The 67428-nt window shown below is 32.3% G+C and overlaps 10 protein-coding genes and 1 pseudogene across 16 annotated transcripts in view; 5 read left to right on the top strand and 6 right to left on the bottom strand.

The window, feature by feature from the left end:
- The first annotated feature begins 147 nt into the window (after positions 1 to 147).
- On the top strand, positions 148 to 848 carry LOC120276427 (zinc finger protein CONSTANS). The gene is made up of 3 exons (XM_039283169.1): positions 148 to 296; positions 396 to 512; positions 600 to 848. Exons 1-3 carry the CDS (start codon positions 150 to 152, stop codon positions 705 to 707), a joined length of 372 nt encoding a protein of 123 aa, XP_039139103.1. The 5' UTR covers positions 148 to 149; the 3' UTR covers positions 708 to 848.
- Positions 849 to 7741: 6893 nt separating this feature from the next.
- LOC120275089 lies at positions 7742 to 11132 on the top strand. Its single transcript, XM_039281582.1, has 4 exons — positions 7742 to 8011; positions 8293 to 8332; positions 9140 to 10628; positions 10785 to 11132. The coding sequence occupies exons 3-4, from the start codon at positions 9243 to 9245 to the stop codon at positions 10944 to 10946; spliced, it is 1548 nt and encodes a 515-aa protein (XP_039137516.1). The 5' UTR covers positions 7742 to 8011; positions 8293 to 8332; positions 9140 to 9242; the 3' UTR covers positions 10947 to 11132.
- A 2356-nt stretch (positions 11133 to 13488) lies between these two features.
- LOC120276021 (protein NRT1/ PTR FAMILY 5.2-like) lies at positions 13489 to 17602 on the bottom strand. Its single transcript, XM_039282768.1, has 4 exons — positions 17442 to 17602; positions 16868 to 17085; positions 14966 to 15519; positions 13489 to 14473 (listed from the first exon to the last, which is right to left on the bottom strand). The coding sequence occupies exons 1-4, from the start codon at positions 17566 to 17568 to the stop codon at positions 13663 to 13665; spliced, it is 1710 nt and encodes a 569-aa protein (XP_039138702.1). The 5' UTR covers positions 17569 to 17602; the 3' UTR covers positions 13489 to 13662.
- Positions 17603 to 20561: 2959 nt separating this feature from the next.
- Positions 20562 to 23070, bottom strand: LOC120275172 (annotated as a pseudogene).
- Positions 23071 to 27638: 4568 nt separating this feature from the next.
- On the top strand, positions 27639 to 34492 carry LOC120275544 (protein unc-13 homolog). Its single transcript, XM_039282161.1, is given in 7 exon segments — positions 27639 to 28187; positions 29510 to 30040; positions 30717 to 31046; positions 31765 to 32223; positions 32534 to 32704; positions 32706 to 32721; positions 33522 to 34492. Coding segments are annotated over 7 exon segments (3027 nt in total).
- Positions 34493 to 35709: 1217 nt separating this feature from the next.
- On the bottom strand, positions 35710 to 37904 carry LOC120275260. The gene is made up of 4 exons (XM_039281782.1): positions 37695 to 37904; positions 37524 to 37612; positions 36103 to 37069; positions 35710 to 35998 (listed from the first exon to the last, which is right to left on the bottom strand). Exons 1-4 carry the CDS (start codon positions 37776 to 37778, stop codon positions 35906 to 35908), a joined length of 1233 nt encoding a protein of 410 aa, XP_039137716.1. The 5' UTR covers positions 37779 to 37904; the 3' UTR covers positions 35710 to 35905.
- Positions 37905 to 38998: 1094 nt separating this feature from the next.
- On the bottom strand, positions 38999 to 41704 carry LOC120275390 (actin-related protein 2/3 complex subunit 2B). The gene is made up of 10 exons (XM_039281943.1): positions 41625 to 41704; positions 40925 to 40991; positions 40641 to 40848; positions 40402 to 40571; positions 40240 to 40317; positions 40014 to 40146; positions 39706 to 39797; positions 39583 to 39639; positions 39435 to 39504; positions 38999 to 39303 (listed from the first exon to the last, which is right to left on the bottom strand). The coding sequence occupies exons 1-10, from the start codon at positions 41702 to 41704 to the stop codon at positions 39134 to 39136; spliced, it is 1125 nt and encodes a 374-aa protein (XP_039137877.1). The 3' UTR covers positions 38999 to 39133.
- An 844-nt stretch (positions 41705 to 42548) lies between these two features.
- Positions 42549 to 45297, top strand: LOC120275256 (cyanate hydratase). Its single transcript, XM_039281778.1, has 4 exons — positions 42549 to 42888; positions 43279 to 43350; positions 44613 to 44721; positions 45008 to 45297. Exons 1-4 carry the CDS (start codon positions 42599 to 42601, stop codon positions 45044 to 45046), a joined length of 510 nt encoding a protein of 169 aa, XP_039137712.1. The 5' UTR covers positions 42549 to 42598; the 3' UTR covers positions 45047 to 45297.
- Positions 45298 to 46636: 1339 nt separating this feature from the next.
- LOC120275308 (splicing factor U2AF 65 kDa subunit) lies at positions 46637 to 54824 on the top strand. Its single transcript, XM_039281840.1, is given in 11 exon segments — positions 46637 to 46763; positions 47275 to 48462; positions 48464 to 48652; positions 48753 to 48890; positions 52056 to 52127; positions 52562 to 52605; positions 52967 to 53054; positions 53152 to 53262; positions 53372 to 53461; positions 53581 to 53660; positions 53743 to 54824. Coding segments are annotated over 10 exon segments (2409 nt in total). The 5' UTR covers positions 46637 to 46763; positions 47275 to 47520; the 3' UTR covers positions 54398 to 54824.
- Positions 54825 to 58653: 3829 nt separating this feature from the next.
- On the bottom strand, positions 58654 to 64134 carry LOC120275711 (protein NPGR2). Of its 7 annotated transcripts, none has more exons than XM_039282386.1 (6): positions 63856 to 64134; positions 62847 to 63093; positions 62090 to 62339; positions 60307 to 61532; positions 60077 to 60227; positions 58654 to 59265 (listed from the first exon to the last, which is right to left on the bottom strand). In XM_039282386.1, the coding sequence occupies exons 2-6, from the start codon at positions 63090 to 63092 to the stop codon at positions 58949 to 58951; spliced, it is 2190 nt and encodes a 729-aa protein (XP_039138320.1). In that variant the 5' UTR covers position 63093; positions 63856 to 64134; the 3' UTR covers positions 58654 to 58948. The 7 variants fall into 7 exon arrangements, with proteins under 7 accessions (XP_039138320.1, XP_039138317.1, XP_039138322.1 ...); XM_039282383.1 differs by lacking the exon at positions 63856 to 64134 and adding an exon at positions 63690 to 63803; XM_039282388.1 differs by lacking the exon at positions 63856 to 64134 and adding an exon at positions 63643 to 63693.
- A 3288-nt stretch (positions 64135 to 67422) lies between these two features.
- The window catches only part of LOC120275324 (cyclin-dependent kinase inhibitor 5-like), a 3258-nt gene continuing 3252 nt past the window's right edge, over positions 67423 to 67428 (bottom strand). The window contains 1 exon segment of the mRNA XM_039281858.1: positions 67423 to 67428. This exon segment is cut by the window's right edge and continues 464 nt beyond it. The gene's annotated coding sequence lies outside the window, so the exon portion shown is untranslated.

Below are 67428 nucleotides of genomic sequence, written 5' to 3'. Positions count from 1 at the left end.
TAGATTGCACTAGAATTTTTGCAATATGTAGGATCATGAGTTCGACCTCTATCGTAAAGTGAAGGTATGCACACTTGATAAGGCAATTATCTATTTGTAAAAAACATATGTAATATGTGATATAGTTTTTGGTTTGAATTTGTACCGTGATGGAGAAAAAACATAGTCCTGCTTCATTGCCAATTTTAGAGGACTCTAATTTGAAAATTGGGCGGCTTTCTATTCAAGAGAGAAAAGAGAAAATTCATAGATACTTGAAGAAGAGAAATGAGCGGAATTTTACTAAGAAGATTAAGGTAAAAAATTCAAAAAATATGTTATATATAAGTTTACATATTTATATTTCAAATGTTTTTTATTAACTCTTGATATGGATGATATATGTTTTTTTTTAGTATGCTTGTCGAAAAACATTAGCCGATAGTCGTCCTCGAGTACGAGGGAGATTTGCAAAGAATGATGAGTTAGGAGAAACCCTAAGATCAAGTTCTATTCACCATGAACATGAAGATGTAAGTTTTATTTAATTATATAAAATAATATATATATATATATAATGATAAAAATTGATATTAATTTATTTCTTATATGTTTTGTAGGTTATGGTGAAAGGAGAAGAAGATATGTTTGATTCTTCGGATATATTTGCTCATATAAGTGGAGTGAATTCCTTCAAATACAACTACACAATTGAGTCATGGATATGAAATGCTATACAAATTAAAACCATATGAGTTTAGTTATTTACATTTAATTAGGGTTCATAGAACGAATGGCTTATTAGAGTTATATATTTGTCTCACAAGACATGTATGAAGAGGCATTAATGGAAAGTTTTCAATATTATCTTATTATGTAAATTTCCTTTTTATATCATTTATAATCACAAATTTTATCTTGAGAAAATAAATAAATAAATAAGTGCAATTGGAGCATTACATTGTATGAGTATGGTTTAAGGAAATAACCCAAAAAAAAACATAAAATAATAGAAAATTAGTAAAATTAGTGAAATTATAATACAATTTAAATTATTTGGAGATTTTTATGCTAATTTATTTTTAAAATTAAATTAGTGGATGTTTTTATTTAGACTAAATTAATTAAAATTTTGAGATATATGGAATCTTAGTTAACATTATATATACATAAAACCATTAACATCACACCAAAAGAAAAGTCTTTTAGCCTTGAAATGTTGTTGTCTTAATGGGGCCTAAGTTAACATCATGTATTAACTTTTCCTTCAACTTATCTAAATATCTTCTAATAAATAATTATATAAAAGATCATAGATAGATATAGTCACATGGGAAAACAAACCACAAACACAAAGTGATTCACATGGGAATTAAAATTAGAAAAAGTTCAACATTGCACACTTTTCTCACATTCATTAATATAAAATACTATTCAACATATAGTTTTCTTTATTAACAATTACATGTGATATTAAATGAATTATAGTCTCTATTGATATACATTGTAAATTAGTTCATGAAGACAAAATGTTAATTTAGATTATCATTTGACAATAAACACTAAAATGAAATAAAAACAAACAAATCTAGTGGTCCGACCGACCTCCGACGGTCCGGCCAGTCTGCGGCGACCGGCCGGTGGTCCGACCGACCTCCGGTGATCGGCCACCGGCGGTCCGGCCAGTCTCCGACCACCGACCCCGGTCCAGCCGATCTTCGGTGACACACCGGTTGTCCATCGGTGGTCCGGCTAACCTCCGACGACCAGCCACCAGCAGCTTGGCAGACCTCCGGTGATACGCCGGCTGTCCACCGGTGGTCCGACAGACCTCCGACGGTCCGACCGCTTATCGGCTAGCCTCCGACGACCGGCCACCGGTAGTTCGGCCGAACTCGGCGATCGGCCATCGATCCACTGGCGGTCCATTCCTCAATCGCCTAGTCTCCGTAATTTTTTTTTTATTTTGTTACCCAAACACTCATTCTGTAAGAATAAAATATGCCACAATTTCTGTAATAAAATTATGTCATATTTTTTTTTATTTTGCAGCCAAACAAACCCTAAATAGATTTTTTTTCCTTTATAGCATCTCAATAAATTTATCAGTTAAAGCAAAACTAAAATAACTTCAAAAAATAAAATAATTAGTGTATTTCTAAACTAATTTATGATTCAAACAGTTGGGGGTTTTTATAAGGTTATATATGAAAATTAAAATAACTTTCAAAATTTTTATTCTTATTCATCGAAAGAGAAAGATTTTATAATTTTTACTTTTTATAAGGTTATATATGAAAAATATACATTCAAAAAGTTGGAGTTTTTCCTTATTGTAGCCTTTGAAAATTATTCAAATTTTAATTATAAAATCATATTTAACCTCTTATAAAATTTATGTTTTTATTCTATGAAAGATACAGACGTTTATAATAGATACTCTTTATAAGTTTTTATTTAAAAATATTCATTTAAAAAGTTGAAACTTTTCCTTATTATAATATTAAAATTTTTTATGGGGTTATACAAGGAAAATTTTCCCTTAAAAAAATCATTGTCCACATCTTAATTATGAAATCACACTTAACCCCCAACAAATTTTTTATTTTTATTCTCTATAAGATAAATTTTTTTTAGTTTATACTTTTTAGAGGGTTACATATGAAAATATCCATTTTACAAAAATGGAGTTTTTCCTTGCTATAGCTTTTGAAAATTATCCAAATCTTAATTTAAAATTTACGCTTAACCCCCTACAAATTTTTAATTTTTATTCTCCAAAAAAAATGATTTTATAATTTTTACGCATATGTGGAAAAGGTCCATTCAAAAGGTTTGTATATAAAAATATTCATTCAGAGCTTTTCCTTACTATATCATTTTGAAAATTTCTTCAATCTAAATCTCATATAAAATTTTTATTTTTATTCTTTGAAAGAGAAAGGTTTTGTAATTTATACTTTTAATTGGCTATATAGGAAAAATGTCCATGCAAAAAGTTCGAGTTTTTCTTTATTATAGCCTTTGAAAATTCTCACAATCTCAATTATGAAATCACACTTAACACCATATCTAATTGTTATTTTTATTCTCTAAAAAATAAAATTTTCTAATTTATACTTTTTATAGAGTTATATATGAGGCTAATTTATTAAAATAATGTTGTTTTTTTTTTATTAATTCTCAAAATACGCATTTCTGTAACTATTTACGGAAATGCGCATTTTGTATTTTTTTTATTATTTTTTTTAAATTAGCGGGTCCCACGGTCATTTTTTAATATTTAAATTTAATTTTTTTTAAAAACAAAGGGGCCCGTTATATTTTTAATATTAAGTTTTTATTTTTTTAAAAACTGCGGGTCCCGGTAGTTTTTAAAATTAAAAACATTTTACATTCAAACCCTTATAATTTTTATTAATTTTTTTATAATTTTTTTCACTTCTACTATGTTATTTTTACTTTCACTAATTGTAACTGGCTGTTAATAATTTAAATAAATAATTGTAATATTTTTTCATAATAAGGGGGTTGTTAAAATGAATTATTGGTGGCATGTGACACCTACCCCATTCATGAGAGCCATTGGATGGAATTAATCTTAGTCATCCATTTGTTAGGTGGAGGCGTATATAAACTCTCCAAATTCCTTTTCTAAAACACACTAAGGGGATGTTTGGTATATAGAAGTGGGATGGAAGTGAGAAAGTAAGGAACTCCCACTTCTGTAGAAGTCCCACTTCTATATGGAAGTGTCACTTCCTGCTGTTTGGTTGCACACTAAAGTTCATGCACTTCTATCCCACTTTTCATGTTTGGTTTATAGAAGTGAAAGCTTGGAACTCTCATTTCAAGACTTCCATGTGTTTGGCTGGCATAGAAGTAGGTATAAAATCACTCATTTCTTATAATTGTGTAGTTACCAACCAATACCTAAAAATTTATTAAAAATAAATTTTTATGTAAATTTCTAAATTGTATAAATAATTTGTTTTCCATTGTAAATTTTACCAAAAACTACATTTGAATATGGTATTCAAATGCAAACAAATATCTAAGTGAACATTAGCACATTGGAATCACTCAAATTTCATAATTTTTTTTATAAGATATCCATGTTTTAAAAAGCAACAATTTAGGCACTAATAACTGAAAACACTAAGAAACTCTGTGTTGAATTTATAAACATACGACAGTATTTAACATATCAATAGTAAATATAATAATTATATGAAAGACAATTTATAACAACAATATAATCCTATTGCCATTTGAAACCAGAAACCTATCTCTTGTAATCACATAAGATTTGATGAGATATATTCAAACAAATGAAATATCCATATAATTAAAAAATAATCATAAAAACCCTCATAAAATATGAAATATGTACATGATCTAAATTTTTTTAAAAAAAATTACGGATTTGAGTTAAAATTAGTAAAACAAAACCATATCAATATCTCAACAATATACAAATTAAATATAAAAAAATGTAGATCAAATATTTTCTTATCAGAGAAACAGAAATTTTTAAAAAAATTCAAGGAATTAAAGGGGAAAAAAATGAAAAATAACACTTTTGGCTATGGGTTTTTAGATTTGGGAAAAAACTCACCTACGAAGAGAAGGTTGAGCTAACCGCACTCCACCGCCGGATGAAAAATTCAGTAAAACCTGATAAATAGGAAAGAAAATTTTTTAACTCTTGCAAGAGCTCAAATACAGAAAAGAAGACTTTAATGGTGGTTTAAAAGTAGATCTAACCTTTGAGAAATCATGAAAAGATGAGAAGAAAAAGGCAGCAATCAGGAGACGATGGCGCGATTAGGGTTTTCAGATGGAAGGGTTATCGCAATGACGTATATTACGGAAGTGGGAGTTCGGTGTCATTTTAATGAATATTTAAAAAAATTTAAAAATATCACGGAAGTTGGACTTCTGAGATTTTTTCTCCGAAGTCAAAACCCGGAAGTAACCTTTTTTAGAAGTGTGACTTCCCACTTCTAATCTCACTACCATGAACCAAACTCATGGAAGTGTTCAGAAGTGAGCCACTTCCATCACTTCTGGGCTCACTACCATGAACCAAACACGCCCTTAGTATTAATTTCATCCAATGGCTCTCATGAATAGGGTAGGTGCCACATGCCACATGCCACCAATAATTCATTTCAACAACCCCCTTATTATGAAAAAATATTAAAATTATTTATTTAAATTATTAACAGCCAGTTACAATTAGTGAAAGTAAAAATAACATAGTAGAAGTGAAAAAAAAATTATAAGGGTTTGGATGTAAAATGTTTTTAATTTAAAAAACTACCGGGACCCGCAGTTTTTAAAAAAATAAAAACTTAATATTAAAAATATAACGGGCCCTCTGTTTTAAAAAAAAAAAATTTAAATATTAAAAAATGACAGTGGGATCCGCTAATTTAAAAAAAATAATAAAAAAAATACAAAATGTGCATTTCTGTAAATAATTACAGAAATGCGTATTTTGAGAATTAATAAAAAAATAACATTATTTTAATAAATTAGCCTATATATGAAAATGTTCATTTTAAAAAGGTGAGTTTTTCCTTTGAAAATTGTCCAAATCTTAATTATAAAATTACGCTTAACCCCCTATAAATTTTTAATTTTTGTTCTAAAAAAATTATTTTTATAATTTTTAAGCACAAGGTTGTATATGGAAAAGGTCCATTCGAAAAGTTGGAGTTTTTCCTCTATCGTATTGCCGTTAAAAGTTGCCAAATCTCATTTGCAAAATTACACGTAGATCCTATACAGTTTTTATTTTTATCTTAATAATAGAGATTTTTGTAAATTATACTCTCTATGGGTTCTTTATAAAAGATGTCCATTCAAAAAGAGTGAATTTTCCTTTACTATAGCGTTTAAAATTTCTCAAAATCTCAATTATAAAATCACATTCAAACCACTATTAAAATTTATTTTTATTCTCTTAAAAATAAATTACACTTAACCCCTTATAAAATTGTTATTTTTATTTTCAGAAAGAAATTTTTTTATAAAATTTTTATTTTTGTAAGGGATATATTTAAAAAATGTCTATTAAAATATTTGGAGTTTTTTCATTATCATAGTCTTTGAAAATTGCCCTGATCTAAATTCCACAATTATACTTAACAATTATAAAAAAAAAAAATTATTTTGTGAAATTATTATTTATATTTTTTATAGAGTTTATATATGAAAAATGATTGGTAAATTAGTTGTTCGTATCTACTATTTAAATATTTTTAAATAGTGTTAAATGGCAAAAATTCATATTCCCATACTTATTTACACATTTTATTTATAAAAATAGATAAATCATAGTTTTATTGAAAAGAGTGATGTATTTAATAAAAGCAAGAGGAGATAAATATTTTTGGGTGCCAATAAAAAAAATTAAAATAGATAAAAAAAAAAATCAATATGAAAAATACTACATAATCTACAAGGAATGAAGAAAAGACATAGTACTAGATAAAAGAAAAGAAAAGACAATGAGAGACTAACTCTTTTATTAAATCGAATGTTGCGCATAATTTTATTACGATTAATGATCGAAAAAATTAAGATTATATTTGATAATCGTCACAAAGTCCTTCACCTTAAATTTTTATGAAACTTGGCCTTCCAACGTAATTTTAAAGCTTATCTTCATTTTAAAATTTTTAGACAATTTTAAAGCTTATCTTAATTCTATTAATACAATTTTAAAAATAAAAATTAAGATAAAAATTTTTAAATAATAATTTAAAGATCACACTCAACCATCGACGTTTTAAGAATCATCTACTATAAATTAGTCTCGAGATAAAATAATATGTACTCTTATTAATCTCTCATAAGGATTTTTTTTGTTAAAAAAATAAATTAAGTGATAATGTTTTATTTATTTTTATAAAAAATAATATAATAATTATACTTATATTTTAAAGATAAAATACAGGCAACAATTACTTATCTTTGTTTTCTTTAACTCACAAGTTTCCTGAAAGTCACAAACTCTAAATTAATATATTAACCAGAGATACTGGGCGTTGTATAAGAAAAGAAATCCCTTCTTACATATATATTTTTTCTAAATCAAACTCCAAACTAGTTATTTAAGTCATTTACATCTTTGTTATTTAGACCAACTCCAGTAATTAATAATCACTTAATTTTGATATAGAATATATATACACTCACATACATATATATTAATTTACAAATATTCATCGCAATTTATCTTCGTATCTCTTCATTCTCATGTAATGAATCCCTTTAGTCTCATATCGGTCATGAGATAGACTTCATGTATATATATATAAGTGGTGGGCATCATTGAAGGTTCTGACCAGGTGGTACTTTGAGTAAAATACTGTTGAGTGTCAAGCGCCTGGATTATCCGGAGTGACGAGAGCGTCACTCAAATTACCCAGACTAACAAAGGCGTCAGTCTTAGTGGAGTATTATAATGAACCCCTTTAATCTTAAATCGACTATGAGATAGACTCTTTGTATATATCCTCACCACTTATATGAATAACATATTGTCTTTGCCACTTGTGTGCATAACAGATTGTCTGTTGTCTCTTTAATTTCTAATCTCACCTGTATCTTTAGTATATATATATATATATATATATAACGTTAAAGAGAAAGAAAGAGATGGTATGATGGGAAATGGGTGGAGTTACTATTGAGCACACGTTTGCATCAGCTACCCACTTGCAATTTGGACACAAGCCACCGTTTTCTACTGTTCACAAGGCCTCACTCTTTCTCTCTCTCTCTCGCTCTCTCTTTGTCCTTGTCTTTCTCTTTCCATCCTTTTCAAGCTCCACAGTGTAAAATGGTTTACATCTTGCTTGCAAACAGCCAACACTTTTAGTCCCTACTTCCCCCTTCTCTTCTTCTTCTTCTTCTTCTTCTTCTTCACCATTGGGTGGCAACCAAGTGGAGCAATAACAGTTGAATATGTTTACTGAAACAAAAGGAAGATGAAATTATCCGGAAATCACTGAAAAAGGTTTGATTTTTCTCTTTTCTTATACGCGTTTTTCCTCATTCTCTCTCCTTGAAGGAATACTTGGTGCTCTGTGGGTCCTTTTGAATCCTTCTCTTTAAAAGTCATGGCTTTAGAGAAGACTAGTGGTACTTTATCTTATCTTAGTGGCTTAAATCATTGAGCAAAACAAGAAGTCTTCTCTTTCTCCATTTTTGGATTCTCTTAAAAACAAAGGAAAAAACTTTTTTTGTTGCTTTTTTTTTTTTGTGCTAAAAATCATATTTTTCTGCTTAACTTTACAGAGATTGGCATGGAGAGATTGGAGCTTTGGGTGTCTATGGAGTAAGAAACCTTGTGCTTTTTGTGATTCAGTATCTCTAGTCTTTAACTTTCTGATTAATTCTTCTTTTATGCATTTTGTGAGTTATTTAATCCATGTTGAATAGTGATCTGCTCTTCATTCTATTAACTTAGTTTTCAGTTTTTTATTTTACTTTTCATGGTGTTCTTGTTTGTATTCCTTCATGGTGTTGTAATGGAGAAATTTGCATTTGATAGTTCATGAAGCAATAGAATGCATTATATTGTCAAAATTTATTATCTGATTGAATCCTGTGAAAATGTTTTCCGGGTTGATCCTGGAGTGGCATTAATCCACTTCCATTATTGCCGTAATTCATTACTTACTATCTTCGGCAAGTCATTTACACCTACCTTCCAAGTTTGGATTGTCAGTAATTACAGTACCTTGTTCAGTGAATGTGCCAAACAAAAAAAAAAAGTCAGGTTTTAATTTTGCATTTTGTTATGTTGAAAAGGAATTTCATCAATGTGTGCCATGTTGTTTGTAAAGCACTAAATCAAGAAGAAGAACAAACTTGATATCATCCACAAACCTTGAGAAACAAAAAATGTGTGGATTATTTCAAAATTTTCATTGTTATTAGTGAGTTTCTCCATGTTCAAGGTCAGAATTTGATTGTTCTTTTGCATTTGTTTGTGTGATATGATGATCTCTGCTTCTTTCTCACTTATGTTTTGCCTATTACCGATAAATTTTTTTTTCCGCAATATCTTACATCTTAGTTGATGCATCTTTTTCTTTTTCGCAATGAGTTGGTGGTAAGATCTTTTCATAATGCTCTGCAGATTGATTTCATGAACATTCACTTTCATCCATATTTTAAATACTGCGACTTTGTGCGGATGAACCATAGTCCATTGCTTTAGAATCAAACAAGGAGTTAGTAGGATGAGTTTGAATCTGAATGCAGACCAACGGAATTGTCGACAAAGATGTAGAGAGAAATCAGGCCAGTGCAGTAACGAACTCAAACTTTCGGATAATGTCAGTCGTTGGCATTCCTTGGGTGTGTTGCAATCTAAAACATGCTTGACAGCTTCCTTGTTACACATCCCATTGAATTTGAGATCCTCTGAGTTCGTCTTTCAGAAAACAACAAGTGTGAATAATGTGAGTGAACTTATTTTCGAGTATTTCATGGCAGCTGGTCTCCGAAATGAAGATCTTAGTTCCTCAGGGAAAAATACTCATGATTCACCAGCGACTATTGTCAAGGCTGAGACCCTTCTAAATGATAATGTGAACCGATTCAGCCGAAGATCAGCTTATACCAAATGTCTAGAATCCCCTGAGTTAACTAATGGTTCAATGAAAAAGCTTGAAAAGGTTTCTGCATTGAAGAGTTCTGTATGTGGGTCAGATCAATCGAGCGAGCTCTTGCATGGTTCCATTTCCAAAGCATATCTTCGTTGTGTATGGAAAGATGGCTTGCCGAATTTTGTGTTCACAATGGATGATAATTGGGAAGAGGTGTTTGTCGCCAATCCTTATAAGATTGAATCCATTACCGATGAAGCTTTGGAGTACGCATACTTGTTCCATGCAAGAAAATGTCGTAAAAAGGGTACCAAAATTTCCATCACTGATTCCTGCGAGTTTGTTGCGAAAATGAATGTGTCCAGTTCACTTGTTCTAAACTCGAGCAGTTCTAAAGTCACAGAGACCAAGTTTGTTCTGTTTGTCGCTAGTGAAGACCGACCGATGGAATTAAAAATTTCATCCTCTGCTTCAATCAAAGGAAAGACTTTGTCAAAGAAGATGTCAAGTATATTCAAACCAGAATATTCATTCAACAAGCGTAAGCCAAGCTTTCAATATGATGAACTAGTAAAGCCACCATTTCTGTTCGAATTATGCAATGCTGATGGAATAGACTCAAAGAAATACCTTGAGTTTAATTTTCCTCCTAATCTCGAGCTGGCTTCTGTTGTTGTGAAGGATTCTCAATGTAATAGTACGAAGAACAAGCCGGAAATCGGTGGTTGGGGACTTAAATTTCTCAGAAAGGTTAAGTTGGACAATTCCAATACAACAAGGCAAAATGAGAAGATTGTGAATGTGATAGTGCCGGATGGTTTTCACGGTGGTCCGAACACCATAATTGGCGGCCCATCGAGTCTTATTCAAAGATGGAGGTCAGGTGGACATTGTGATTGCGGCGGATGGGATCTCGGATGTGCACTCACCGTCCTCAACCAAGTTCCATCTTCAGCAAAATCTTCTCCAGAGGAACACTCAAAAGAAGATTCTAAACCTGTTTATTTGTTTACAAAGGTATGTGTGTATATATATAGTATTGACTTCACTTAAATTTCTCGTATTCTATGAATGTTCAAGTAAGAATCTAATATAGAAACTAGCTCAATGTGATACATGCATATTGGTTTGTAACTATAATTTTTATTTGATTTTTTGCTGCAATTATTTCAGGGTGGAGAAAAGGGCGAACCGATACTGAAAATGGTGAATGCCGACGAGGGACTTCACTGCCTCTACTTCGATCGAACTCTTTCTGCTCTGCAATGTTTCTCTGTAGGAGTGGCTATCATACATTCCCAAACTCAAGCTTTCAATCAAAACTTTTGCAGGTAAAGAGAGAAAGGTTTTGTTTTTGTGGTTTGTGAAATTATAGGATATTAAAAAAAGAAAAAAAAAAACAAATGGAAAGGATTAGTTCAGTGAAATAGATGTGAATTTTTGTGTAGGTCTTGATCCATGTGTTTGTAATGTTAACCCTTGCTTTTTGTTTTGCAAAGTAATATATGTAAATTAGTACAAGTTCACAATGCAGTAATGGATGGCAACTTTTTGCTAATTTAGCAAGAGAGAAAGATGAAACATTAATAATAATATGAAACATTAATAATAATATGAAACTATATGATTTTGTTATAGTTTGTGATCTGAATTCTATTTGATATGGCTCGAAAAGTTGATACTATGACTTATGTGATTCTTCGAGTTGAAAGAAATTTTTTGATATGATTATGTTAGAGTTTGTGATATGCATTCAATTTAATACGGCTCAAAAAACTGGTTCTTAGCCTACCACTAATTTCATCGGGTGCGAGGGCAAAACTCCCATTTATAGACTTATTTAAAAAATAAATAAATAATCAAACAAGTAGCAGAGTTATGTTATAGTCGAGATTGAATCCACATCAATTCAAATTTTGGTCATTGTGGAACTATTTAAATATATTTTAGGATTTTTTAAGTGTGAATTTATGTGTTCTTTTATTTATTTATTATTTATTTGTTTCATCAAAAGGTTAGATAAATTTATGTAAATTGATTGGTGATAATTCTCTCAATTAATATTAAATTATTATATATATATTTATTTATATGTCCGACATCCTTAGCTTATGATTCAATGGCAATTGCTCAAATCATTGAACCAAGTCTCTTTATCATGTTCTTCAAGGCCCACATTTCTCTGCCTAGATTCCTTCATTCTTGTCTTTTGCTTGTTATTGCCCCTATTAAAATGTGTAATTAGTACATCACCAAAATAAATAAATAAATCATTGAGATGGTATGATTTCATGGAATTATCTACAAAAAAAAAATTGTAAAATAATATTATTTATACAAATAAGATTTTATATAGACTTTTTGAATATTGAAGAGAAAAACCATTGAAGTTATATATTCAGTTAAAAAAAAAAATTCATAAATGACAATGATCATTTGGAAAATTTTATTTTTAAAATAGATCAAATTTTATAAATTTTGATTTTGAGAAAGTTTATTTTTATGAAACTATGTACACTCAAACATTACCTCATCCTTTCTTTTACATTTATTTTAAGCATTATTAAGGATAACTCTTTCAGCAAATATATAATTATATATATATATATATTGGACAACGTAAATATGTCAGCATACAACCTATTTAGATTTCAACCACACATTTAGAGAGTTTAATTTTTGACATTTTGCATGAAAGTCGAATACCTTACCACTCGGTCATTACGGCACTCTGAGTTTAATCTTTGACATTTTACATGAAAGTCGAATACCTTACCACTCGGTCATTACGGTACTCTGGCTACATACTCTTACTCTTTATGTGCGTCATTTCATTCATCTTACAAAAATGATAAAAATTTAATTTGAAAGAGAATATAATTAAATATGAGTTTTATAGTAGTATATTAGTAATTACACACTTGTGTAGAAGGGTATAAAAATAAATTACCCTTTATTCTTGAACCAAAAAATAAGAAAATGAAGCTGGTCTTATGGTCCACTGACAGTTGTGGTTGCCTTTTTTCTGCTGTTCTTGTTTTTGGCAGGTCCATTACCTACATTATTGCTCTGCATCTTCAGAAACATTTTTCATGTCTTCCTCTTCCTTCAATCCTACTCTTTTATTATTTCTTTTCATCAACTCTTTATAAACACTCTTTTTCTCATCATTCTCATTGATTTATAAACCTCTAAAGAGTTCAAATCAAGATGGCTTCTCTTCTTTGCATGATGGGAAACAAGAAGAAGGTTCATGCAATAACTTGGGCAAAGAGATCATTGTTTGTTGTTGTTGGAGAGAAAAAAGGATTTATGTGTTCTTGTTTTCTCTCAATGAAGCAAGTTGTTTTCAAGGTTAAGTCTCAGTGGAAACAAGCATTGAGGTCTTCTTGTTCTTGTTCTTGTTCTTCTTCTTCTTTGAAGCAGAGTGGGGGTGTTAGGTTTGGGTATGATCCAGAGAGTTATTCTCAGAACTTTGATGATGGTTTTCTCAATGAACAACAGCACTTTGTTTCTTGAGAAAATTAGACAAAATGAAATGCCTTCTTTTGTTTTTCCTTGTTTCTTATTTTGGAGCAAATAATTTGTTTTCTCTTGGTTCATTGGAGTTTTGTTTTATGTATAAATGTTGCTATGTAACAAGATTAATGGAAGATATTGCTTAAAAAATTAATTGGCATACATTTTGAATGATGTACAATGGATATATATATTAATCAAAATGAATGCCAAATATTAAAAACAAAATTAGGCATCTCTAAAGATGAAAAATATACATAAAAGCAGATGGAGCTGTCAGAAGATGATGACCATGTAAGAACATTCTTCCATAATTACAGAAAACACCAAATCTGTTATTTTTCATTAGCAAAATAAGTTAAAACATCTATCAGCACAAAAAAAATAAAAAAATTTTGCATCCAAACACACCTTCATAATGTTATTTAAGTTTCAATTGTACTCTAAAACAAGAGAAACAATTACATATATATATATATATATGCAATCGATATCGAGTACATAACACAACGCCATTAGAGATCGACCGGTTTTACGCCTTATTAAAATCTTCGGCTTTGTAAGAATAAAACTTGCTAACAAGAAGGAAGACCAAGAAGTTCACAAAACTAAGAACAGCAAGGAGTGCATAATAATAATCCAAATGAGAAGCATTGAGGTTGTCCATCACCCATGCATTGTCATTCCTTCTTGTGATTTCAGTCACTGTTGAAAGTAAAACACTACTTAGAAAATTCCCAACTCCATAAGCTGTCAAAGAACAAGCTGTCCCCAAACTTTTCATGCTTTCTGGAGCTTGATCATAAAAGAACTCAAGCTTTCCCACAACCAAGAATGCATCTGATATTCCCATTATAACAAACTGAGGCAGAATTATGAATATAGACAAAGGAACTTGGCCGCCTTTTTCCAATCCATGCTTTCTTGCAACACTTAGTCTCCATCTTTCAGTAAATGCAGCAATCACAAAGATTAATGATTGAATGAACACTCCAACTCCTATTCTTTGCAGCAATGTGATTCCTCTGGGGTTTTTAGTAATGTTTCTCATGAAATTCACGAAGAATCGGTCATAAATGACGACTGAAACAAGCATGGATATTGTGAGAAATGCGGCGAGACTCGCCGGAGGGATTTGGAAATGAGGACCGATGTGTCGGTTTAATGTTGTTCCTTGCTTGATGAACAGAGTGTTCACTTGAGCTATCATTGTGCATGGGATGAACATTGTGATGATAATTGGAAGCATTCTGAAAATTTGCTTTGTTTCTTCTACTTGTGTCACTGCGCATAGAATCCATGGAGATGTCTTGCCATTTTTCACTGCAGCTCTGTTCAGAAATCTACATTTCATACATTAAACAAAGGTATTAGACTTTGATACCATATTAGATAGATTCTTTTGTTAGAAGTATAAATAATGAAAAGATGGGGGAAACAACTGATAATGAATAAGTACTCAATGAGATTAACTTATTAACACTCTCATGGTCAATGAATACATCATCACACCATCACACTAGAACAAATTAAACCAGTTTCTACTAAGATTCAAAATGATTAATCTTACTCAAATTAAGAATAGATAACTATACTCAAATTATAATTCTACTTTTTTACTCAAATAATCTTTACATAACTAGATAATTATGAGCTTGTGTTTATCAAAAACAACTCTATTTGCATAAAAAAGTAAAATTGAAATCATATTGAATTGCTTGAATGGTACTTATGATGAGTTAAACAAAATATCAAGTTTTGTATGTAATAAAAAGATCATGTGTTTATATGTATGATTTAAATATAATCACAATAAAAAACAGAGAAAAACCAACCTCAATGAATCAGTGGAATCAATTCTTGTCTTTGACTTCTTTGCGTACTCCTCCAAGTCAAGCTCATGAAGGTCCTTAGGATCACTAGGAACAACAACCCTCCACTTCTTCAAAGCAGCCACAACAACCTTAGCCATCCTTGTAAAAGGACTCCCTTGGGGGACCTTATGCCTATAAAAAGAAGTCCCAAACAAGAAGATACAAACAGAGACAGCAAGGCCAAGCAAAGGGATACCATAACCAAGGGACCATCCCACATTATCTTGTAAGTAAACAAGGACAGTGTTGGCAAAGAGAGTGCCCAAAAAGATGCTAAACATCCACCAATTGAAGAAAGAGAGCTTGTGAGTCCTCTCAATGGGATCAAAGTCATCAAATTGGTCTGCACCCATTGTTGAGATGTTTGGTTTGGTGCCACCATTTCCAAGTGCAAGTATGTACAAGCCAGAGAAGAAGATGGCTAGTTGCATTGTGGTTGCTGGTTTGCATGTTGTTGCACAAGGTGGTGGCCTTAGTGATGGTATGGACACTGCTATTACCAACAAGCACATTCCCTATTGCACCACACCATAACAAGTTAATTTTTTATCATATAAAACAAAGTTTATATATATATATATATATATATATATATGCGCGCTTGGGCATGTTCATTACTATATATATGTTCGTGATTGTCTCTATAATAAAAGAGTGATACTGCATTTCTTTTTCAAGTCAAACATTAAAAGCATTTATTATTATATTTCTAGTTAAGTTGGGAATTAAGGAAGAGAATATTAAATTTGTTATGGATTTATGTATTTATAAAATTAAATATAAGTGAATATGTTCTAATGAAACATCAACTAGTAATTAAATAATTTTTATAAAAAAAAATATATTGTTATTTTAATAATATCTATATTTATAATAGTAAAATAAATAATTTAATTTTTTTTTCCATCAATACTAATTGATAACATTTAATTCTATTTAATTATTATATATATATATATATATTTTTAAAAAAATTGTTTCTATTTCAACCAAGTACAGTACTATGGATTTAATTCTAGAGTCAACACTTATCTCTTTGCTTCAAATATTTAGGAAAGAAAGGTAAAAGTGTGGTCTTTTTTTCAACATTGGTGAGCTTCTTTTCAACATCAAGGGGCCATTCATAACTCTTCATAAAGATAAGTCAAAGTGAAAGTCAAAGTCAACAAGCAAGCTCACTAATTGTTGGCTTGGAAAACTAAAAGTCCATAGATGCCAAAAGAAAGAAAAGAAAATTCACAATGAATAAATCAATCAAATCAATCATATTTGTGATTAGTCCAATATTTAAAAAATAAAAATAAAAGTTATTTTGTGTTCTAGATGAACATTGCTACTTGCAATTAAGTTCTCCTAAACCATCTCTTAACTTTCTTTTATGGAGTTTAAATATCGATGACATAATAACCGTCTATTATTAACATAATATATTCTATTTGAAAACATTACACTTACTACTTACACTACTTTTATTTTACTCAAATGAAGAAGTAAAAAATATTTTGAAAAAACGTTATATTAAGATCAATGCATAACTTTGTTTCTCATCGCATATTTCTGTTTTTATTTAAAAATATAAAACTAAAATAAAATAACTTAAAAATTCAAAATAAATATTTTTTTTTAAGTAAAAGATAAAGTAACCAACGGATGAGGAGCCCAGCAGTACCCTGGGTCCCCTCGTGTTGGGGAGGCGGGAGTTTCGATTCCCATGAACCGCACTCCCCGCTTTCCAGAGGGTGAGGACGTGGCGGCGATACCCCTGCCCCACGTATATCCCTGAGGGTTGGCGCTTGTCGCCCTACCTCAAAAAAAAAAATAATAATAATAAAGTACTGAAGCCAAAGTTAGTAAAATTCTTACCATTACATAAATTACAGATCCCGCAACAAAAGTCCAATATCTCCCAAGATAAGCATCGGCAATATAAGCACCAACAAGAGGAACTAAAAATACAGTCCCTGCCCAATTAGTAACATTATTGGCAGCCTCAACCACTCCTTGATGAAGTCTCTTTGTCAAATAAATAAACAAGTTCGATGATATCCCATAATATGCCATCCTCTCAAATACTTCATACACTGCATCCACACCAATAGAATGAGACACTTATATATTCTTATTTACATCAAATATTAAGCAAATATGATGAAATATTCAATATATATAGCATTATTCTCTCAAATATATATTTCATACAACGCATGTGCATATACATTCTTTTCATAATATTTATGTTAATAAAATAAAAGATCTGACTTTTATATGAAATAAGAGACTCAAAATCATCTTTACAATAAGAGAATTAGTATTTTATTTTTTTCTTCTAAATCAAAGATTGAGAGAAATCCATGACTTGCTCACATGTTTTAAAGAAAAAAAGAAGAAAATTAAATCAAATTAAAAGACTTAAACTTATATATTAAGATTTACATACCTACAATAAAAGAACAAGCCTTCCATCCACCTCTCTTAGACCTAAGAACAGGATTGCCCTTGAGATCAACGGTGCCATCCTTAGTGAAGTGATGATCTCCTTGCCCATTCTCTAAGTTCTCTGCCATTGTTATTCAGTGAAGAATAAGCTTTGCTTGTATTTCTTCATATTATATAGTGCTTGTTTTTGTTGAATGCTAATTGGTTGTGATAATTAATTTGTGTGTGATATTTTAGTTGGAATAAATTGCTTGATATGTTTCTTTTTCCATCATTTAATGGAGTATTGAACTTGCACACTGGATGAAATTAACTTGTCATGTCCATTGTGGACCATGTATTGCAATATTTAACATCATCAATGAGGTGCCATTTTTTGGCTTGTTATTTGCGCATTTAGGTTGCATATTGATAGGTGTGAAATCTCTTAATAAATAATAATTATAATAATATTTTAAAAATAATAATGAAGGTTTTAATAAGTTTAAGCAATTCGGCAACTTTAATTTATATTACATTAATCTTATAGAGTGTTTTTCAACTATGTTGACTTGGATGCTTTTTTTTATTATTATTTTAAGGAATGTGATTTATTATTGTTAATTAAAAAATAAAGGAAAAAAGAGTTGAAGAGAAATTGCAAGATAAAAAATTATTGCCAAATTATAGTAAATAAAAAGGATAAATAGTGATTAAAAATGAAATAATATATTAATAAGGGCATCATAATTTATTTTTAACATCTGTATTTGAGTTAATTAAATTAATGCAAATTTTGCACCATTAGTTTTTATATGAAAATGTTAGGCATGCATCAAAATAAAACAAGACTTGATAGCCTTTAAGAATTTATAGACATTAAGTAGCTAATTAAATTGCTAATACTTAAACTTTTTATATAAATTAATATAAGTAAAGCATTTTATAATAATAAAAATATTACTCTTTATGAAACCATAAAAATATAAAATATTTAGTGATAAGTGATTGATCAAAAAGGATTCAAAAAAGTGAACCATTAGATTATCTAATGGTATAATACCAAAGTATGAAGGGGGAGGTCATGAGTTCAAATCTCTCACGGTGATTATTCACTCGTCTTATTTCATACACTGTTCACCCTGAATTTCATATATTATTTTTATATCTATCATACTACGATCGTCAGGGATCTAGTCGATCTAATCTTGTTTGATATTATTTATATTCATAAAAAAGGGCGTTTATCACCTATTATTAAAAAAAAAATTCCAAAAAAAAGATCATAGTATAGTATAAGTCAAAATCCCTTCTTTTATTAGGCAAGTAGTAGTCATCGTCCTAATGAAGTTTGGCGGTTGCTTTAATTATATATATAGTGACATTGAATTAATTAATTAAAAATGTCAAACTAATTTATAAAAAATTAGTTCAAAAGAAAACTTTAAAAAATACAGATAGAACATAATAACTTAATAGATATATGAAATTGAAATTTATACTATGTTGTTCGTTAGGGTTTTTGAATGAATGATTGTGGTTTATCCACTTTTTAAAAAAAAAAAATTTATACTATGTTTTTACATGCTCCCCTTTTCTAAATTATACTATTTTAAAAAATTGAAATACGATGTACGTCAAGTTTGATTTATATTTAGATTCCGAAACTTATTTTTATTTTATGTTTTATATTAAATTTAGGTTTTATTATTGTTTTCTTTTATTTTAGGCTGCAGTATTTTAGTTATTATATTCAATTTTGTGAACGCCATAAAACTCTTATAATTTAGTTTTATAAATATAAGTAAATCATTTTTTATTTTAAAAAAACCACTACTATAAATAAAATTGTAAAAGATACAAAATTTTAATGATATGTGATTGGCTAAAATGTCTAGCAAAAGTTTCTAGAAAATGATTAATCATAATGTAAGGACTAAGGAGCTATCAAAATCTACATCTCCATTTTCATTATGCAAGTAAAAGTCATTGTCTCACAAAAATTCAATTTTTTTTTTTGAAAACTATTGACTTGTTTTGGCCTTTTGGTTAATATACACACATAAATATATAGCGACGTTGAATTGATTTTTAAAGTATCAGCCAACTCAAAAAAGAGTTCATCGATAACTTCTTGAGTTTAAAAACAAATATAAAAACAAAAATGTCTCATTCTTATTTCTAAAAAATAAAATTTAAAAACAAGATCATAATAACCAAATAAATATATAAAATTAAGAATTATACCATTTTATTACACCTTCAAACTCTTATCTTCTACATTATATTATTAAAAAGTTGGTGTAGGCCGTGTCAAAGTTTGATTGATATTTAACTTCATAAGCTTATTTTATTTTATTTCTTTATTTTAAGCTTAGGTATTTTGGTGATCATTTTTCCTATTATAAATTTGACTATTTTAATGATAAAATTCAATTTTGGTCAACCTAAAATAAATAAATAAATAAATAAAAATCTTAACACATGTATAATTGGTTTTTTTTTTAAAATATCTTTTATAGGAGTTTTCTACTTGCAATAGATCTTAAATCTATTTGAATTTTACCGTAAGACATTAGCTCTAACAATACTGGCTCATGAGTAAAGCTTAGTTTGTAAGACTTTCATTACTTGAGTAAAAACACTCTGAACACAATAGTGATAAAAAGTTGCTAGTGTAAGATCCCAGTATACAATCCAATCCTTGTACCATAGGATGGAAACGCATGGTTGATTAATTTCTAATCATAAGTACACCCTGATTATACATGCACTTGTTATATTAATATAAAAAAAATCTAGTTGATTTTTTTACATATTTCCTTAAAAATAAATTTATCTATGCCTTAATCAAGTGATAATGATTAATTTAAATCTATTTGCACCATTTTTAATTGAATAGGAGTTAGTTAAAACCTCTTTCCTTTATTTTTGGACATAAACTATAATAATTTTAGTTAAATGATAAAATATTTGACTTTCTAAAAAAAATTTGAGAGTTCTACGCTCTCTCTCAATGTGTAATTAAAACTGTAAATAAAATATTTGTGGTAGTATGTCCACATTGTAAAAATAATAATAATAATAGTAATGTACATACATACATGTATATATAATATACACAATATTAGAGACAATGATATTGTTATAAAATAACTGTTTTCATTCCTTGGTTTTTGGGAATCATGAATCACCACTAGCTGCAATCTTTGACAGCATGACACTGGATTGCTTCATTTCAATCCCATGGTGAACAACATCAGTATTATAAACATAGTACTTAGAAACAACCAAAAAGAACACCAGATTAACACCACTCAGAACAGCAAAAAACAAGTAATAATAATCCAAATGAGAGCTATTCAAGCTATCCTGAATCCATCCTTTGCTTCCATTCCTCTTTGTTATTTCTGCCACTGTTGATAACAATATGCTACTCAAAAAATTCCCAACTCCCAAACTTGTTGTGAAATAAGATGTCCCTAAACTTTTCATGCTTTCAGGTGCTTGATCATAGAAAAACTCAATCTTAGCAACATCCACAAATGTATCTGCAACTCCCATTAATGCAAACTGTGGTAAAAGTATAAATATGCTAAGCGGAATTATCGCCTTTTTGATCGGTAAGACCGTATTGTTTCGCCACACTTAGTCTTTTTCTCTCCACCAATGAAGCAGTTAACATGATTATTATGTGAAGAACCATACCAATTCCCATTCTTTGCAGCAGTGTGATGCCTCTGGGATTCTTCGTGTATTTTCGTATCACCGGTACGAAAAGGCGGTCATAGAGTAAAAGGCTTATGAGCATGAAGAGTGTCACGAAGGCGGTGAGACTCGCCGGAGGGATTTGGAAGTGCCGGCCGATGTTTCGTTCTAGCGTCGTTCCTTGTTTGATGAAGAGAGTGTTGATTTGAGCAATCATGACACTTGGGATGAATGTAACTATTAGCACTGGTAACATCTTGATCATTTGCTTTGTTTCTTCTACTTGTGTCACTGTACATAACTTCCACTCTGTTTCTCCATCCCCTGTTTTTACAGCAGCTTTGTTCAGACACCTGCAAATATGTATTCTTAGTAAAAGAAAATACACTGTTTCATTGATTGTTATATTCAAGTATAAGAGTACAGCTCTATTTATACACAGAATTCTAGTTATATTAGATTTATACAAAGATCATCCAGGTATATTTTCACTGGTTTTTTTAATACAAGAAATGTTTCTAGAAGAAGATTGATCTATAGTTTAGGTGCAGAATAAGTTATCAAATCAATTCTTGAATCATATAAATAGATCAGATTGCAACTTTGAATATGGAATTCAAAGGGATCAAGAAGAAAATGATACTTTGAATCATATAATTTAAATGGAATATATGATCAACCAACATTTATCAAATCTGAAAAATCAAAAAAAGGAATTTTTATTTGACATCTCCAAAGCTGTATGTTCTTATAACTCTAGTCATTGAATCAAATTAAACTTTAATGAATAACTAATTGTAAGATGAATGTGAGAATTCATACCTTAAAGAAGGAGTGGAGCTGATTCGAAACTTGCCAAGTCTAGCATACTCTTTATCATGAAGTTCATGAAGTTCATTAGGATCATCAGGAAGTGGAACATTTGATTTCCTAATAGCTGCGACTAAAACTGCAGCAATCTTTGTAAAAGGACTTCCAGATGGTAACTTGTGTCTATAGTATGGTGTCCCAATTAAGAAGACAAGAACAGAGAACATGAGACCGAAAGTCGGTAACGCATAACCGACTGCGAAACCGACATGATCTTGAATGTACACAAGGATACTGTTAGCAAAGAGAGTGCCAAAGAAAATGCTGAACATCCACCAGTTGAAGAATGAGAGCTTTTGAGACCTTTCTTTTGGGTGGAAATCATCGAATTGATCGGCTCCCATTGTCGATATGTTCGGCTTTGTTCCGCCTGTTCCGATCGCAATTATGTACAATGCACAATAGAAAATTCCCACTTGAAACTTACTTGCATGGATATCACATTCATTTTGTTCGTTGCCGCATTTTGGCGGTCTTAGTGACGGAATCGAAACGGTTAAAGTTAGAAGTATCATCCCCTGTATCAAACTCGATGCTATGGTAAAGATTCAATAGAGAAAATTATAAAAGACAATACGAAAAAGATGAGTACCATGAGATAGATGATTGAAGAGAAGACGAAAGTCCAGTAACGACCAAGAAAAGCATCGGCGATGTATGCGCCGATGATCGGTGTCATCCACACAGTTCCAGCCCAGTCTGTGACATTGTTTGCAGATGAAACAGTGTTTTCATGCAGCTTTGTGGTGAGATACAACACTAGATTTGCTCCAATCCCATAAAATGCCATTCTTTCAAACACTTCATATCCTATAAAAAAACCAAACAAAGAGTTATACTTGTTCTTATTGATATATTGTTGTATGATAAAATACGAAAAATTCGAACACTTGAGATAAAATTGGAAGAAGGCTTGCCTACTATGTAAGAACAAGCTTTCCATCGGCCTCCCCGGGATCGAAAACAAGGCCGGCCTTTGAGATCAACAGTGCCATCCTTTGTGAGCTCATGATCACATCCATTGGCAACCTCTGGAAGCTCTGCCATTGGAGTTAAAGAAGGAGATGGAGATGTAGTTGGGAGTTCATGTGGATGAAACCTTGGCCTCTTTATATAAAGCAAGTGGCAGTTGAGAAAAAGAGAGGTCATTCCATTTGCATGGGATATTTTCACCTAAAATTTGGTTTGTTTACTGTGAAATTTCCACCTAAATCAAACCTATCAAACCTAAGTAATTAGGTAAAAAAACACTAGTACTAAAAACAGTTGAGTTTGATGATTTAATCTTGATTTTACAGAATTGAGTTTTTTGTTTTTTTAGCATCACAGTGAATTTAACTTGAGCCGAAGTACATTTTTTTACAAGTTCAGTTTGAATGGTTGAGAAAAACTAAACTTGTACTAAACTGATTTGAGTTAAAAAGTCAAATAAGACAAATTTTTTTTTACATGATTGAGTTAATTTGATAAATTTATAATATTTTTATTATGGATTTTTGAACATCTTAAACATAATCCGGATACAATAAGAAAGTTGATATATTTTTTTAGTAAATAAGCCATTTCAATTAAAAGAAAAGAGAAAAATTGATATTTTATTCTGCTCTCAAAGTTAAAAGTTAAGATTTTATTTTGAAGAATTAAACTCGAATCAAGCTGCATTTTTTTTTAAGTTTGATCCAAATGGTTGAATATTAAAAAAAAATCAAATATTTTCTGTCTGATTTACTTGATCGGTTTTATCGTATTGATTGAATATACTAAGTTTTTGTGACACATTAATACAAAAGATAAGGGTTAAAAGGTTCATATCATGAGGGCAAGTAAAACAATCATATAAGACTAACTTCCAAGAACTTGAGTTAGGTATATTGATTCATCCAATGTGAAAACCTTTGGATTGATATTAACAACATCATCTAATAAAGGATTGCCATTGAATTTTAATGCTAATTATTTCATTTTCAATCACTATATCCAAAGAAAGCCTTTTATTTTATTTTTCAGCTGTGTTATTGTAGTTACTTTGGCAAGCACAAGCCAAAATAAAAATTAAAAACAAAAAATTAAAAATCAAAGCAACCAAGAAAGGTATATAACCTTACAAAATTCATACTTGGTAAAATATTTTTATTCATTTACAGATATATATATATATATATATATATAATTAAATATTATTGAAAAATATGATAAAAATAAAATAGCTTTTAGCACATAATATTTTTTTATAAGAATTATATTTCTTAAAAAAAAACTTTTGGTTTAGTGACACTAGTCCCATTAAGAAAAACATTGCTTGTAAAACACTCGTTATCTGGTTTCTAAATAAATTGAACATAATGATAATAAAGATCCCGGTTGTGGATACAGTCTTGTAAATCAATTCTCCTGTGTCAACCAAGAATGCATGGGTGTTATTGTGCTTATTTCCCTGATTGTATATGTTTTCGTCCTGTATATATATATATATATAAAAAATTACGATCAAAGCAATATATGATTATTTATTTAATTGAGAAATAATGTTTGAGATGGTAAGTATTTAGAACCACAAAATCAATTTAAATTTGAAGATGGGTTTAGGATAATTGGCTAAATATTATCAAACAAGAGAAGGAGAAAGAAAGTGAATGCATGGCCATAAGTCCAAGTAGAGAAAACTCATTTATGGCCACAATGAAACAAGGTCCCTCCACATTAACAAGTGACAAGTGTCAACTTTAAGAGGACCCTACAATGTTTGTACTATTGAAATTAATGGTTCAAAACACTTGGAACATTTTGATTGGAAGAATAGGATTTTATATAAAAATAAAAATATTCATAATAAATGAAGGGTGCGATGCATGAGCCATGTGGTGGAGATAACACTGAACTTTGGATGAACTCAATTACTCCATGTATCAATTTAGTGATATTTGTACACTTTGTTGGGTTTGACCAAACTTGACAGCGAGATGCCAGTTTAGTTATTTTATTGCAAACTTCAGTGTTTTCTTGGTGGACCCTGCTGGATGGGGTACCCTAACTTGAAGGGAAATAGTTGGAAGTTGGTGTGGCTCAATTTAGAATTAGGTCTCATGATTAAATAAATAGGGTTTTATTAGCCAATTCGATTAAAATTTATGTTCAGTTTCAATTAGAGTTGTTAAAAAAAATTAAATAATGCCAACTATAACATCTGCCCTTTCAAAATAACGATGCAGGTTTGATTCCTGGTGTTCACGCCTGTTTGCCTGTAAAATAAAAATATATGACATAATTTTATTATATAGGAAGTGCAAATAATTATTATTGAAATTATAATATATTTTATTTTCACAGAATGAGTGTTTCGTTAATAAAATTAAAAAAAATTATGGAGACCTGCCAGTTGGTGATCGAATTATCGGTGGATTAATAGCTGATTGCTGGAGGTCAGCCAGACCACCAGTGGAGCGCCGATGTGTCACCAGAGACCAGTCGGTCAATGGCCGAACCACTAGTGGCCGGTCGCCAGAAGCCAGCAGCTAATAGACAACCGGCTGCCAGTGGACCGGTGGCCGGCACCGGAGGTCGGTCGGACCACCGGTGAACCTCCGCTATATCACCGAAGATTAGCCGACCGATGGCTAGAGGTTGGATAAAAAAAAGAGACTTTTTACAATAAAAAAAGGAAATATTTTTTATACCATAATACATATTTTATATCATAATTCTATACTCTAAAATAAATACCAAAACAACCCATATGGCAATATGCCATAATTTTTAAAAAATATTAAATTATAACATATTATACAGATTATAACAAAAGAGTGAATGCACAGCTATTTAACTATTGTGAATGGTTCCATCCTTGCATGTGAAAATTAAACGGAAATCAGCATATTTATGTTTTACTGTTTTTAATTATGGGCAAAAAGTAATCGACCATGATTATTCAAAATGCCATTATGACCACAATATGGAGGTAAACCCATGGGACACCCTTTTATCAATAAATAAATAAATAAACACTATGTAACTTTATCACATTGAAAAGACTATACTTTGAAGTTACGGTAAATAAATAATGCTTGAGTTATAGACAGATAAAGATCTTAGATGGTAACACATACACATGAAAAACCATTTATAAGTTAAATTAACATGTTATTAATAACTATAAAAAATTAACAAAAAGATATAATGAAATACCCTAAATACCCTTAATTTGTATTTTGTTTTTATCCCCTTTAGCAAGCCGATAAAGTACATCATGTATACCATTAATTCTCATGATATATTAATTAAGTGAAGGATTAGATGTTATATATGAAGTGAAGCCTTATTAGTAACCACAACTAAATTAATCTACATCTCTATAATGTTATAGTGAAGCACAAAAAAGATACCTAGGGATGTATAATGACAAAACATACCCTTATCTTAATATGCATTTATTTAATTTATCTCCATCTTTTAAGTTCCTACAATGAAGCATCTATATATAATGATGTACATCATCATTATATGTTAATGCATCCTTAAAATATTATTAAGGTTTAGACCATAGCCATCCAAAAAAATTAGATCCTAGATCTAGAGGTGTATAATGACAACCTTCTCCTCAGAGAGCCAAAGGTACACAAAGATGCTTAGAGGTGTTTAATGACTAAAACACCCTTACTATATATAATTAGTAGTAACCACCTTCCACGTTGCATGGGAAAGCCATGCAACGTCTTCTAAGAATGCGGACAACCCTTACCTCTAAGACACCTTCTCCTTAGGTCACACAGAGATATTTACAAATGTTTAATGACAAAAACACCCTCACTAGTTATTATATAAAATTAGTAATAACAATTTTTTTTCCCAAGACATTGGATGGCCTTTTTCATTTAACGTCCATCAGCACAATGGATGATGATCCTATAGACACGGTTTTGTGATAGTACTATAGATCCAAGATAATTCTGTGAACTTGGTTTCATGGTAACTATCACGGAATTAAGACGTTGCTCATTTTTAATTATAGGTGTATAAATTTTGTTATTTATTTATTATATAATATAAAAATATGTTGATAATTATATTAAAAAATTGTTATTTTTTATTTTAAAAATTATTAAATTGAGACAATTCAATAAATAAGGATGAGTCATATTCGATTTATTATAATTACCACAAAACCGTGTTTGTTGGATGATTTCGCTAACACCCTAGTGATGACGGCATCACACACACAAACACAAAGATCATGAGAGATGTATAATGACAAAAACACCCTAATTATATATATAATTAGTAGTACAAATTCCGCTTTTGCATGGCTTTCTAATGCAACGTCCATCGTCATGACACATAGGTCACATACAGAGAGATTATTACAGATGTATAATGACCAAAACACCCTTATTATATATATATATATACATAATTAGACCACCTTAATTTCCAATACACGTACACACATTGCATGGCATTTCCATGCAACAACGTACATCTATTCTTTTCCTATTCTTCACACACCCCTCTAAGAATGCGGACAACCCCACCTCTATCTCCCTTCTCTCTAACCTCTGATTCACCTCCTCATTAGGTCTTTGAGGAACAAAGAGAGAAAGAGAGAGAGAGAGAAAATTAAGGACTAAAAATTAAGGAAAGAGGAAGAATGGGGCGGCATGCGTCGGTGGGATCATCGATCTCCATGTCGGACGCCGACGCAGATTTCTCCGACGACAAAGAGCTAGAATGGCCCTTCGGCATCATCGACTCTCTTCGCCGCTCCGATCTTCGAGAGACCGCCTATGAACTCTTCTTCATGTCCTGCCGCTCCTCTCCCGGCTTCGGTGGCCGTTCTCCTCTTTCCTTCTACCCTTCCTCCACCTCTCAAGACGGCGGCGCCGCCACCGGAGATTTCTCCGGTTCTCTCTTGGGCCCTAAAGGAGGGACAGGGATGATGGTGGTCACAAGTAGGATTAAAAAGTCACTTGGTTTGAAGAGGAGTAGAGCCTCTATGATGAGACCAATGAGTATTGGCGGCGGTGTTGTTGGTGGCTCCGGCGGCGGCGGCGGCGGTGGTGGTGGTGGCTCTGGAGCGAACTCGCCTAAAGTTAAACGTCCGATGACGTCGGCTGAGATAATGCGGCAGCAAATGAAGGTCACTGAGCAGAGCGATCACCGGCTTCGCAAGACCCTTATGCGCACTCTTGTTGGTCAGGTGAGATTTGTTAATATATATATATATATATTAGAAAACATCTCTGGAGTTGAGCACAATAACAATTAGTACAATTATACTGTATATCATATAGTCCATAACCGTTAGATTAAAATTTAACGATATGAACGTTAGTGAGTAAATTTTTTAGTAAGTTACCAAATCATGCCTTCTTTTTTTTCATTTGGGTGTCAAAACTTTAATTTGAATCAAAACGGTTATTCAACTTTGATTTTGTTTTACCGGTAAGTCACCCACACAAATTAAGCCTTTTATATATTGATGTGAAGGTCGGAATTTCTCAATCATTATATGCTAGATAAGATGATATGATTTACATTGGTGATGTAGACATGTTGATTGAGAAATCTCGGACTCCACATCAATAAATATAAGCCAAAATTGTTTGAGTAACATGTCAGTGAAACAGAATTAAACTTGAGTAATCATTTTGATTCAAATTAAAGTTTGGACACTTAAATGAAGAAAAAATACGTAGTTTGGTGACCTACGGAAAAATTTACTCGAACGTTAGTAGTTTTGAAAAAACAGAGTTGATATCATTAGAAGTATGAAATTCTTTTAACTTATGCAATATACTTGGTTAATGTAGGTGAAAATAAATTTGAAACTAAACTCCATTTCATGTAGGGAAACTCTAAAGGAAATTATAATAAAAACTTTAATTTATATATGTATGTGTGTAAAAGATATATATATATATATATATATATATATATATATATATATATATATATTTAAGAGGTCTGCATGTTCATTGAGTATATTTGATGATTGTTGAATTATTGAAATAGACATTAATTATTGAAAACTAATTTTAAACTACACAAATTTTGATACTCCATGAGCTTTTTATACATGAAAAATAAATTGATTTCTAATAATATATCAGAAATGTACCCATTAATTTTGTGAAATAGTAAAAATTTACTTAATTTGGAATAATCATTTCTTTAATAGATATAGACAAAGCAGAAACCCTTAACCATTATTGTGAATATGGGTTAAACTCTCGACATGATGATTAATCATTCTTAATTATTATTAGAACTAAAAATAATCTCACATCGAATGTACTAACAAAGTGTTATGTGCATATATATATATATATATAGGATAAATAATGGTGAAGTCATTAGGCTTTAAGGCTTTTTGACAAGTAATCCATTCCAAGTTCATTAGTACACATAAACACAAGTCCACATCTTCTATACAATTATAAATTTCTAATAATTATAACATTACTCTTTTACTTCATAAGTAGATCATAATGTATAAGATTTTCAACATTATGCATACAGACAGGAAGAAGAGCAGAGACAATAATCCTCCCTCTAGAGCTTCTCCGTCAATTAAAGCCCTCAGAATTCAGTGATGCACAAGAGTATCATTCATGGCAACGTCGGCAACTAAAAATTCTCGAAGCCGGCCTCCTCCTCCACCCATCCATTCCGCTAGACCGGCTAAACTCCACGGCGGTCCGTCTCCGTGAAGTTTTCCGATCAAGTGAGCTCAAGCCTATTGACACTGGCAAAAATTCCGATCAAATGCGGCTTCTATGTAATGGTGTGCTCAATTTAGCTTGGCGTAGCGCGAACGGTGCACCGTCGGAAGTATGTCATTGGGTCGACGGATTCCCGATCAATGTACATCTATATCTTGCTCTTCTACAATCGATTTTCGATCTTCGGGATGAGACAATTGTTCTTGATGAAGTTGATGAGCTTGTTGAGCTAATGAAAAGAACTTGGTCTACTCTTGGACTTAATAGAATGATCCATAATGTGTGCTTCACTTGGGTGCTCTTTCAGCAGTATGTTCTTACTGGCCAGGTTTGTCATAAAATACACTCAAATTTACAAGAATTTACTTGATTAAGTGCTTATATATATATATTTTGAAAAATTTATTATTTTTAACTTTGTTTTTACTCTATTATGTTACATTGGACAGGCATTAGTGTGAAAGAAAAAAAAATGTTGTTAGTATGGTATTTTTATCATAAGAATTTTGGTTTTTTTGTTTTTTATATTGCTAGAAAGAACCAAAATCTATTTAAAAGAAAGAATGAGGTGTGAAATTTTAGTAACCATTAGATATAGACTGATGGGATATTGAATATTCAAAATTTTCTCTATTTTTTCCTACTAAATTATGTTTACTCAATGATTTACTAATAAGAGGTTAAATATAGCTATATTTTTCTTTGCTAAAAAAGAAAATGAACATTCATTTTATATGAACCATTATATATAAACATATATTATTTATGCAAATCATGACTATTTTTAGTTTATTTTGTAGATGGATAATCTCTTCATGCAATTATTTTTTTAAAATAAAAACCTTTTTTTCTTTCATACATTATCAACTACTTTACATGATATAATTTTTTTTTAAGAAATTTTTTTTTCAATAATTCAAATAAATCCCTTATATTAAATAACAACAATATTAATTAACTTTCATTGACGCACAAATAATTGATTTTAATGTGAAATTAAAAAGGTGGAGCCAGACCTAATGACAGCAACACTAGCAATGCTAACAGATGTTGCAAATGATGCAAAGAGAACTGAAAGAGAACCAGGCTATGCAAAGGTTTTATCAACCACATTAGCATCAATGCAAACTTGGGCTGAGAAAAGGCTACTTGACTACCATGACAACTTTGACAGGACCACCGTAGCTAATTTGGACAACATTCTTGCTCTTGCTCTCACCACCTCTAGGATCATCAACAATGAGGATGTTTCCGGCATCGCCAACAGTGTCTTCGAGCGGGATACCGCTGTCGATCGTTATATAAGGTCATCTATGCGCAATGCTTTCACAAGGGTACGTACGTATAAATTTATATATGTAATTAACTCTTGTTTAAAGCGGAAAATTTTATCGAGAAAAATATAAATGTTTATTATAAGTGAATTTTCAAATATTTTGTGTTCGCATAAGAATACTTTTAAAACATTGGTTTTTATATTTTTTTTATGGTTATTTTTCATTTTTATTTGTTAGATGAGATAGCTAGAGTTTTTGTTAATTTTTTTTTTACTTTTGTTTCTTCCTTCTAGATTTTATTTCCTTACTTTTCAAAAGAAAATATTTATAAACCCTTGAACAATTCTTAAATATACATTGTTATGAGGAAAAAAAAAAACTTTAATATTTGACTGCTTTAAATGCTATATATTTATAAGGTATTTTTTATTTTTATAACTATTCAAAAGCTTTTTAAAAAACAATTATAGTTGCTTATGTGCTTGTAGAAACCAATAAAAAATTTCATTAAAAATCAAATTAATTTTTACTTTTTTCCCCTCATCCATAATGAGAAAATGAAAAATAAAAGTGTAGAGTAAATATAACTTTCTATATAATCAACAGTCATTCACATGTTTAAGCATGTAATTTTTTTTTATATAAAATTATCAAACATAAAAAAGAGTATACCGTATTTTATTTTTCTTTTCTTCAAACAAATTGCAACTAAATCAAACTCTAAAGATCAAGTTATAAAAATTACTAAATTTTGTATTTTGTGATGAATGTGAAGATCCTAGAAAGTGGGAATGGAGTAGACAGCATGGTGGTGGAAGTGGATGAAGAGCCAAGTGAAATCATAGTGCAACTAGCCAAAGACACAGAGGAACTAGCTCTTGTGGAAAAAGACACTTTTAGCCCTGCCCTTAAAAGATGGCACCCTGTTCCAACTGCCTTGGCTGTGGGTACCCTTCACAACTGCTTTGGGGTCATACTAAAACAGTACTTGGCCAGAGTTACAAGCCTCACCAATGAATTGGTTAGAGTCCTACAGTCTGCTGCCAAGCTTGAGAAGGTCTTGGTTCAGATGGTTGTCGAAGACTCCGCCGATTGCGAAGACGGCGGTAAAGGTGTTGTTCGAGAAATGGTTCCTTATGAAGTCGACTCCGTTATAATGACTCTCTTGAAGAGTTGGATGGATGAGCGGATGAGGATCGGGAAAGAATTTCTCGCTCGAGCAAAAGAAACTGAGGTCGGTACATTATAATCAATAACATGAAAAACTCTTTAACACTTCTTTTGACATGTGCTAATTTATTTTAATTAATCATGTTACAAACAATCAAACATGTGCAAACTAAACATATTATATAAATCTAATTCAATCCAAAAGCTTATGTTAAAAATATATTTATATTGATGTTAATATAAATATATAAAATAATGATCTAACATCATAAAAAGATACATGACATGATATAGATAATATTTTGAATTATTATTTGTTTGAACATTTCATTTCTTTTTCCTCAATGTTAATGTGAATGGAAAAATGGTGTCAGAGTTGGATCCCAAAGTCAAAAACAGAGCCATTTGCACAGTCTGCAGTGGATTTGATGAGGTTGGCAAAGGTGACAGTTGATGAGTTTTATGAGATTCCAGTCAGTTCAAGGGAGGATTTAGTGATGGAACTTGCTGATGGGTTGGAGACTCTCTTCCAGGATTATACAGCTTTTCGTTGCTTCTTGTGGTAATGTTTTCTTGTTTATTAATTTATATATATGTTTGTTATATTATGTTGATCATGTATTAGATTGCTATTTGTCATGAGTAATCAAATTCATATTGTTTATTTTTAATTGTAGCATCAAAGTAGAGCTATATATTTTTGGGTATATGTTTACACTGAATTGGTTCTTTTTATTTGGTAGTTGAAATCACATATTTACTGCATGCCTATGTTCTTTCAATTCACAGTTAAAATCTTGCATGTTTTTACTGCAATTCATGATCTTAAACACATGCTGTTCTTCTCATTTTGAAGATGAAATCACATATTTACTGCATTGCATGATCTCTTAACCTCTCTATCTTCTTTCAATTCATAGTTAAAATCTTGTATGTTTTTACTGCATTTCATGAACTCATACACATGTTCTTTTCATTTGGAAGATCAAATCATATATTTACTGCATTACATGATCTCTTTATTTCTCTTACTTATTTCAATTTCTAGTTAAAATCTTGTATGTTTTTACTGCATTTCATGAACTCATACACATGCTCTTCTCATTTGGAAGTTGAAATCACATATCCATGATCTGTCTACTTTTTACCTTGTTTTAATTCACAGTTAAAATCTTGTGTGTTTTTACTGCAATTCATGATCTTATACACATGTTCTTCTCATTTAGAAATTGAAATAACAAATATACTGCATTGCATAATCTCATACAAAATTACTGCAATGGCAGTGCCAAAGTAAGAAATACATAAAGTCATGCATTTTTACCTCATTGCATGATCTAACATACATTTACTGCAATGCAGGATCAAAGCAAAGTTACATCCCTCCACTTCCTCCACTAACAAGATGCAGCCAAGGTTCAAAATTCACCAAACTCTGGAAGAAGGCAACTCCATGCAGCAGCTCAATAGCCAACAGACCTCTCAACATGGGCAATGGCCCCATTGACGGCCACCACCCACGTCCCTCCACCAGCCGCGGCACTCAACGTCTCTACATTCGCATAAACACTCTCCATTTCCTACTCTCCCATATCCATTCCCTCGAAAAATCCCTCTCTTTCTTCTCCGGTCGCGTCCGCCCTTCACCTTCTAACCGTCGCCTAATTCCAGCTCACCGTTTCAGTCTCTCTTGCTCGGCCATCCAATCCGCAATTCTTCATGTCTCCGAGGTTGCTGCCTACCGTCTAATCTTTCTTGATTCTAATCATTCCTTCTGCGACAGCCTCTATGTGCAAGACGTTGCAAACTCAAGAATTCGTCCAGCATTGCGCATACTCAAGCAGAACTTGACACTACTTGTATCTGTCCTCACCGATAGAGCGCAACCGGTTGCAGTCAAGGAAGTGATGAAGGCCTCCTTTGAAGCCTTCCTCATGGTGCTACTCGCCGGAGGTTCTGAAAGAGCTTTCTCAATATCAGACTATGAGATGATACTCGAGGACTTCAAGAATTTGAAGCGAGTGTTTTGTACCACCGGTGAAGGGCTTGTGGCTGAGGAAGTTGTTGAACAGGAATCTGAGGTTGTTGAAGGAATTGTCACACTCATGGGACAACCGTCGGAGAGGCTTGTCGAAGAGTTCAGCATTGCGGCTTGTGAGTCGAGTGGCATGGGAGGGCTCACGGGGAACGGGGTGAAGGTGCCAATGCCTCCGACGACAGGGAGGTGGAACCGCGCTGATCCTAACACTCTTTTAAGGGTCTTGTGCCACCGAGACGATGAAATTTCAAACAGTTTCTTGAAGAGGACCTTTCAGTTGGCAAGGAGACACTGATGAGTAGTGCTGTGCCATTGTTCATCATGTCCATGAATGTGTAACCAAGCTAACAAAGAAGAAATTGTGCGCTAAGAATCTTAGTATTTGTTCTTCGAGGATGGTTTTCTAAGTATATACTCATGTCCTCATTGATATTTTTGGAGTCCTTGTTTTCCAATTCTTAGATGTCAATCTCTTTGCTAAAATTCAGAAGCTCATGTTGTTTCTGATGTCTCTAATTGATTTTTAAGTGGAGGCTTCAATTTTATTAGTATTCAGATTCAATTCTTTATGGTTAAAGATCTCTACCGATCACTTTATTAACATCTACTTCAAATTTTATAAATGAGATTCACTTCAACTTCCTTTCCATATGCTCTAACAAATCAAGTACATTCCTCAGGTATATAATTTTCTATTGTTTCCATATGCTCTTTCCGGAAATTCGACAAAATCATACACAAACCGGCAATTGAGATTTAATTTTGTGATTACAAACTTCCATGCCAAGTACAATGCCACAACTCCCACACCAAAAAACATGCACCAACAAGTATCTAATTCTAATATTTCCATATGCTCTTTTTTTCTGAATTTCAACAAAATCAAACACAAATACATTATTCAGAATCATGGCACAATTCCAACAACAAATCAACAACAAATACATACATCAATTCATTTCTGTCCTGAACACAAATATACTATTAAGAATCAATTCAATACTTTGTGATTACAAACACTTTTTTTTCAAGTGAAATACACAACTCCAATACCAAATTAAACAACCAATACATACATAAACAAGTATCTAATCCTAATATTTCCATATGTTCTTCCCTGAATTTTGACAAAATCAAACACAAATACATTATTCAAAATCATTGCACAACTCCACAACAAATCAACATCAAATACATACATTCAATTCATTTCTGTCCTGAACTGTAACAAAATAAAACACAAATATACTATTAAGAATCAATTCAATACTTTGTGATTACAAACCCTTTTTTCCAAGTGAAATACACAACTCCAATACCAAATTAAACAACCAATACATACATAAACAAGTATCTAGTCCTAATATTTCCGTATGTTCTTCCCTGAATTTTGACAAAATCAAACACAAATACATTATTCAGAATCATTGCACAACTCCACAACAAATCAACATCCAATACATACATTCAATTCATTTCTGTCCTGAACTGTAACAAAATAAAACACAAATATACTATTAAGAATCAATTCAATACTTTGTGATTACAACCCCTTTTTTCCAAGTGAAATACACAACTCCAATACCAAATTAAACAACCAATACATACATAAACAAGTATCTAGTCCTAATATTTCCATATGTTCTTCCCCAAATTATGACAAAACCAAACACACACATACACACAAAACATGTTTACAAGCACACAATTAGCTCAAGGAAGTTTCAAGAGCACCTCTGTTGTTCAAAGCTTTGTCCAGCCTTTTCTCAAATGGAGTTGAATGCCAATTCACCCTCCTATCCTGTAAAAACAATAAACCAAATCATGTAAGTCAACACTTAATAAACTGAACTCACAACCTTAACTTAAAATACTAGAACTATATATATATATATATATACACACCTCTCTGTATTTGCTGGTAGTGTTAGGAATTCCTTTTGCAGCTGAACTAGATAGAGAAGAAATAGAATCATTCCAGTAACTGCCAACAGTACCCAATATAGGCATTTCATCGGGGCTTTTGCTTGGAGATCTTCGAGGAGATGAAGTCACTGATTGCTTAAGATCATCGACAGTTAGAGCGCCTAGAATAGGCTGATCTTCCCGGCTCAGCGATGAGTTAGACTGATGAGACTTGCTCATCTGAGGCCTTTCCGGTATTGGGCTTTCAGGCGAGCTCAACCAGGTGGAAAGGCTAGCATCCACAGACACTTCTTGTTTGGCAGACGAAATTGGACTTGGACTCATTAGGCTATTCTTTTGAGAAGGCTTTTCAACCTTCATTACAGGCTCTGGCTCAAAACTGATGTTCTCTTTCTGGAGCTTCGCCGGCGTCACACGAACCTTGACTTCCTTCCATTGCGAGATATTTTCAACAGGATTCAACACTGAATGTATATACTGGCTCCTGTCTCTCACATTTTTACTATCCAAAATCTTCAATTGCTTGTCCGGAGAAGTTTCATTGATTGACTTGGGACTACTAATTTCTTGTAATTCTTCTCTTTCTTTGTCCATAGGCAGTGAAAAGTACGAATCGTAGGATTCATCCTCATTCCCTCCAACAACACCAATATCTTCATCCTCCGCATCCAAATCACTGTCTTCAAACTCCTCATCTTCTGCACCTTCACATTCTTCTAGTTCTTCTTCATCATCACTATTTACACAATTTTGGTATCTATGATTAGCTGGAAAAGCACACAAAACTGGGCTGGACTTTTCCTCTCCCTTTTCTTCATTTTCGACATCCTCATCAGAAGAATACTTCGAGTCCTCAGGCACAGAGACATCCTCATAAGTTTTCACATTCAAATCGAACGTCACTTTCTTTCTATTGCTACTAAAGCTCCCTGGTTCCTGATTCTCTCTACCACATACAACTCACAAACAGAAACAACATCAAAATCACAACCCAATATTCTTTCAGACATAAAAAAACAAGCACACATTGCACACACAAAGCAAAATCCTCCAAAACACAGCAACGAATGAAACTAGTAAAACTCAACATCAAAATCACAACCCAATTTTCTCTCAAACACAAAAGCAAGCATATTTCACACAAAGCAAAGACCTTCAAGACCTCCAGCTTACAACCATGAATGAAAATACCAATTTTTCTCTCAGACATTAAAGCAAGCACATTGCGAGCACAAAAGCAAAGACCTTTAAAACCCCAACAACAAATGTAACACCAAAACTTAAAACTTTAAAAACATCCCAATTTTCTCCTAGAAATAAAAAAGCAAGAACATTGAACACACAAAGCAAAGAGCTCCAAAACCACAAAAACATCAAAACAATGGTAATAACTCAAGTACCTGAGATTCAAAGGTGAGCCAAGAGCAACCTCCGGAGCTAATTTCTTCGGCGAAAGGCTCGGTTTGAGTGGCTGATAACTCTCATGAATCTAAAAACACATAGTTCAACCAAAATCAACAAAAAGTACAATAAGTAAACAAGAATCAAAGAATGGAAACCAATGAGCTTACTCGATGTGCCGGGCTCGCCGGAACCACCGGACGACGGCGTTTCCGGTCCTTAGGACCTCCAAAGCAAGCAAGGAAGCAGCCCATGGTTGAGTTGAGCCCTTCTCCCTTCTTCTTCTCTCCCTCTCAAGCTCTCTCTGATGGAATGAAGAGAAGGAGAGAGAGAGAGGTTTGGAGCTTGCTGTGCTGGTTAACGGGCAACAAAAGAGGCTTCTTTAGAGTGATCCTGAGAATATGACCGTTGGAGGTTTGAGGTGCTTTGTTTTGAATGTTTAAGGTGGGGCCCACTATACCTAGCTGTTAGGTTGGCACTTGGCACAGCATAATTATTAGGGTTAGGGTTAGGGTTAAGGTTAGGGTTTTATTAAATGTTAATAAAATAAATTTAGGGTTAATGTGTACTTCTTTAATGCAGTGAATGTTTTTGGTCCAGTGATATTTGTTCTTTTATGGGGATTTTTATTACTTAAAGTTTAAAATGCACTGGATTATTAATTTTTTGGTGCTCATGTCTCTAATAACAAGTGACTTATTTACTTTGAAAAAAAAATAATATTCTTATAATTTTTTTAAATATATATATATATATATACTAGTCACTATTACAATGACTCTGTAAGATATTTGACTCATATACAGAAGTCAAGAATTTAACTTCTTTTCAATGTATAGTTAAAATGTAAATAAAAATTATAAGATGATATATATATATATCCACACGTCCTCAAACCTCAAATTTTAAATCTATGTAAATTGATTATAAGATTTTAAATTGTAATCCAACTGTTATTATTCAACTAAACAGATATTACTGTGCTTATGAATCGAAGTACAGCAAAAAATGTGATGTACAATTTTTTTATCTGAACCGTAAATTGTGATCGTAAATTGAAAACTAAAAACCAACCTCAGCACAACAGAAAAACAATATTCAAGCACTGTTGATGATATTGTTCATACACCCATCTGTTTATTTTGGACAATAGAATTTATTTATATTGAATGTTTAAGTGATGGCGACTAATAATATTGTGAAATGTGTTTGTCATTTTCATTGTCACATGAATTTAAGGGGCTAAAATGATTTTTTTGTTTTTAATGGAAAAGTCAAAATGGATGTATTTTTATTAGTTTTGGGAGTTTTTTCTTTAATAAAAAAATAAAAAAATTGAAGACATATATAAATAAATAATGTATTAACCATTTTTCATTTTTAACATCTACTCTAAAAATCATTCAATATTGTTCATGTACAATCAATCCCATTATATAATTTTGTATTCTCATACCATACCAAAAAAAATAAATAAATAAATTCAATTTGTGGTGTTTATTTATCTGCTAAGGTTGATAAGAAGTGGTGAGTTTATTTTTATATATATGTATATATGTACGTATGTATGTATGTATATATATTTAATGAATACAAAGTGAAAATATTATCAATCCAATTTGGTGTACTTTCTAAATGAATTGAACTTGAGAATCTTGAACCATCTCTGGCGAAATCGATACAATCTTTTTACTTTTATCCTCCATCTGATAGTCTGAATTTTTTTCCTGAAGATCTGTGATTTGGAGAGTCGAAAAACTTTCTTAACACACGAACAACCTACATTCATGCAAAAGATGAACACGATTAGAACATTAGCGTCTGAACAATAAATAAATGATTTTATCTGTTAGATGCAAACTAAACATATTATCTGGACTCAACATTATTATATATATATATATACAAACCTTTTCGAGAAGCAATTCCAAGTGTCTTATGATCTTCTTCACCTCCTCCAATCCTCGCCTTTTGCAACACCTGCCGGATTAGCTGATCAAATAAATTTTAATCTAAATATATAAGTCCGGGTCTCGCTTTGTATCGGCTTTACATTACCTCGGCCATGCTCTCTAGACGCTGCCTCATCTTTCTTTGGATGAATGCTCGAGTACACTGTCGATGAATGTCTCAGTTTAATGAAATTTTATCGACGTAAATTTATCAGTAAATGAATCAAACCTTAACATAGTGCTTCACATATGCATAGAAGTTCAGTAAAATCCACATTGTCTTGTCCACTTTGGCACCTTTAACATGTTGTGGAAATATATCTGCAGATTTTTCAGCAAATTAATTGAACTTGTAAATTATACAGTTCATTCTTTGTTGTCACTCATCATTTGATCTGTTAATATCTTTTAACTAAATAATATGTAGTTTTTAATTTGATGACAATCGAAACATTTTGTTACTAAATATGATGCAGTTTTCAGCTAAAGTTTTGATCAATAGCAGATAATTTGTTACTGAATAAAAGCTCTGAATACCGAAAGATACAAAGCCGCCATTAGTCGTTAAATGATGAAATAACTCTCCTCTGAGTTCTTGAGGCGGAATCGGCGACCAAGTACAGCGCGGCACCTTTGCACAGGCTGATGAATAACCGACATCCATGAGTTCCTATGATTCAATTAATCAATGGATTAAAATGAAATGTTAAGTGCAAGAGGTCAATTTTGATTATGATGCCCAAAAAAGAAAAAAAAAACCTGCCTGAAAGAATGAAGTTGCTATAACCACATCGGAATTATCCTTAAATCTCATCGGAAATATTGCAGTAATCTTCTCTGTCTGTAGATTCAGAAAAGAAATTTCATGACAACAATATTTTTAATCAGAAGAAAAATGGTCAAATAGTGTTTATGAACAACATACCATTCTGACGACGAAGAATGGTTCTTTTGGATGATAAACAAGTTTAATAGGCTTGCAAATGGCATTAGTTTTATCCTGAGAACCAAGATTCCATAACATATCTTTCAATTGCAAACAAAGTATGGCTGCTTGTATCGAAGAAATTTCAGTTATCGCCTTCATTTGATCATCTGAAACAATTATAAAAAAAAAGTTCTAGCTTGAATTTATATCTGAACATTAAACTGAAATTTCTATACCTTTGTTATTTGGAAACTTTGTGACATCAACCTTCATTGTCAGCAAAAATCCTTCTTTTGGTGGTATAATTAGTTCGACAACATCAGAGTACATGTTCTTGATATCATGCAAGATATAATTTGGAAGACCATTCGAGAGGAGGAATTCTGGAGATAGCGGTGGTGTCGACACTGACAAGTATATGTTATGTGGTTCTAATGCTAAAGCCTGCAGAAAATTTATCGTAAACTTTTCGCGTGCTTTTTAGTTTACATCTTGAAATTTTTGTGTAGGATTCAATTACCTGAATATGATATTTAACCGATCCAAATTCATATAAGCAGTGATCAACATCTGTTGGCCTTTCAACACTGCCATGAAAAGAGGATAAGAAAATGTGTTTTCTTTTCTGCCGAAATCCTATGTCTTCAGCTAAATTTAATACGAAACAAATCATTCTTTCAATCAGATTGATTGATTTTGTTATTTTATGAGTAGTTATCAACATTTGTTCTCATATTTTAGCGATATAATATATATATATATATATATATGCGGATATATGAAAAGGATCATTTTTTTCTGCAGAAAGTATCATACTAATCGAACTACCGATTTTATCAGTTTCTTTCATTGTTTTATATATAAAAATAAATGATTACAAATGAAGAGGTTGAACAACAACAATGTGTTTGTTTCTCATCTGTTGACTGTTATCAATATAACTGAGATTTTTCTTTCTGCAGAAATAATACAAAAAAAATTATATTACCGATGAGATCGAGTACTACTGTTTTATTAGCAATGATCAAAATCTAGTGATCTTTGAACAATGCCATGAACAAAGGATTAAAACCAGTGAAAAACAATAAAAATGTAAACTGATTTGATTTATGCAGAAATATTATTCCAGCACAACATAACACGAAAATGAATCGAATTAGTCATCACATTAAGAACTTTTACTGTTGTATTGCATATGCAGTAAAAATGTAAAGCATTACCTGATCAATCTGCTCAAGATCTCAACTAATGCCGGCGAAGCTCTGTTGAAGCATGCCATAAGTTCTTCCTCTTTCGGCATTCCATTCGGGATTTCGGAGATCGAATTAAATAGGAATAGAGTAGGATGTCATTGTTGCTTAGGATGAAGGTCTTGCATGATGTTTACTGAATATGATAAGAGGAAGGTAGAGGATTAATCATATAAGAAAATCAAATGATTCAAGCAACTCATAAGAATAATCATTAATGCTTTGTTTCAAAATCACTCAACTATGACTCCTTTGTTTTTTTTTGTCAGTGAATATTATTATTTATAAATTCTATTTATATATATACACTCTTCAATTTGATAGAAAAATTAAGAAAAAAAAAACTAAAACCAAAATAATATTAAAAATAGATGGTTCACTTACACAAAAATAAAAATAATAATAATAATATATATATATATATATATTCAATGTAATGGTTTATAGCCCAGTGCCATTGGTCCCACTCCTAAAAGTATTAATGTGAGAAATTCAAATTTTGCTAAACAATAGCCGAATATTATTCATAGCATTGTTTGTCTATGCATAATTACTATTGAGATTACTATTATTAATATAGATGATTTACAACCATTGGATTTGAATTCAATGATTGAGAGTCGATATTTTTGAAATAATTATCTATAGATATTTATAGAAGACTGGCCTTCTATATATATATATAGAGGAATAGTGCATAAATAAATTTAATTTTAAATTTTTAAAAAACAATAATGACTAAAATAAAACATGATAATTCTTACATTTTCAGTAAAAATATTTATTTTTCCCTCCATTTTTTTAATTTCTCCATTAAAATAAAGATTATAAAAAGTTATAAATTTAAAAAAAAAATCAGATAAATATCAAAACAGAGACACTCAGAGAACTCAGAGAACTCGGAGAGAGAGAGAGAGAGAGAGAGAGAGAGAGAGCGAGCAACGATGGAGGGATTGGGTGGGGATGGAGCTCAGAAGGCGGCGGTGATCTCGCGGCTAATGGCGGCGAAGAGGCTATCGGGGAAGACGCACAGCCAGATCGCAGCGGAGACGGGCCTCACGAACGTCTACGTTGCTCAGCTCCTACGCCGCCAGGCGCAGCTCAAGCCTGGGCCGACCACCGCCGCCCTCCGTGCCGCCCTTCCAGCGCTTGACGACGACCTTGTCGCTGAGATGATGGCCCCTCCCTTTCGTTCCTTCCGCCCTGATCTCATCCAGGAACCTGCCGTATATAGGTCAAACAACACTCTTGCCTCTCGCTCGCTGTTCGGATTTCAATCTTTTTTCCTTCTAATTCTGGAAATTTATTGGTTATCCTGAAGTTTTCTGATCGAAAGTTTGAAACTTGATGCTTAGAAATCGGTGTTCACCATGAATTCTATAAAGGAAAGGATGATTTCAATGAAATTTTCACCATTTCATGATTAATTTTGTGCTTAGGGTTCTATCTCTCTTTACTGATTTAGGGCACGAGGCTGTGACCATAACTTCAAATTTTCAATAATTTCATGCAAATCGAAATTAGAAGTATAAAAAAAAAAAGAAGAAGACATTTTTGTTGATGTGATTAAGATGGATTTGGAAGAGGTGTATGCAATTAAACCCTAAATTAAATGTTTTTTCAGATTGAATGAGGCTGTCATGCATTTTGGAGAGAGCATCAAAGAGATTATCAACGAGGATTTTGGTGATGGCATGTGAGTTGAATTCTTTTACTCTTGTATGTATTTGTTTGCTAATTATATCATGCAATGCAGTGTGTTCAATTTACATTTTATTTCTTGTCGACAGAGGTTCATGCGTGTGCTCGCTTTAAATCTTAACACACATACACACCATTAGAATTTTGTTTGCACAAGGTGGTTTCCAAAGGTCCATGAAAGTTCGATCCAACAACGTAGTCCTTGTTTTAAAAGAAGTTGTTATTTCCATATATAAATTTTGTCTGTTTGGGTATGTATTAGGGTCTTAAACAAATTGTGGTTGTGATTATGAATAGTGGAACACTGTTCGTAACACACACAACATTAGAATTTTGATTGCACAAGGAGGTTTCCAAAGATCCATGAAGTTCGATTTAACAAAGTAGCCCTTATTTTAAAGTTGTTGTTATTTCCATATATAAATTTTGTCCGTCTAGGGTATGTATTAGGGTCTTAAACAAATTGCGGTTGCGATTACGAATAGTATTCCTATTCGTAACACACACAACATTAGAATTTTGATTGCACAAGGAGGTTTCCAAAGATCCATGAAGTTCGATTTTACAAAGTAGCCCTTATTTTAAAAGTTGTTGTTATTTCCATATATAAATTTTGTATGTCTAGGGTATGTATTAGGGTCTTAAACAAATTGTGGTTGCGATTACATATAGTGTTCCTATACGTAACACACACACCATTAGAATTTTGATTGCACAAGGTGGTTTCCAAAGTTCTATGAAGTTCAATCCAACAAAGTAGTCCTTATTTTAAAAAGTTGTTTATTTCCATTTATAAATTTTGTCTGTTTGGGGTATGCATTAGGGTCTTAAACAAATTGCGGTTGTGATTATGAATAGTGTTCCTATTTGTGACACACACACCATTAGAAATTTGATTGCACAAGGTGGTTTCCAAAGTTCTATGAAGTTCAATCCAACAAAGTAGTACTTATTTTAAAAGATGTAGTTATTTCCTTATCTAAAACTTCGTCTATCTGGGGTTTGTGTCATGTATTAGGGTCTTAGACTTATTGCTGCTGTGATTACGAATATTGTTCCTAGTTTCTTGATGTTCATATTTGTGTTTTGAATTGCAATTATGATCCAGGATTTTTTTTTTTTTTTCTGAAAAAGTGAATCAGTTTCCATCAACAAGATCACCAGATCGAGGAATCATCCTTAACATTTATTTCCATTATTAAGTATCACAAGATAGTGAATCTGGTTTAACTGTTTGCTAATTCTTTTCAATCACAGAATGTCAGCTATAGATTTTTACTGCTCTGTCGACAAGATTCAAGGTGTTGACGGCAAGGACCGTGTAGTTGTTACATTTGATGGGAAGTACTTGCCCCATAGTGAGCAGGTCAGTAATTTCAATACATTCAATGCCTTCTATGCATGTTAGATTTTAGAAGCAAGTTCTCGACATGAGACGCATTTACGTGAGTCCATATTTGACGAAGTGACCAAAATGAATATCTTATACGAGATATATGTCAAATTATTTAATTTATTCTTTATTTAGAGCTAAATCAATCCATAGCTTTTCTCTAGTTTACTTTGATATTCACGAAGTTTCGAATGTTCAACTTGTTTGTAATATTGGTGTCGTTTAGGTTTCTTAATGCCTTCTTTCCTCTTCATTGCAGAAAACTGACCATATGGTTTCAAGGTTGAATCGGCAATAGGATTTTCTCCGACTGCTGGACATCGAAAAACTTGTACTCGGCGATGATGCGTCACGATGGGAAGATTGTATCAATAAGAATTATTATTATTATCAATTGTATCAAGATATATATATGAAAAAACCGATCACATTGTTAAGGCTTGTTGTGCTGCTTTTGCTCTTCTTTGCAATAAGTTAAGCTCAATGTTGAACTGATTTGTGTGTGTTCTATACCTTTTTGGATTTATGGCAGCTTGAGATTTAATTGTAGTTTTTTTTTTAATATATAATTCAATTGGAGATGTTGTATTATTTTTAAGCCAAAAGAGGCGAGAAATCAACCTAACTAATCCTAGGGCAAAGGGTTGAAAAAACGGATTCTTTAATCCTACATAGGGTTATAAATGTAGTTTAATTTGTAAAAATGAAATGGTGTTTGAAAGTAGTGATTGCCCATATGTTATTATAAAAATCATATTTACTACAATTAATCTATATTATGTAAATAAAATAAATTTTCATGTAAATATCTATGGTAACTACCTCAAAAACTAATATATATATATATATATATATATATATATATATATATATATATATATATATAGTGAGCCCAATGATATGATATCAAAGTGTAAAGGGGAAGGTTATGGGTTCAAATCCCTCTCCCGGCAGTATTATTTTCTGTAATGTTCATATACTGTTATTCATAAAAAATGGTCCTAAAAAATAAAGGATATCACGGTCAAAAATAGAAGAATTTACTAAATGGGAAAACACTTCTTACTCTTCTTTTTCTCTCTAATTTCCTCGCTCTCACTTTTCTCTCTAATGAGTTGTGTGTATAATGAGAGTTTCATCGCCAACGACCTTTGGGTCTATTGGTACACGGGTCGCCGATAGAGCTCTCACCGAGTGGTGAGAGTTCGATTCCTGCTCAGGCACATTTTCAGGAGTTATGAATAGTGGTTGCAGTATGGGTGGTTCAGAAACCACGTAGCTCGACCCCATCCCCATTTATTCCATAGGCGTTTGTGCACGTCCCCGTGCTTCTGAGTGGGTTCGCCCCGCTCCTCTTTCCCAAAAAATGAGAGTTTCATCGCCTATTTATAGAGAGAAAATATGTGCTAAACCAGCGCACAAATTTTCAAAACAATGACTTTCAAGCTAATGGTTTAAGCACATAGGTTGGTGAAGTAATGGTTTTAGTGAGCCATTGGTTTGCGCGACTGGGCCATTGGTTTGTTTTGGTCAGCCATTGGTTTGGAGCAACAAGTGAAGCACATTATCGTTATTTATATATGTTTCACACTATTTTATATGAACATGGCATCCTAAATTGAGAACTCTTCTTCATTATATCCGTTAGATTAGAATCCAGTGGTTCAGCACGAACATCCGTAGATATTATATTTACAGATATTCGTAATTCATAGTTGACGCGACCTCATATATATATATATATATATACCGTATGATTTCAAATATTCAAGATCTATGCTTAAAGTGAATGCTTTAAGATTAGCAGTGGATCATGAGTTCTGATCTCGAGGTGACATTATCCGAGTACTTATCCCTAGGCAGAAACTTAGAAAGCCCTTCTCATCGCCATTCCTTGCTTGGCCTACTCATCGCGAGGCCCTTCTCATCTTCCACTCCGCCACCCTTCGCCGGCGGCAGCGCCGCCGCCGACGCCACTCCTCCAACCTCTCGCAACTGACCCTCTCTAATCCCATGTACGTTCGTCCTCTTCCTTTTTGTTTGATTTGTTGTTTAGCAGCTTGTTCTCTTTCATTTAGGGTTTTTGCTTTGTTTGTTTGTTTGTTTTGGTGGTGTTTAATTGAGAAAGTTTGTGAATTTTGAATGCTTTTCAACTCTGATTATGATCTGGAATTTTTCGGGAAATTCATTGTTGAGATGATAGGTTCATTAAAATCAGGAATTTTTGCTAGTTTTGTACTGATAATTTGTTTTTTTGAAAAATGCATCTTTATGTGTGCTTTTAAGAGAAGAAAAAGCTCAAAAATTAGCATTACTGACCTGTGGGAATTATATAAGGAGCGCTATTGATGATGTTTAGACTTTAGATCAATGAGAAAGCATGAATTTTTGCATTTGTGATAGTAATTATGAACCTACTGATGCATACTAAAAGAAAATTGAAAAATGGAGAAGTTGAGGAAGAAAGGGATGGTTTTTTTCAATTAGATTTGTTCAGCTTGTATAATTTGTAGATAGTCTTTGCAGGGTTGTTTGTTCACTTGAGCAGAGAGTTGTAGTTGAGGTGTTAGATCTGGCTTTTTGCATAGAACTAGATGGGAAGAACTAAGCATAGTGAAAGGGGTCTGAGAAACAATCCTAAGGACAGCACGGCAGCACGGACACGACCATTTAGCTTTGAGGAAATCATGTTAAGAAGAAAAAAGAAACTTGTTTCAGAGGCTAAGAGCACAGTTGAGGAATTGAAGGGAATCTGATGGGAATCGGCAGAACATGAAAGATCTAGATGAGGAGGTGAAGAAGAGTACCAATAGAACTGATGAGAGAATCATCAAAAGAGAGGGAGATCACTCTGAAGGTAAAGATAAAAAAAACTTAGGTTTAGATTCCAGATTGAGGCAGGATTCCACAAGCAACAAGAGTGGCAGGGATAGAGAAAGCAGAGAGGAAAAGCACACTCACCATAAAGCCAGAACTGCTGCTCAGCCTGGAGACCATTCAGGAAAAGGAACTGATAAGAAAAGATTTAAGGATACACTTGAAAAGAATAAGCACGATGTGAGAGGTAGAGTGTCTAAAGGGGAGGGGAAAAGGAAACATCACAGTCGTAGTGATGATAAGGAGAGGGCAGACATTGATCTTTCCATCTTGAAGAGGCAGGATTCTGGTAAATTGAAAGACACTAAACATTCCGATAGAAATTACCAGAAGAAAGAGCACTCACAAGCTCATCATGAAGAGTCAAGGTCAAAAAGGAGAAGATCAAGGAGTCGTGAACATGTGAGAGAGAGAGATAGGTCCCCTTCAAATTCACCCAGGGCAGCCAGACAGTCTCATCATGAACGTGACCATGGGGAGCTATCATCCTTCAAAGATAAGTCGAGGAGAAAATATCATGATGATGATAAATATAGAACATCTGGAAATGGCGGTTATTCAAGTGGGCATCAGCGGAAACGTGGTAGTGGACTCGGTGGCTACTCGCCAAGGAAAAGGAGAACAGAAGTTGCTGTTAACAATCCTCCAGCTGTTCAATCTCCTGAGAGGAAAAGTGCTAAATGGGATCAGCCTCCTGCAGGAAGCAGCCATGCCCATACAGGGTCTTTGCTTGCTACTCTCCAGTCATCTGTGAGTAAAATTCAAGAGCTGGTCTCTCCTAGCCCTCTCACGTCTTCTACAATAAAGCCAAAGTCTGCACATTCAATAGATGTAACATCTGCAGGGAGTCAGTGTATCAATTGATTCTGTTCAACTAACACAGGCTACAAGGCCCATAAGAAGACTTTATATCGAAAACTTGCCACCATCTGCCACAGAGAAAGCTTTGGTTGATTGCCTTAATGACTTTGTATTGTCATCTGGTGTTAATCACATCCAAGGAACCAAGCCATGCATCAGTTGTATTGTAAGTGGCTTATCTGTACTGCACCCCTCTATTTTTTTTCTGTTGTTCTGTTTTGTGAGAAAATGTGTGCATTAATCACTTTGTCTGGTATTCCTTGCAGGTCAACAAAGAAAAATGTCAAGCTGTAGTTGAATTTCTTACACCTGAGGATGCAACTGCAGCTCTTTCATTTGATGGCAAATCCTTGTTTGGGTCTGTTCTCAAAATCCGGCGCCCCAAAGATTTTGTTGAAGCAGCAGTAAGATTTCTGGATATGCTATTTCCTTTACTTTCTGTACTTTGTATGCTACCATTATTATTTCTTGCTCTGAGATATTTAGATTTAATATAGTCTCCTGTGTATTACTTAGTATGAGAACTTGTAACAGTAACCACTTTCTTTTTACCAGACTAAGGACTCAAAACTTTTTAGAAATATTTCAACAGTGAAATCAGATAGCCTTTAGTGCACATAATAAAAAAAGTTTAGTTTGAATTGGATGCTAGTCTTTTAAAGAAAATTTATTTTTTCATTCTTAATTTTGTTCACTGTTTTTATTGTGAAAACAAGATACAAGTTTCTAAGGAGTGGTCACTTCCTTGTGTATTATGACCTAGTATTAATTAAAAGCTTCCTAACAACCATTTGTAGAAACTTTTTCTCTTCTCGAGTCTACTGTTGAGGTGCGCCAACATCTAGAGTGAACTTCACCTTTTGAGAAAAAAGGCTTGCAAGATGATGAAGGCTGAATTTATTTAATTTCAAATAAATTTGGATTAGATTGCAAGTTCAATTTAAAAAACATTGAATCAATTTGTGTATGCTCTATGGTAATTACAATTTGTGATGTTGGTGCCAAGCTACAAATTCTGACAATACTGAGAATGAGGGCTATGTTCAAGCATATACTTCTGGCCATTCCCTTCTTATTGGCGTTATATTTCACTTCAAATGCTCCTGCAGTGTTTCTATATCTGTGTTTCTTATTATATTTTCCTTGTTCCTTCTCCAATTCACAAAGATAAATATAAATTGCTTATTTTGGGGCAGCTTGTTTGTGCACATTATCCGTGCATTTCAGATACAGTGTGGTTATTTTCTTATAATTGAAAATTTATATATTCAATTTCCATTGGCAAATATCTGGACAAGCTTCTTTTTAATTCTTTTTTTTTTAACTTTTGTGAATATATGCACGACAAAAAAATTTTCTGCTATTAATATCTTTACTTGAAGAGTCTCTTGCTTATTGAATTTGATAATTTTTTATATATGCTGTGGATCAATGTGTTTTCTTTTCTTGCATGGATTGATAAATCTCATAATATTAGCATGTAGCCACTTGCATGATCACTGCTCCTCATGAGTCACCAGAATGAAATTTTGGTGCCTTCGCATTTCATATGTGGAAAGAAATCAGACCTTCAACTTTTTGATTTGATTCCCATGAATTTTATAAATGGTTATTTAGAATTTTCGTTAAGTGAAATTGAAGAGTAAATGCTGTTTTTCAGTTTGCATTTTCTTGAAGCAAATTGCGTTATATTTTGTCATAGCTTGCAACACTTATACTTATTGAAAGATAACTAAAGCTTGCTTTAAGAACTTCTTCAGAGTGGCTATTTATTTAGTTTAGCTAGTTTTGGTTTGTGCAAGGCTTGATGTTATTGGTTTCAGATGAAATCTTATCTGACAATCATGTTGGATTCTCTTAACTAGGGTATTTGTGTTGGGTGTGTCATTATTCACATTCAGAAAGGTGACAAAGCGAGGACTTTTTAAAGCAGACTTCCAGGTGTAGTGCAAGGGTTGATGTGTTTGCTGCTTATCTCACAATTTATTTCTGGTGGCTGATGTTAACTGTTGGTAGAGTCGTTGGTGACTCTTTTGTCTTTTATTTTCTTTATTTGTAAAGGAAGTTACAAATTGATACTAGCTACAGAACCGTCAAGCATGTTTGCTTTTTGGCACAAATCAAGGGTTTATTATCTGAGGAGTACATCTTCCTTCTTCGCAGTGGACCTCACTGTGTTTTGCATAAAGCTAACTTGCTTTGATGGGTCCTCTATCTACCCTTATCTCCTGGGAATCTAGGTAGTAGCCTTCTCACAATCACAATATGCTGTCTAGTATGAAGATATGTTGTGTGATTATGTCACTTCTTTTAAAGTTGGCTTGGTATACTTCTTGTCTTCACTGCACTCTTAATAAAGACATTTAGGCAAGCAGTTACATGACATCCACCAGCAATTATCAAGTTGATGAATAGATGGCAATTTAAGTGATCGATTTCTAAGAAACTTGACCATACTTCTTTTTATGTTATTTTGGTAAGTTAGCAACTTCATTTATCAGTACCAATTATAGCCAAAATTGTTAGTCATATTACCCATAAAGAAAATTGTGTCCGCTAGGTTTGTTTTGGCTGCTTAAACTGTTGACTTAATAGCTGTGATTTTTGTTTTATACTCAGGTCTCGAATTTGTTCATTCTATTTTCTCAGACTATATTCGGTAATGGTGGTGATTTTATTGTTATTTTACTTATAAGAGGGCCAAGACAACGTATTGTTAATCACCTGGGTTTATTAGTGGTGATTTGAATCATGCTTCATATGAATCTGAAAGGATAAATGCCATATTCTCATCAATACGAAGGAATGGTCGACAAGGCCCACTGCACTGGTTTCATTGTGAACCTAGCAACCTTTGCAGATAATTTGCTTTTTGAACTTGGATTTTGTTATGGTTGTAATTATCATGATAATTTCAGGAGTAATTCACATGTAGTTCTTGTAAAAGAAGAAATTTCAGCTTTATAAAAATGACATCTATTATTCACACAGGAAGCCTCATGACATCTGGGAGTAATTATTAAGTTAATGAAGATGTGATAATTTAATTGATCAAATTTCTGATAAATTTGGCCATGATTCTGGTTATATCATTTCTATAACTTAGCAAGTTCTTTTACCAATGCCAGGTATGGCCAAAATATGTTAGTCATGCTCCCAATAAAGGAAATTCTGAAAGATATGTTTTGGCTGCTGAACTGTCCAATTAATAGCTGTCTGAACTTGATTTTTATTTTTTACTTGAATCTCGAATTGTTCCAATGTGTTCTATTTCTCTGATTCTAATGATTTTTATTGTTATTTTACTCTTGAAGATGTCACAACTATGTAAATTTCCTTTTCTGCTTCAAAACATTTCTTTTGCATGTAGTAGACATTTCATTTGCAGTGGTATTATTGTCAGTTTGCCTCGACTTACTTCAGTATCAAATGTACATGCAGTTTCTCCTTTTGCAAGAAAATCAGTAGCAGTTGGCTTAAAGTAACAAATTATTAACTCATGGAATATACAAAATGTGAACTTATGATTGACAATTTTGTGTTATATTAAAAATCAATATTTCATGCAGACTGGAAATCAAGAGAAACTTCAGGCTGCAGTGAAGACAATATCTGATGTCGTTGAAGATTCACCCAACAAGGTACTGACCTTGGTCACATACATTTTTGTTTTATCTTTCAGAACTTTCTACCTGTGGTTTTTCGCAAGAGAAATCTTGAGATGCTTCTTTTTATTTTAAATAGTGATTGAGAGTAGGAGTGTTTATCTAAAGTCAAGGCAATAGGGGAAGTGATTTTAAATTTTTGCCCTGTTGTAAGATCCCTCTTGCGACTGTAAAAGGATGGCAGGTTATTCCCAGCTTGTGTTTCAGCAGATCTAGAGTTGAATTCATGCCATAAATGGGATCACAAAGGATGCAAGTTATAAATTTTAACTGAAAAACTTAAAATCAGCTTCACTAAGCGGGTTGATCTAGGTTTCAAAACATCAGGCCATATTCTCATGGTTTATCTTGAACTTGGTGTGCCTTGTTATGTTTTACTATCTTAATTTTCGATTTCTTTGCTGGTGCAGATTTTTATAGCTGGAATATCAAATGTTCTATCCTCTGATATGGTAAGTTCTAACAAGATTGTCATTTGCAGATTTGTCATGGATATTCATGATTACATTTATCTTAATTCTCTCTCTTGTGTGAAGTAGTGAACATTTTTCATATGATGGTTGCCTATCCTAGATGAATGCCACTCTGGTCAATAGAGGGAATTGCCACAAATTTAGGAAATAACTCTTTGAACTTGCAACAAGTAAATAAATGCAGATCTGATAAATTGGATAGATCTGATGCCCTAAATTGTGCTCATCCCAGAGGATGATGTTGAGCCTACAATAAACAAAAACAGAGTCCACAAGACTATTTTATTCAAGCTTAATTGCCAAATAGAACCATACTCACTTTTTTTTTTCTTGTTTTAGCTCATCGAAAATTGTTAGTGCCTTTGGATCATTGAAAGCATACCATTTCGAGTTCAAGGAGGAGATAAATGGACCATGTGCCTTTGTGGAGGTAGCTCTTGTTATTTTTTTCCTGATAATCTGAATAGAAGCCTCTTTCTTACTTGAGATGTTATAGAATTTCATTTGTTTTACTTTTCTAATATTAGTATGAAGAACCTTCCACAACTTTGAAGGCTTGTGCTGGACTTAATGGAATGAAATTAGGTGGAAATGTCCTTATTGCAGTTCAAGCTACTCCACATGCCCATCTGGAGGAGGTAGGGTGTTTTTTGGCCTTCTATTTACCCACTAAAACAATATATTTTGTCACATTATAAAATGATTTTCTCATTTTTTATCACCTGGCGCAACCACTTGTGTTTTCAGGACACCAGGGGTATTCCATCATATGATATTCCAGAACCCGCCAAGCCATTACTCGCCAGCCCAACAAAGGTTCTGCAGCTTAAGAATATGGTAGTATATGATTATGAAAATCCATTTTTTTCTTCAAAAGTTCTCACCTCTCATTTTGTTCCACACTTAGTTGAGAATTCTGATGGCATCTTTTAATTTGGTTTATGAATCTGAACTAGTTGGTACAAGAAGAGCTTTTACTGCTATCAGACCATGAAATCGAGGAAACACTCGAAGACATTCGATTAGAGTGTGCTAGGTACTAACCATATTGATTTAAACACCACTACCAGAAGCTGTAACTGAATGAGTGTTTGCATCTGTCATTTACAAACACGCAGGTTTGGAACCATCAAGTCTCTGAATTTAGTGAGATACAAAAGTAACAGCGGAGCAGACCCAATGGTTCCAGTAAAAGAAACTAATGGTGAATCAACTCGGATAGAGTCCACAGAAGGAGGCAGTCACACAGAGCGGAACAATCTTATTCCATCTTCAAACACTGAAGAACTTAAAGGTGAAAGAGACGCTGATCAAGACACGAGTACCAGTGACACAGAACTCATTAAAAGCAGTGAAGCAAAAGATAATCCAGATGATTCCACCCTTCAGAGAGAGCTTTTGAAGGTTGCTAGTCCACAGATCACAATTGATGATCATGTCAATGATAAGGTAGAGCCAATGCCCAAATCAGAGGCAAATGCTGAGATTGCTATTGATGTGGAGGACAAACCGGACTCGGGCAATGAAAATGGTAAGGAAACACCTGCTGAGGATGCCAATATGAAATCCATGTTTGTGAAGAAGACTGAAGTTGGTGATAAGCAAGCACAAGACCTCAAGTTGTTCGAAGCCGGTTGCGTTCTTGTAGAGTACCTACGGGAAGAAGCAGCTTGCAAGGCAGCCCATTGTTTGCATGGAAGGTCTTATGGTGAGCGGGTAATCGCAACCGGGTATGTCCCTCATGATCTCTATCTCTTACAATTCCCAAGATGAAGCAATATTATTAAATTGAAGATGTTCGACATGATTAACACAGAGGCCTGTTGATGCCATTGTTTTACTCCTCACTTGAGCTACCCTCTGTATGGGGTTTTAATTTATGTTCTTTCCTTACATTCATGCGATTACATTAGATTGTGATTTGCCATACTAGTCATTGACACTGTGAAACATAGACGGGACTGTATATTTAGAGCACCGGATCATCGTTGAGCGATGTAATTGTTTCTCGGGAGGAAACTCCGGCGGGGTTTATTTCCGTGTTTCAGGGTCTTTTTAATGTTGTGATGTATCTAGCAGCTTTAGACATTCTTTCAGACCTTGTGATTTTCTTCAGCTTAACTGCAGACTTGTAATACTCTTACTGAGATGCACTTATTTTCACATGAATCTGGGTTTCTTTTACTAATTATTTACCTTTGCACTTTGAGTTATTGTTTTGATCTTCATTTTATTTGCGTGAAAGCTTTTTTGGTGTCACATAATTGTATATACCCCCTTGAAAAATATAGGTAATTATGGATATGCTGCTCCTGTTAGATTCTCTTTACAGAAGTTAATCAAATTTTATTAACTATGGTTATAACTTAGATTAAGATATGCAAAAGGTTAAAAATAACATTTGTAAATGGTCATTTTACAAATAATATTTGTAAATGGTCATTTTACAATAATTTTTGAGGGTATATATATAAAAGGTATAATGGTTATTTTATATATTTGTTGTTTGTTAAATGATGGTTTTTCAACTAATTTGAACCCTAGAGATATATACGTAATTATATGTATTATTTAGTGGTATGTATGTAATTTCAAAATTATTCTAGGGTACATTTACACAACATTATTTACCTTTGCACATTGAGTTTATTGTTTTGATCTTCATTTATTTGAGTGAAATAGAGGTGGTAATGGGGCGGGAAATCCTTGATCCTCGCGGGGACCCGACTCGACAGCGATGGGGATTCCCCGAATCCCTCCCCCATGGGGGCGGGGACGGGGGCCAATCCGCCCCCGTTTCCTAAATGGGAATGGGGATGGGAACGGGGAATGCCCTCCCTGCCCCGTGGGGATCTCCAACCCGATTAATATATATATATATATATATATATATATATATATATATATATATATATATATATAATTTTTTTCCAACATAAAAATTCAATGGCCTAGGTAATAATATAAAAAAATTCTAATTTTAATTTAATTACTGCTTAATCACATAAACTATTTATTTTAAATTAATAACAATTAAAATTAGATATAAGAGCCCCATGTTATGTAGTTTTGATCTTATCATAATTTTATGTATATTTATGTTCCAATATGTAATAATATTTTTCTATTAACGAGAATCCCGGGATCCTCGAGGATGAGAATGGAGAAGAGAATTCCCCTGTCGGGAAATCGGAGATGGAGAATCTTGTCCCCGCCATTGACGGGGACGGGACGGGAGGGAGGGGCATCCCCGCCCCCGCCCCGTTCCGTTGCCACCCCTAGAGTGAAAGCATCTTTAGTGTGATATAAAAGGTTGTATGTTAAGTGTGATTCAAATTTTATCCAAATAAAAAGCTTAATATATCTTAACAGCACCTTATAAATAAATGTGATTTGATTAGTAAAATCTGCTAGCTTTTTTTTTTTCTTCAAATTTTCAAATAAAAAACATCAATTCTTTCTTAGAAAAAAAAAATCTAAGAACTCAGTTTAATATATATATATATATAATTAAAATGAATATTAATCTGGTATATTAGCTGTAATAATTAATACAAGTCCAAAGGTATGTTGAGATATTGGTGGAAAATATTGAATTAAGGATAGGATAAAATACCCCCTCATCGGTAAGTTTTATATTGAAAATCTTATAACTTATATGATTTTCAAGAAAAGATTGAATCAAAATCAAGTTTAAAAATAAATATGTTAATCTATTTTAATCCTCCATAAATTACTATTAAGTTGGGAGATGTGAGCTCATTACATGCAGGCTTATATTTAGTTACTATTGTAAAGAGTGTTAGTATAACAAAACTTTACTATTGTGAAGACGGTTTTGATATTATGGTGATTTATTTGTCATTTTCATTGATATTTTCCATTTATTTTGAAAGAAATAACATAAGACTGCATGTAAAAACTTTGAATTCATTTTACCGAGAATCAAGTAATATATTGTTTATTTGTCATATTTATTTAATTCATACCGATTAAAAAAATTTAGTTGAAATTAGTTGCTTACAATTTTTCGTTATTTTCTAAAACTAGTTCTATTTAAAATTTCACTAAATGGAAGTATATGATTTAATGTTTAGTTGATTGTGATTTATTAAAAATTGTACAAATGCATTAAATTAAAGGATAAATTTGAAAAAATAGTAAAAATATTATTTAATGCTGCACAAAATTTGTAAATGAACAAGTAAAAAAAACAAAAAAAAAACTTCAAAATACGACAAGTAAAAAGGAAAGTAAGAAGTATTTTTATTTCTGAAAAAAATAAACCCAAACATAATTCAAAAGCACCAAAGCATTGAAAATAAACATAAGAAATTTATTATCTTTCATTGTAACAATACTTTGTGAGAATAAATTAGTAAAAATAACTTCTATAGAGTATAATGGAAATTATCTATTTATTTATTTTTTTTGTAAAGGTAGTGAGTGAGGTTTCTTGGTGATCACCATGCTAAAATGATATTTGACCAATAAAATAAATTCAATTAATAAAATACTTATTTATTTTTAAGATAAACAACTTAAATGATCCCCACCTTTTTTTGTGTATTTTCATTTCAGTTACCTAGGTTTAATAAGTTACGATTTAGTATTTTACTTTTTGTTACGATTTGATCACTCAAACATACGTCATTAAAGATTTGATCACTCGAACATACGTCATTAACATTAATCACATATTGTATATTACATAGCATATCAGTATATTACATAGCATATCTTTGTTCAGAGTTGATATCTGACCTAGCATATGCCACATGTAATCATCTGCGACAACGAAATTGTAAAAAATACTAAAAGGTAAAAAGACCAAATCGTAACTTTTTAAAATTAAGTTACCTAAATAAAAAAAAACACAAAAAATAAGGAACTATTTAAATTGTTTATCTTTATTTTTATTAAACATTTTCGATTTTTTTCTCTCAAGATCATCTCATAATAATAAACACATGCATGATCAAAATAATAATAATAATAATAATAATAATAATAATAATAATAATAATCGTCATCTTACAAATTTCAAAAAGTTAAATTATAAATAAGTCACTCAAACAAACAAATTAGACTATTATATAAAAATTAATTCCTAAAATTAAAAAGAAAAAAATGAGACACATAATCAAACAAAAATTATGACCATGGAAAAGTTGTATTGTATACTTTCAATGTGAAAGAAAAACCTTATCTAGTAAAAACATTGATAATATATCATCAATTGGTCAATAGGAAGGAATAATCAGCAAATTCCACCACATTCATAAATCCAGTATAAACAAAACAAAAAACAAAAACAAAAACAATCTTGATATTAATATTGAAAAAAAATCTCACCACAAATAATCTCACCTCAGTATTCAACCTGTTAAACTCCGCAGATTAAGTCACTGCAAATTGGTATTGTTATAAAGAAACAACAATTTTTGGAAGCATAAGATCAAGCACCTCAACTTCTCCATTCTAAACCTGTAAAATCTTGCAACCAATGAAACCTACATATAACCATCTTCGACAAAATATTCCTTATTGACTGAGGATTGATAAATAGTACTTTCTCCGTTTCTTTTTATCTGTCGTGATTAACCAAATTTCATGTACCAAAAAACTTAGTTATTTCACAAAATTTTATAAAAAATTAGTTATCTTTCCAAAATTACCCCTAATTTATATCTTCATATTTTTCTCTCATATTTAATTTTTATAAGAGAGCGTTGAATAGAGTGTTAAGGATAATTTTAAAAAAATAATAATAATAATAAATGTTTCTTGATGTTATTTTCAAAAAATAACAGATAAAAAAACATGGATTTGTGACAGATAAAAAAGAACGGAGAGAGTGGTTATCATATCTAAACAACTTTATTCCCCGAGTCTACATGTGATCATTGAACAAAGTTTGTGAGCAGAGAAGTGAGCGGCTCCACTGAATCCCTTGTATTTGCATCAATGAGTAAAAATAAAGATTTGCATAAACAAAACAATTAGATCGACGTTATGAATATGAGCGATTTGAAAATCTTCGCTGGTTTTCAATAATTTATGAATACAACCAGTTCCAAGATCAATCTGAATTCAACTTTTACAAATGACAAATCTATTAAACTCATCTATGCCTTAAAAAAGTTTATATAGAAGAACACAAGAGGACCATATATATCAGGCAAAGAAAATCAAATCTATGGCAGGTATATGTCAAACAATTTAAAATCAGTAAAAGTGCAGATACTAACTTTCAAAGAAAGGAAATTACTTTTGTAGGTATAAAGCAGCTTACAGTGAAAATTTCCTCGGTATGTACAGGAGTCATCTAAATGGTTCAGCCGGCACAGATTCTTCGAGAAGAGCAGCAGCCTGGAAACATTCAACTGCTTCAAGAATAGATTTACCACCTTCGGCTTTATTAAGAAGACCAAGATTAAACCAAGCAATGTGGTTTGTTTTATCAAGTCGAAGAGCGTCTGTCAAGAAGCTTCTCACAACAGCAAGTGGCCGACCGTCTAGCTCTCTAAGAACAGTTGCCGTAGAGACCAAGCTTGGAATATGTGTGGGTTCTCGATCTAATGCTTTAGAATAAGCTCCCAGAGCTTCTTTGTACAGACCTTTCGCTTCAAATAGTTTTCCTGCGAAATATTGAAAAATAATAACAATAATAAGATGATGAGGAAATAGTAGAATTAAGGTAATCTTTAAAAAGAGTTGAGTGTTTTTTGCTCACGTGTCCTAAGGAAGTGGGTCATTGCTAATGTAACCCTCTAAAAACATATTTGCTTATATACCCCACTTTGGTCAAGTACAACTAAAATATTTTATTCCTCACTGAAAGCAAAGACAAGGGTTCAGAGATAGATTTATTTACAGGATTTTTACGTCGAGTTTTAAGTGCATGGGTATAAAAGCAAATGAAAGAGTACTGTGGAGTATTTAAGTAAATATCACCTAAGCTTCATATATCAACAATTACCACTTTTATAAGGTTGCGCAAGCAATTTTCTCAAAGACATGCATTGGTTTAGGACATATCAATGACTCAAAAACACTTGCACAAAATTAAGCTTCAGATAAAATTGGCATTGCATGTAGTACAATTAAGCTAAATTTAAAACTAACCTAATTCGTCTTTGGTTCATACTTCTTAGTAGAGAAATGAACAAATATTAGTAAAAATGCTATTAGCCCAGAATATAGCCTCTCAATCCACAAAAAGGGGATTAAGCTATTCAGAATAAGGTATGAGGTGTTCGGGTCTTAGCAATAGACATGGGGCTTCATCCCCCCTTATTCCCTATACAGATAAAGAAGGGTGGAAAGACCACATTGTATCTACCAATAATGAACATTGTTTAGTATTTCTATCCTACAATTTTCTATTGCTTCTTGGAAAAAATAAGTAAAAGAAAAGCTTAGGTCAATACAAATAATCCAGCTGAGTACCTGTCGCGTGCCATCTTGATGCCGATTGAGGACTAATTGCTGTCAATTTTGAGATACAAATCTCAGCATCCCGCCATTGTGACATACTCATGTAGACATTAGCCAAATCTTGCCAAGTTTCCATTTCCAGACTTCTATCATCTTGGCCACCCTGTCATAGTAACAAAAGTCAGATTACAAGGAGACATTCAAAATAGTTGATGCGTCAAAGCCTAAAAGTGTCAAATTACTTTCAAAGACTTCATGCCAACAGCAAAGCTTTTAGTCCTCAGTTGAAGTACTGCTAGAAGTTGAGTATATGTCTCGACTGCATTCTTCAATTGTTCATTAGCAATCTGTATTTTGGCTTTAGTTCGCAGCAATCCCCCCTGGTTCCATTTCCCAGTTTGATCAAGAGCAGCATTCACAACGGTCTCAGCATCAACATATCTTTTTTGGGCAGATAATATTCGCGCTAACAAAATCCAAGTCTTAATATTCGATCCAGCTTCCAATTTCAGCAGCTGTTTCGCAAAACGGAGAGCCGGCTCCAACTTCCTCTGTTCAGAATTCTCAAGGCTTAGACTAAAAAGCACTTGATAATCTTTACCTTCTACCATCTTGTTGGCTTTTTCTAGGGCCTCAAGTGCCTCACATTGCCTTGACAATCTCTCGGAATCAGACGAAGGCAATCTAGCCTGAGTTGAAAGAGAAATTCCAAGTAAGCAATTTCCAACACTTGCCATTGCATCACAACCACTGTTTAAATTAAAAATGGCCCTTCGTGCAAAAGATACTCCTTCCTCCACATAAGCACCACCGCTCTCTCCGCAGATTTTTGAAGCCAATAATAATGCTTTAAGGCAATTAGGGTCTCCTCTAGCACTCAAAAGTATTTTTAGTAAGTTAAGGGCAACTAAACTATCACCTTCTCCGAAGTAACATAGAGCAAGTGTGTAGTATCTTTCTTTTCTCTCTAGGATGCCAGGTAGCAATTCTTCCTTTTGACTGGCAAGGGTTTTCAGCTCCCCCGAAACAGATAGAGCAAAAGTTAGGTGATCAATAATAGACCGATCCCAATCAACCCTTTTGAGATTGAACTTTCTTAAGAGAATCATTAGGAGAAGAATAGCCTCTTCAATGTTATTTCTAGGTATAAAGGAACCCTCCATTTGTGAACGGAGATTTGGAGGACTGGCATCACAACCTCCATAAAGAAGAAAAATAGCAAATTCCTTCTGTATCCGTGTACAGGTGCTGGCATCAAGGTTCCAACAACCAAGCAAGGCACGCCGATATGACAAGATGGCTTCATTGGGAAAACCAGCCAGTTTCCACAGCTCTGGAAGCAGCTCAACAGCTTTGCATAGTGTCTCGAGAAATTTACAATCCGTACCAAGGCCAAGGTTCTCAGGCAACCCATCGGTCAATGCAGGTTCGATTGTATCCAAAATTATGCTGCACGTTTGTGCAGCTTCTGCAACAACCAAAATATACAGTGTTAGCTACAAGTAGCACCACTTTAATATTAAGCATCAAAGGTTGGGCCATTGATCCACAATAAATTTATAGGAAACTATCGATAATACATATACAGGCATTATCATAGGAAGGCATTCAAGTAAGAAACATGATATTTCACTCCATAAAAAAAAGTTGCATTAATAACCAAAGAGCATGGGATACAAAATACGAGTTAAATTCCTTTATAAGACTACTTCAAATGTTGATGGCATGTGTGCGACCAAGAAAACACCTGCAACAATATCAAAGAAAGTATTTCTATTTTCTTTGCCTATGTTCAGCCTTACAATACAAACAACATTGGCAACAGCACTGTGCAACTTCGATTGCTGAACACATGTTCATTCACACATTCCCACCTTCATGCATGGATGCAAGCATTTGTATATTCATCACATTCACTTCAATGACCATAATCCAGGGAAATATGCCTGAATGCAAATAGATCTAATGGAGAAATAAAAGTAAGTAGAACTTGTTTGACCTTTTCAAATTTATATATACTCATACCTTTAAATCTGCCAAGGTCTTGGAGTGCTTTAGCTTTAAGATATGTAGCTTCAATGAGTAAGCTAACAGCATGTATGGACATATGTGGAACATCCCAGGGTGATTGTGGTTTGTGCCGACCAATTTTTCTAGTAATGGAAACTTTCATCTTAGGAGCTATTGCAGCTATGTCTATTCCATCAAATACACGAAGAGCAGCTTCAACATTTCCTCTCTGATATTCAAGCCTCCCCAGTAAAGCTCTTGCTTCCTGCAGAAACCACCCTCTACTATCAGTATCAACATATATTTTACCACCAATACATCTCAACAGAAATTTAACAAATTCAAATGTGGAATATATAAAATAATAAATAATGCGGCAATGAAAGTGAACTGTTTAGTGTATTTAAAGTTTAGGACTTCATGGCGGTCAGACCTTTTTAAAAAAAGATCCCAAGTAAGAATAGAACATTAATTCAATTTGAATTTCCTGCCATTGAAATAAAAAAGGAACTAAGCTATTCAGCTATTGCATTACAAACATCAAAATAGATTCTGAATATATTTATCAATTTCAAGATTAGTCCTAATACATGATGGAAAATGTCTAGAATAAAAGCCTTTAGTCAAGAAGAAAGCAAGGTGCATTTTACGACATCAAAATCAAGCCCAAAGTAAGAATTCATCAAATGTTAAGATGGCTTTGTTCTAGAATCATGCAAAATTTCCTAATGCACCATAGCATGTTACAAGGTATCAGTAGATATAAACTAACCTCATAGTTAAGGCAAACCCCATCTCGAAGAGAAGATTCAGCTTCTTCAATATTCCCAGTATCAATCCTCTGATCACCAAGACCAGCCTGAGAAATGTAGCCACTTGCTAAGGATGTCTGAGACCCGGTTGCAGGTACCATTTCATTTGCTTTAAATTGTTCGGCAGAACACAACCAATTCTTTGTGTTCCGGACACCCAATCTAGCAAAGAATTTGCGCAACTTTGCCCTCTTTCTGCCTCTCATGCTGCATCATCACAACCAAGACTTCCCTTCAACATCATCATAAGAAAATTGGCAAGGAATACAGAAAGGAAAAAACTCAAACAATCAGAATTCAAGTGTTATTTCCCACTTGCAGAATCATCATTAAGAGGTGTACAAAAAACTGATGAAAAGAAAACAGAGTACTTAGAAAAGATCAAAAGAGACAAAAAGAAGAGAATGACATCAAAATTGGGACCAAGCAAGTTCATGCTCACCAAACAATTTTCTCAGCAAGCACAAAAAGCAAAATCTAATTTCAGGTATAAAGAATACAAAATCACAAGAACCTATATATCAACATATATGAGCAAAAAAAATTCATAGGGAATGCAACCAAAACCTAGAATTGTTGACAACCATAAAATTCAATTCCTTTAAATGCAACACAGAACCTATCAATTCCACTAAAACCCACCAAAAATAAAGTAATCCACTAAACCTGCCAATCCAAACTCTAATAAGATTTCAAATAGGATATATATATAAAAAAATTTCGCATCAAACCACACTAACTCCATGCCGGCCAAACCTAACCCTAGAAAACTCCTCCAGAGGAAAACTGAGAAGAAAATTCACCGGATCCCACGGATCCTCCAGGCAAATCCGGCACCATGGCCCAGATGTAGAAACCTCAACCGTCCCAACTGGCCTATTAAATGCCCACCCATAAAAACCCTAGATTTGAATTGCAAACAAGCACACACAAAGAGAATCAAAACAAAAGAGTCATTAAAAGTAGTACCTCTCCGACAAACAACCCTTAAATTCCACCAACCCATCCCTCCATTCAAAATCCCATCTTTTTTGCTTTTTTTGATTCCCTGTAGCAAAAAATCCCTGAAAAAAAACCTCAAATTTCACTCAAAAATCATCAAAAAAGGTTCGTTTTTGCTCCTTTTTCCAATCTCATCAACCCTATAACCAATCTATATAAGAAAATCAAGCCGGATTGAGGATCAAAAGCTCCAAATTTTAGAGCTTTCAAAAAAAAACACCAAAAAGCAGAGGATTCGTTGGAGAAGAAAAGAGAAGAGAAAAATAAAAAATTTAAATAAATGAGATTTTAAAATTATAATTATTTAAAATAAATAAAATACACGATGTGGGGCCCAAATTTGGGAGTTTTGAAACCATGGCATGATGACACGTGTCATACTCTTTTGTATTATTATTTCATGATTTATTTTTGGAATTTATTATCACTCCCAAAATGCCCCTGTAGTGATAATTTATGTCCAAAATGACCTTATGAATTTTATGATTGGAAAATTTTGAGAATGTTCCTTGAAAGGTCTTCCTTTGACTTGGCCTTGGGTTTATAATTGTTTAATTAGGATATACCCACCTAATTCTTTGACTTTAGATACATTATTCCCAAAATGACCCTATATATATTATTTATTTTAGATAATGATTTCATTTATGTCTTTAATTTAGAATTTGGTTTGGATTGGAGTTGGATACATACATTAAACTTAAATAATTAATTATTAAAAAAATAGATTAGGGTTGGATTGGACTGATTAAATGTAAAATTATTAATTATTTTTTTAATGATGTGATGGAAGTTAAAGTGAGTTCTATTTAATATTTATAAAAAAAAAGTGATTTCTATTTAAATTACTACTCGTTTGAAATTTTTACTTTAGAAACTAAAATGAAAAACAAAAACAAAAACAAAACAAAAGCAGTGATAATTAAATTTAAAGGGATTTTGCAGTAATAATTATAAAAAAATTATGGCACATATACTTTCCAAGAATAGCAATCATCCATGAATTATGCACTTACTCATTAAATCATTTAAAAAGTTTTTTTTATTTATCATTCACTTTAAAATACCCCCACACAAACAATAGAAACCAAATTGGAAAACAGTTCTCAATTTTTCTGGTCTCTTTTATGTTGACTCAAACAACATGCCACCTATTACATTCTTGGCGGAGTATTTATTTCAGGGGAAATAATCTGAAATGGAGAAGTGAGAAAAGTATCATTTTCTTGAAATGGAGAAAAATGATATCACTTCTAGTATTTTTGGTGTTTATTTATTATAAAGTGATAATAGAACTGGAGAATTTAGGTGTTGGGTGAAATTCTAAATTCAAAAAAAGACTTTATAAGTGTAAAGAAGTGAGTTTTTATAAATTAATCGATTTTTTTATTTCAGTAAAAATATATTGAAGTGGGTTTAGTTCAAAATCCACTTCAGCTGAAAAGTGAGACAAGTGACATTTTTATCACACAAACGAACACCAAAAATAGGAAAAGTCAGACAACTTTCTCCAACTTCCCTTAATATAAGGCCTTGTCATATATTTTAGGTAATAGTAAAACCTAATGATTTTTTACTTTCACAAAATAAATATGAATTTTTTTTATTTTATAATGTATAGTTTCCCAAATTTACAAATTACTATTGACACAGCGTTAACAGTTTAACTTATATGGACAAAATCGATATATGATAAAAATAAATAAATATTTTTAAATTTATTAATCCTTTTTAAAATTTAACTAAAAAAACTTAAATCTCAAAATTCAAACAAAGTTATGTTAAAAATTCATATTTTTATACCACGTGGTTGTTTTTACATGAATGTCATAAAATCAGGAAAAAAAAAAAACTTATATCTTTTATTTTTGCAAATAAAAGGGTGGATTTTTTTTTTTTAATTTTATGATGTGTGGTTATTTAGATTTGCAATATATATATATATATATATTACTACATCGTTAATGGTTTTAATTTACATGGACAAAATCATTATATAACATAAAATAATATATATTTTTTTAAAATTTATTAATCTCTTCCAAAATTTTCATTAAATAAAATAATTTAAATCTCAAAATTCAAACAAAATTATAATAAAAAATTATGTTTTTTTATGCCATGTAGTAAGTTTTTTTTTACGATTTTACTCTAAAAAAAGACAATTTTTTCACTTTTTACTAATATGAAAAATCACATATCATAAAGCCGGAAAAAAAACTTATATCTTTATTTTACAAAAATAAAAAACCACAAAGTTTTTTTCCCTATACTTTTCCCTATATTTTATCTGTGTCATTATCCTACATCATCACCGTGTCTCCACCCTTGGTGACCTTGTGATGTGTTATTTTTTTTAATTTTTTATTTTTAGTCCTATTTTTGTTTGTATCCTTACCTTTTTTTTAATTATTATAAATTGGCCTTTCTCAACAAATCCACTTCATTAAAAAAAAAGAAACATTTTTGTTTTTGTTTGGTGTATAAATATTAATAATTATATAGATAAATTTATAAATCAAGAATAATTCTTAAGAAACATATTACATAAATAGTTAGTTATATATATATATAATATCAAATTTCTAAATATATCCATATAAAAGTTATTAAAAAAAATTTCAATTATTTCCTCCCTTAGACACTTAATTAGACTTGAAGGTAATATATATGCATCTCAACTTTTACAAGGGTGTATGCGTAATTTCACAATTTTTAATATATATATATATATAGAGAGAGAGAGAGAGAGAGAGAGAGAGAGAGAGCTTCTATTTCAAAGAAGAAAAAAAACAACATAAAAAAAGGCAAGAATTTTAGTAGAAAACCAACAAATAAGAAACATAATCAATCTAAAAAAAAAGACACTGTGTTGGTTGACACTGTTTCACATCTAAAGTCATTGTGTTTTTATCTTCTTGTCTCTGTTTATCAAGACATTGACTGTCTTCCTAACAACAAAATGAAACAAAAACAGACCAAATCCATTCATATGTCAAAACAAAATGCATTAAATTCAGTCCTTGTATATACCAAAAATATATAAATAAATAAATCATACAAACAAACCGAAATCTATCGATGTTTTTAAATAATCAGAAGTACTTAGAAGTATATCCAAATGCATGCCAAAGTTTGCAAGGCATCAGAAATATTAATCCAAACATCAAAGCATGAAAGTAGACAATTAATACATGTCAATGTTGTCAAACAATCAGAACAATTAAGAAGAGCTGAAATTTTCAACACTTTTTTCAGTAAACATTAAAGTACCTTGTCTCAAAACTTTAATTTCTACAGTTTCCAATCACATTGCTGCTTTCTCACCCACTAAATAGAGCCAGCTGCTTTCAATTTCCACTTCCATTTACTTTTCCATTTACTCACAACCATGCAATGCTAAACAGTAAAAAAGTTGGTACAAACAGGAATCCAATGCATGGTCCTATGAGTTACAATTATACACTCTCAAGAGTTCAGCAGCTTTTACCACAAAGAGTTACAGCAGTGAAAAAAAAGAAAGCATGTGTTTCAGAGAGT

Source organism: Dioscorea cayenensis, chromosome 14, assembly GCF_009730915.1.
Source record: "Dioscorea cayenensis subsp. rotundata cultivar TDr96_F1 chromosome 14, TDr96_F1_v2_PseudoChromosome.rev07_lg8_w22 25.fasta, whole genome shotgun sequence".
NCBI classification, from domain to species: Eukaryota; Viridiplantae; Streptophyta; class Magnoliopsida; order Dioscoreales; family Dioscoreaceae; genus Dioscorea; species Dioscorea cayenensis.
This window is presented reverse-complemented; position numbering and strand designations above follow the sequence as displayed.

What these genes read in the sequence shown, in the direction of transcription:
- LOC120275390 (XM_039281943.1), bottom strand. Translation starts at nt 41,704, where the DNA reads ATGCCGAAAGAGGAAGAACTTATGGCATGCTTCAACAGAGCTTCGCCG. An exon ending in AAAGTTTCCAAATAACAAAG is followed by an intron (nt 40,572 to 40,640) that starts GTATAGAAATTT and finishes TAATTGTTTCAG; the next exon opens with ATGATCAAATGAAGGCGATA. An exon ending in TGGCGGCTTTGTATCTTTCG is followed by an intron (nt 39,798 to 40,013) that starts GTATTCAGAGCT and finishes AAAAATCTGCAG; the next exon opens with ATATATTTCCACAACATGTT.
- LOC120276427 (XM_039283169.1), top strand. Translation starts at nt 150, where the DNA reads ATGGAGAAAAAACATAGTCCTGCTTCATTGCCAATTTTAGAGGACTCT. An exon ending in ATTTTACTAAGAAGATTAAG is followed by an intron (nt 297 to 395) that starts GTAAAAAATTCA and finishes GTTTTTTTTTAG; the next exon opens with TATGCTTGTCGAAAAACATT. An exon ending in TTCACCATGAACATGAAGAT is followed by an intron (nt 513 to 599) that starts GTAAGTTTTATT and finishes TATGTTTTGTAG; the next exon opens with GTTATGGTGAAAGGAGAAGA.
- LOC120275089 (XM_039281582.1), top strand. Translation starts at nt 9,243, where the DNA reads ATGAGTTTGAATCTGAATGCAGACCAACGGAATTGTCGACAAAGATGT. An exon ending in CTGTTTATTTGTTTACAAAG is followed by an intron (nt 10,629 to 10,784) that starts GTATGTGTGTAT and finishes CAATTATTTCAG; the next exon opens with GGTGGAGAAAAGGGCGAACC.
- LOC120275711 (XM_039282383.1), bottom strand. Translation starts at nt 63,781, where the DNA reads ATGGGTGGGCATTTAATAGGCCAGTTGGGACGGTTGAGGTTTCTACAT. An exon ending in GGGTTTGCCTTAACTATGAG is followed by an intron (nt 62,340 to 62,846) that starts GTTAGTTTATAT and finishes TGGTTTCTGCAG; the next exon opens with GAAGCAAGAGCTTTACTGGG. An exon ending in AGACCTTGGCAGATTTAAAG is followed by an intron (nt 61,533 to 62,089) that starts GTATGAGTATAT and finishes TGGTTGTTGCAG; the next exon opens with AAGCTGCACAAACGTGCAGC.
- LOC120275256 (XM_039281778.1), top strand. Translation starts at nt 42,599, where the DNA reads ATGGAGGGATTGGGTGGGGATGGAGCTCAGAAGGCGGCGGTGATCTCG. An exon ending in CAGGAACCTGCCGTATATAG is followed by an intron (nt 42,889 to 43,278) that starts GTCAAACAACAC and finishes ATGTTTTTTCAG; the next exon opens with ATTGAATGAGGCTGTCATGC. An exon ending in ACTTGCCCCATAGTGAGCAG is followed by an intron (nt 44,722 to 45,007) that starts GTCAGTAATTTC and finishes TCTTCATTGCAG; the next exon opens with AAAACTGACCATATGGTTTC.
- LOC120275260 (XM_039281782.1), bottom strand. Translation starts at nt 37,778, where the DNA reads ATGGGCTGCTTCCTTGCTTGCTTTGGAGGTCCTAAGGACCGGAAACGC. An exon ending in CGGCGAGCCCGGCACATCGA is followed by an intron (nt 37,613 to 37,694) that starts GTAAGCTCATTG and finishes ATGTGTTTTTAG; the next exon opens with ATTCATGAGAGTTATCAGCC. An exon ending in GGCTCACCTTTGAATCTCAG is followed by an intron (nt 37,070 to 37,523) that starts GTACTTGAGTTA and finishes TGTATGTGGTAG; the next exon opens with AGAGAATCAGGAACCAGGGA.
- LOC120276021 (XM_039282768.1), bottom strand. Translation starts at nt 17,568, where the DNA reads ATGGCAGAGAACTTAGAGAATGGGCAAGGAGATCATCACTTCACTAAG. An exon ending in GGCTTGTTCTTTTATTGTAG is followed by an intron (nt 17,086 to 17,441) that starts GTATGTAAATCT and finishes GTGTGGATGCAG; the next exon opens with TGTATGAAGTATTTGAGAGG. An exon ending in GATTCCACTGATTCATTGAG is followed by an intron (nt 14,474 to 14,965) that starts GTTGGTTTTTCT and finishes TATGAAATGTAG; the next exon opens with ATTTCTGAACAGAGCTGCAG.